Genomic DNA, 72,089 nt, shown 5'->3' with positions numbered 1-72,089 from the left:
TGCCAAATATCAAGAGTACCGGGCCAAGGCAGAGAATGAGTTTAGACAGCGGTCGGATGGGATTAAGACCGAAAACTCCAAGCTCCGGGAAGAGCTGTCCCAAGCCAAGGTGGAGAAAGATACCCTGGAAGCCCGCTTGCAATCAAAGAACGATCTCCTCCTTAAGCGGCAAGAGGAATATTCCACTCTTCAGAGTAAGCTGCACGACGAGGAGCAACTCCATAAGAGGAGCAGGGATCTCGTGTCTATGCTTCAGTTGGGGCTCGCCGAGAAGGATAAAGAGATCGGGGCTTTGCAATTCACTGCCAGGGGGCATGTGACCGAGAAGCAATCCGTGCTGAACCAAAATAGGGAGCAGCGCAAGGCGATTGATTCTCTTAAGGGGGAGCGGGATGCCTCCAAGGCCGAAATGGAAAAATTGAGGGCCCAACTAACTGCCGCGGAAGCACAACTGGCAACCTCCGAGGCGGAGCGGTTGAAGGAGAAGGAGGATGCTGAGGTGATACTGAACAGGACTATTAATATATCGCATGTGGTCCTCATGCATCAACTCTGGAAAGTGAACCCGGAGGTGTTAGGCTATCTGGGAGATGATGCCGAAGCCATGAGGGAGAAGCTACTCGTGTGGGATCAGGGCCCAGAGGCGTATGTCCAAACTTATAACATTGACGATCGTGCTGAAGCTCCTGAGGCGGGAGATCCCGGAGAGGCGGGGACTTCTGAACCTTCTCATGACCAAATTCCTCCTTCCAATGAACCGACTCCGCCAGCCTCAGCTGAAACAGATGCCCCCGAAGCTGCGGTCGTGGACGCTGTAGTTACCCCCAATGCTTGAAGGGGTTTTATCTTTAATTATTTTTCATTTTGAGTTTTTCATTGCGGACATTTTTACCATAATCATAGCATTCTCCTTTCTTTTCTGCCGAGTTCTTTATTTATCCTTGCGCTTAGGGTAGACATTTATACGGTAGAAACTGTTGTAGGGGCGTATGGGGTTTTGGTTCCAACGGCCAAAACCTATGCACTTCCCACTTGAAGCTTTAACGGATGATGTCTTTTTCCCATGTAGTTTCTAGGTTACGAAGGTTTCCTGGTTCCAACGGCCAGGCTCCTTTCACCGTACTTTATCTTTCCTGAGGCAAATAGCCAATCCAGGGACTTGTAGTTATACTGTTCGCTGGGATTGCTAAGGTGAGTCGTTCCATTGTTTGGAACGGGAGTTCTTTTGGTGAGCGTCGCTAGACTTAAGGTTAGATCTTTGCGAAGCAAAACTAACTGTTGTTGCGAACCTCATTGTGGCTGACTTCAGGGACCTGCCATGGAGCCCTGCGAGGCAAGGCTTATTGCTGTTGGGGGAATCGCCACGCCCACCAGGTGTGATCCCGGAGCAGGGGCTTTGCGAAGCAAAGCCGGCTGTGAGTGGGGGGATCAAGTATGTCTGCTTCTGGAGCTGAAACTTGCAATGGCCATGGAGCTTGCCATGCATTATTTTGTGAGATCCGGAGTTGGAGCCTGCGAAGCAAGGCTTACAACCGTCGCGGATCTTGCCATCTTTCGCCTCGCTGGACCCGGAGCTGGAGCTTGCGAAGCAACGCTCTACAGCGCTCGCGGATCTTGCCATCTTTCGCCTTGCGGGATCCGGAGCTGGAGCTTGCGAAGCAAAGCTCTACAGCGCTCGCGGATCTTGCCATCTTTCGCCTTGCGGGACCCGGAGCTGGAGCTTGCGAAGCAAAGCTCTACAGCGATCGCGGAGAATTCTGCAAAGGACTTGTCAGGGAGTTGGGGGTGTTTTGGCGTAGCTCTATGAACGTGCCTCGACCCCCAGTCCCGTCCATCGCTGGGCTACACAGGAGATAATACTTATGATACATAATGGCAGGCATTTCCATGGCAATTTTCACATAAGCACATATGACACGTAATGCAAGCATGTTCATGGCAACAAATAAACCTAAGCTCAACAATTTAAACATTTCAAACAATTTAAAAATTTCAAACACAATGCTAGCACATAAGTGGTGTTCTGTGTACGTTTTGTTCAAGGGGCGTATGGTTATGCCTTAGCCATGTATACCCCCCAAGTGAGCGTGGGGTCCGGACGTCTCCGGACCGCGTGGTCACTTGTTAAAACGCAGCTTTGAACACAGGGATAAAAAGTGCAGTAAAAGCGGAGTGAATCTCTCCGTGTTTCATTGAATTAGCCTGCTAGGCGTGAGTTTTACAGCAGGGAGGATTATTTCCACATTTTTCACTTTTGTTATTTTCACCAAGGACTTCCGACTGGATGGTCCGGGGCCTACTGGTAGTAACGGCGGAGGTGCTCCGCGTTCCAGGCGCGCGGGACTTTAGATCCGTCGAGTCTCTTTAAGTGATACGTCCCATGGCCCACTTTTTGTTGGACTTCGTAGGGGCCTTCCCAGTTGGGTCCGAGGACTCCTACTCCCGGGTCCTGCGTAGCAGGAAATACTCTCCGTAGGACAAGATCTCCAACTTCGAATGTACGGCTCTGGACTCTCATGTTAAAGTGTCGGGCTATCTTGCCTTGGTACATTTTTAGTTGGACCTGTGACTGCTCCCGGAGCTCCTCGATCATGTCCAAGGACTCCTGGAGGAGGGCATGGTTCCGGGTAGGATCGTAGGTGTCTTGCCTGTGAGAGGGGATCATAGCTTCTACTGGGATGACGGCCTCGCAACCGAAGGTCATGGAATAAGGCGTGTGCCCCGTCGAAGTTCTCTCTGTTGTGCGATAAGCCCAAAGTACTCGCGGAAGTTCTTCCGGCCAGTGAGCCTTGCAGGCTTGGAGTTTTTTCTTCAACGTGGTCTTTAATATTTTGTTTACAGCTTCCACTTGTCCATTAGCCTGTGGTCTGGCGACTGCGGAAAAGCTTTTGATAATTCCATGCGAAGCACAGAAGTTCGTGAAGTGTTCACTGTCAAACTGCTTTCCGTTGTCGGACACAATTTTCCGTGGAAGCCCAAAACGACACACTATATTCCTGATGACAAAATCCAGTGCTTTTTTAGATGTGACCGTGTTCATAGGTTCAGCTTCAGCCCATTTGGTGAAGTAGTCTACCGCGACTATGGCGTACTTCACTCCACCCTTTCCAGTGGGGAGGGAACCTACTAGGTCAATGCCCCAAACGGCGAACGGCCAGGGGCTGGTCATTAGGGTAATTTCCGTAGGCGGCGCTCGCGGAACCTTGGCGTACCTCTGGCACTGCTCACACTTCCTGACATAATCCACACAATCCTTCTTCATGGTGGGCCAGAAGTATCCTTGTCGAAGGATTTTTTTGGAGAGGCTCAGCCCGGAGGTATGATCGCCACAGAAGCCTCCGTGAATCTCATGGATGATGGTGCTGACTTCGGTTCCGGCAACACACCTAAGGAAGGGTATGGACAACCCCCTGCGGTAAAGCTTTCCATCCATAACCACGTATCGGGGAGCTTGATACTGGAGCTTCCTTGCGTCCGCTTTATCGGTGGGGAGTTCTCCGGTGGTGAGAAATCTGAGGATGGGTCCTATCCAGGAGTGGGAATGGTCGATGATGGCGTTTATCCTTCGCGTCTCAGTACTGGGGGCTTCTAAGTGCCCGATGGGGACTAAGCCATACTGTTCAATCTCCGGGTCCGTTGCAAGCTTGGCCAGCGTGTCCGCAAGTGAGTTCTGGTCCCGGGGGACCTGGCGGATTTTGTAGCCTTTGAAATGCTGCAGTAGGCCGCGGGAGAGAGACACGTAGGCAGCCATCCTTTCGCCTTTCGTCTGGTATTCCCCGGATATTTGGTTTACCACAAGCAGGGAGTCGCTGTACACTTCGATTTTTTGGGCTCCGACTTCTCTGGCCAGTCGTAACCCAGCTAACATGGCTTCGTGTTCTGCCTCGTTGTTGGATGCTGGGAATGCGAAACGGAGGGCGCTCTGGAGCTGATGCCCTTGGGGAGATATTAGGATAACCCCCGCTCCAGCTCCTTTTTCATTTGAGGCTCCGTCTACGTAGACCTTCCAGGTGGGAAGTTCCGGGGCAGGATCTTCTGGGAGGTCATTCATTCCCGAGCACTCCACAATAAAGTCCGCGAGAGCTTGACCTTTTATGGAAACACGCGGTTGGTAGTGGACGTCGAACTGGCTTAGTTCCATGGCCCACTTAAGCAATCTGCCAGAAGACTCGGGCTTCTGCAGGACTTGTCGGAGAGGGTGGTTGGTGAGTACTTTGATGGTGTGCGCCTGGAAATATGGCCTCAGCTTCCGTGAAGCGATCAGTAAGCAGAGGGAGAGTTTCTCAATCATCGAATATCTGGACTCAGCGTCCAATAACCTCTTGCTTACGTAATAAACAGGGAGCTGGATACGGCCATCTTCCCGGACGAGAGCGGCACTTACTGCGTGCTTAGTCACAGCTAGGTACAAGAACAACGCCTCTCCTTCGACCGGTTTGGACAAAATGGGGGCTCGGGTTAAATGTTCTTTGAGGTGTTGGAAGGCCGCTTCGCATTCGGGGGTCCACTCGAACTTCTTGTTCCCTCGCAGAACATTGAAGAAGGGGATACACTTGTCGGTGGCCTTGGATACGAAGCGACTGAGAGCAGCTATCCTTCCGGTAACGCTCTGGACATCCTTATGCTTCCGGGGGGAAGGCATATCTATGAACGCCTTTATTTTTTCAGGGTTGGCTTCCACGCCGCGGGAGCTGACAATAAAACCGAGGAACTTTCCAGACGAGACCCCGAAAGTACATTTCTTTGGATTTAGCTTCATCCCGTACTTTCGGATCACGGCGAAAGCTTCCTCAAGGTCGTTACTGTGGTCCCCGGAGGTCTTGGACTTTACCAACATGTCGTCCACGTACACCTCCATGTTCCTCCCCAGTTGGTCCTTGAACATTCTGTTTACCAGACGCTGGTAAGTCGCCCCAGCATTCTTCAAACCGAAAGGCATGACCACGTAACAGTAGACACCCTTATCCGTGAGGAAGCTGGTGTGTTCCTGGTCCGCGACATGCATCTTGATCTGGTTGTATCCGGAGTACGCATCCATGAAGGATAAGAGTTCGTACCCGGAAGTAGCGTCCACCATCTGATCGATTCGCGGGAGAGGGAAACAATCTTTCGGGCAGGCCCTGTTTAGGTCCGTGAAGTCAATGCACATTCTCCAGGACCCATCGGGTTTCGGGACCAGAACTGGGTTGGCCAACCACACGGGATAGTGCGACTCCTGGAGAAAGCCTATGGACATCAATTTGTCCACTTCAGCTTTGACGGCTTCGGCTCTCACTGGGTCCAGCGGCCTCCTCTTTTGGCGAATTGGAGTTGCAGCTGGGTCTATGTTGAGTGCGTGGCACGCAACATTGGGATTAATCCCTGTCATATCAGCGTGGCACCATGCCAGGATATCCTGATTATCCTTCACAGTGGCCACGATCTTATCTCGAACGGCCGACGGCAGGTTTTTCCCCACCTGAATGACCTTGGTGGGTTCTCCCGGATTGAGGATCACCTCTTCGACTTCCTCCATCGGCTCTATTGCTTTCTCGATTCCCACTCTTGGGTCGAGTTCGTCAAAGTATGCCTCCTGAGCATCCCTAGTTTCTGGCAATACTTCCGCCAAAGGAATGGCAGCAAACGTCTCTCGGACCGTGTAGACGGCTCGGACGGAGACGTTATAACAGCTCCGTGCACTTCTCTGGTCTCCTCGGAGGGTGCCAATACGCCCATCGTCGCAGGGAAACTTCAAGCATAAGTGACGTATCGAGGTTATGGCCCCACAATCGATCAGGACCGGTCGGCCTAAGATGGCATTATACGCCGTGGGGCAGTCGACCACCACGAATGTGCTATGCTTGAAGGCACAAGCGTCGCTTTCTCCTCTGAGGGTGACCGGAAGTTGAATTTTGCCTAATGGCATGAGTGCGTCCCCATTGAAACCTTGAAGCTGGATGGGGCATGGGGCCAGGTCCGTCTCGGTCAATCCGATCGCGTGGAAGGCCGCTTTGAAGAGGATGTTCACGGAGCTTCCGTTATCGATCAAGATCCGTGAGACCTTCTTATTGGCAATTTGGGCTTCCACTACGAGGGGATCGTTGTGGGGGAAGTGCACATGTCGAGCATCGTCCTCCGTGAAGGTGATGGGAAGATCCATCATTCGGGGACGTTGAGCAGGTGATTGGACCAAAGCGCACATCTCCTCGGCGTGCTCTAACTCCTTCAAGTACCTCTTCTGAGAGTTGCGGGTACTTCCGGCAAGGTGTGGTCCTCCGGAAATGGTGGCGACGTGTCCGTCAACGGGTGGCGGAGCAAGGCCGGGTGGATATGGGTTGCCTGGTCCTGGAGCCAACAAGGCAATGGGCGCCGGAGCGGGTGGAGCAGGAAGTGCTGGGAACTGAGACCCGGGAGCTTGGGGGTGACCGGCTCCAGGTGCGCTAGCGGCCCCCCTCTATCCCGGGGAATAAGCAGCTCCGTGAACCACCCCCTGTCCGGGATAGATTATGGGTATTCTCACCCACTGACCGAGGTGTCCCGCTCTTGCCAGGGACTCGATCTCATCCTTCAGCTGAAGGCACTCATTCGTGGTGTGCCCCACGTCTCCGTGGAACTCACACCTCTTATTGGAGTCTCGCGGACGCCTTCCTCCGTGAGACACTTTCGGGGGCTTCCTGTAGTTGACCATATTACAGGTCGCCCGATAGACATTCTCTCGCGAGTCTATTAAACTGGTATATTCCGTGAACTTGGGCTCATAATCCTTTCGGGGTTTCTTTGAATGGTCTCCCCGGTTGGAGTTTTTTCCGCTTCGTTTGCTCCGCGATTGGCTCAAACTTCGTTCCGGGGCTTCCGCTTGCGGCTGCGGCATGCTAGGAGCGATACTACATCCGGTTTGTACCGCTCCATACCCAGAGAAATGTGTTTGACCCGGCGTCTGAACAGACGCGGAAGGCCCATACACACTCGGAGTGAATCGGGCTCCTGGAAGCGTGAGGACTGGTGCGGGAGCTTGCGAAGCAAAGCTCGGCGCAGTCACGGAAGGGGTTGGAGCCGGGGGAACTCCAAAGGCTTGCTGGTAGGCATCCTCAAGGTTGATGATTCCCTGAGCTTTTGACATGAATTCGGACAGGGTTTCTGCCCGTCTCCTTTGCATTTCCCCCCATAGCAGGGAGCCGACAGTAAGGCCCGATTGAAGGGCGATCAGCTTCATGTCATCGCTGACCTTGGTTTTTGCAGCAGCTTCCATCATTCTCTGAATGAAAGCTTTGAGGTTCTCAGTGGGTTGCTGTTTGATGTTGGTTAAGGAACCAACCTCCATGTCGTGGTCGCGGGCAGCAATAAACTGCCTCCTAAACGCGGACTGTAGCTCCTTCCAACTGTGGATTGATCCGGGAGCTAATCTTTTCCACCAGTCCTCCACAGACTTGGTAAGGGTGAGTGAGAAGCACATGCATTTGGCGTCCTCACTGACGCGCGCCACTTGCATCATTTTATTGTATTTAGCTAGGTGGGTACGCGGGTCTGTCCTCCCATCATATAATTCTATGTGAGGCATTTTGAAGTTATCTGGGAGGGACGCTTCTGCGATCCTCCTAATACATGGTTCCGGGTCTTCCTCCTCAGAATCTGACAGGGCCCCACTTTGCTTCCGGACCAGCTTGGTCAAGGCAGCAATCTGTTCCTCGAGCCTCTTCGTATCACTTTCCGGGAGGTCACGTCCCCGGAGCTTGTCATTAATATGATTTCGGAGGTCATCTCCGCGAGGCCGGGCTTTTTCCCCTTTGGCCTTCTCATACTTGGCCTCCAACCTTCTTCTTAGGTCCACCGTGGACCAGCTATCTTCGGAGTGCGAGTTCGCAGCCCGACCGTCCTGATTGACGGAATCACTGGGGCGGTTGTTCCTTCCCCTAGGCCTGGGTGCCTTAGCACCGGGCCCTTTAGGCACAGAGTGCCCCCTTGGGGCTGAAGGGCGTCTGGGCTTAGGAGCGCCAGAGACCTTCTGCGCGCGGGGGGGGGCAGTCGGCCTGGTGATTCACGCCTTTAGGAGGTGCAGGGGCGTCAGCGCGCACAGGCTCTCCCACTTTTTCTTTGCCCTTGTTAGGGGCGGCTTTGGATGGTCCAGCAGCGGCTGGATCCGGCATGGGGGCATCAGCACCACCTCGAACAGAGGTATCCTCGTCCGAGTCGCCTAGATCTCCGAACCTACTTTGGAGGCGTTCCATCATGCGTTGCATTCTTTCGGAGACGCGCTCCTGCTCGGCAAGCTTGGCCTTAGTGGCCACCAGTTCTTCGGCTACTTGGACCAGTTCTGGGTCCTTCTCATAGTAGCAGCCGTCCTTGTAATAACCGTCTTGGACATACTCTTCTTCGTCTTCTAAGTATGTTGTATCTTCGGTACTGACCTGATCCTGGCGGGATGTCGGGTCTTCACCTTGGTAGTCTAAGGGTTCGCTTTGCACCACATCTTCCATCACGGTATCGGGGTTGACCGTAGCATTTTTGTCAACAGCGGATTTTCTCGTAGTCACCATCTCTTTAGCACGAAGTGAATACAAAAAACGTACACAGAAAAAGAGCTGACTAACAACTTCCTACAGCTCTCAATGAAAGCACCAAAATGTTTTCCGAGTTTTTCGGAAACGAATAACTAACAGAATAATAAAAAGATAAGAACTGTAGAAATACTGAAATGTAACTAAACAAACAGTGTTTTTACGTGGTTCAGGCGTTAACAAGCCCTAGTCCACGAGTCGATGTTATTATACTTGGAAAAGATTACAGTAAGATGGCTGGTGCATAAGAACTTCACACGCTCACAATGTTTCTCTCGGATTCTCTTGAAGAAGATGAAGCTAGAGAGATTTTAGTAGAGTTTTTGCTATATGATTTGTTCGTTCCTCCTCTTGTAAAATGAAGGGGTCTTTATAGCTAGGGTTTTGGATTAGGGTTTTTCTCTACGTACATGAGTTTTAATTACACCAGCCATAAATAGGGATACAATTACTGTAGTAGCATGGCTACAAGACTCTATGTGGGTATATTTACGTGAAAGTATGGGGAACACACAAAGTCAGCCGTCTTTTCCAAGTTGTCAGCGGAACAGTAGGCGAAAAGGTACCCTTAGGCGTGCTGGGATGTGTGCGGCTTTGACCTGACGGGCGTGTCAGGCGGGATCCTGTGTCAGGCGGATATCATTCCAAATATGCCTCCTCCAGGACTCGACCGTTTGGCTTTGTTCCGTGCGAGGCACGGAACTGCTTCCGCGGAGACCACTCGAAGAGCTTCTCCTGGAAGGAGCTTCCCCGATGGATACTCCTTCGGGAGCTCCGGGAGAGTTGACGAGTTTCCGTATGGTGTTTGCTTGGAAGAGTAATCCGGACACCAAGCGGGAGAGGTGAAGCCTTTCTGTATATCCGCGAGCTCTGGTCACCTATCGTGAAAGACATCGATAATTCTGTTTCCCCGAGGCCATCAATCTAAACGCTATCCGGAAATCTGGATAACACCCTCAACGGGCCAAATTACCAAAACACCCTAATAATCAAATGTGGACCCACATGCATGCACATAACATCATATTATAATATAATTCGCATAAACATGCATATATTCATTTAATGGCATAGTTAAACAGTTATGGCCCTCCTGGCCTACTAATCCATCCATTAAACCGCATTAGGGATTTCAGGGCATTACAACTATCCCCTCCTTACAGAAATTTCATCCTCAAAATTTACCTGAACCGCCCGGAATATAAATTCCGCACAATTGACTCCAGTTTCCCAGGTCGTTCATTCGACCTCACTGTTTCTGTAACATTGTTGACGGTGAAATGTCGTCAACGAAATTAGATCGGAAAACTCAAAGGTAAGTCAGGTGATGTTTATATAAGAACTGAGAATAAACTTTAAGGAAAAGTAAACACAGGTAAATGATGGAGCAAGTCTTGGTATATTTCTCAATAGCCTCTGCTTACAATGAATTTTCCAACCCCCTCCCATGTGGGAGAAGGGTCCTTTTTATAGTAGGCTCTGATGGCCTGGGATACATGGTGGTCCAGGAGACCAAGTGGTACATCAGTACTCTGGCAGGATAGTGGCTTCAGAGGTTGGGGTTGTACATCCAGCACTGGAGCAGGTGTCAGGAGAATGCCTCCACTACTTGTCTGTACCCATGTCTGATGAGTGGTGGCAGGCATAGTGGCGCAGGAGTTAGCAGTGTCGGCTCTGGCCTATGGCCGTAGACGTACGGACCATGACTCTGGTCCTAGCAGTCCCACTGGCACTGGTATCCGTACTTAGTACTTGGTCGTACAAATATGTCTCATTCGACTCGTACGGGATCCCCTGAACATAGGGATCTCGAGGTGTAAGGAATGGGACCCTTGGTGAGTATAATGGTCGTGGCGTGAGGTGGGGGTCTCAGGTCCTTGACATGAGATGCTTGCAACACCCCGAGGTCACCCATGAGCATAGGCCATAGGCATGTGGCCTTGACGGATGTCTAAGGATATGTGGCGAAAGGCCTTCCTTGCGACCCCCTTGGTGGGGCGGCTCTTTTGATGCATGGCTTCACTCGCGTGGCCACCAGGTGGCGTGGCTTCTACTCCCTCGTGAGAGCCCCTTGGAAGGCCTATTGACGACGCAGCTCCCTAGCTGCTGATGAGGCCCTCCCCCTCGTGGCTATGTGATGGTGTGACTCGCTCGGGGCACGGGGCCGAACGTCTGCTGAGGTGCGAGGCTACGAGGCCATGGGCACGACGCCGAGGATGCTCCAGCGAGGCCATGCGGGCACGGCGCCGAGGATGTTCTAGCGAGGCCACTGGTGCGACGCTGAGGACGCTCCACCGAGGCCATGCGGGCGCGGAGCCGAGGACGCTCCAGCGAGGCCACGGGCGCGACGCTGAGGGCACTTCAGTGAGGCCATGTGGGTGCGACGCCGAGGGCGCTCCAGCGAGGCCATGGGCGCGACTCCAAGGGCGCTTCAGCGAGGCCATGTGGGTGCGACGCCGAGGGCGCTCCAGCGAGGCCATGGCCGCGACGCCGAGGGCTCTTCAGCGAGGCCATGTGGGTGCGACGCCGAGGGTGCTCCAGCGAGGCCATGGGCGCGACGCCGAGGGCGCTTCAGCGAGGCCATGTGGGTGCGATGTCGAGGGCGCTCCAGCGAGGCCATGGGCGCGAAGCCGAGGGCGCTTCAGCGAGGCCATGTGGGTGCGACGTCGAGGGCGCTCCAGCGAGGCCATGTGCGCGACGTCGAGGGCGCTTCAGCGAGGCCATGTGGGTGCGACGCCGAGGGCGCTCCAGTGAGGCCATGGGCGCGACGCCGAGGATGCTCCAGCGAGGCCATGCGGGCGCGACGCCGAGGGCGCTCCAGCGAGGCCACGGGCGCGACGCCGAGGACACTCCAGCGAGGCCATGGGCGCGACGCCGAGGACACTCCAGCGAGGCCATGGGGGCTTGGACGCGAGCCCATGGACGCTGGGGGGTGCGCCTGTGTGCGCGAGATCACCTTGCACGACATGGTTCTAGGCCTGCAAGGTCGTTGCGAGATGGTGACGGCTCGATTGCCTCGTGGCTTAAGCATGCACTTGGGCCTTCGAGGGACCTCAGCGCATGTCCTAGTTCTTTTATGGGCGTGGAATATCGAATGTCTACAATGGCTCACTAAGTGATGCTTCCCTTGGGACAATCTCTCAGTTTCACAAGGCTTATAGGTCTGAGCCTGATAATGTGACTAAGTGACCTTTAGCCTTGTATTTTCACCATGTACTAGGGATTTTTTTTTCTTGGTGGATTTTTGGCATCCACACTTGCCCCCCAGTCTATAGGGAGGCCTTTAGGCGTTCTTGTAGACTCTTCCGTTCCTTTTTATTATTCTCTTATTCTTCTTCTTCTTTTTTTTTTTTTTATTTACCATGTTCGAGGTCCTTTGGAACCCACGCGAAAGGGGGTTTGATAGGTCCCTCTGTGGTGCGCCTTGGTTGCACCTATAAGGATATATTGACCCCTTGGGTTCTAGTTATCCTTTTATATATCTTTGCGCGCGCTTATTATATCTTGCGAGAAGCGTCCTTCTCGTCATTAGGCATAGTACTATTTTTGCAAGCGTCTTCTTTGAGACCCTTTTTGGAAGCGTCTACTTTGAGACCCTTTTGGATAGAGTCTACTTTTGAGACCCCTTTTGGAGGCGTCTACTTTGGAGACCCTTTATGGAGGTGTCTACTTTGGAGACCCTTTTTGGAGGTGTCTACTTTGGAGACCCCTTTTGGTGGCGTCTACTTTGGAGACCCTTTTTGGAGGTGTCTGCTTTGGAGACCCTTTTTGGAGGTGTCTACTTTGGAGGTGGTTTCCCCTCAGGTGGGGACTTTCACGGCTAGAGGGTCTTCGTTCGATCTCCAACTTGGCCAGCGACCCCTCTAGCACGATGCCCCCCTTCTATATGGAATCCCCAGGCACATTGGGAGTATGGCCACTGGAGGAAGGTTCGCTTTCTTCAACCTGGAAGTTCTTATGGCCCTCCTCCACACGTATGTACCTCTGTGCTCTCTCGAAGAAGTCGTCCAAATCTGAAACTTCCCTTTTGAGCATGTTACTCCATAACTTGCTTCCTGGACGAACTCCGGCTGTAATAGCCATCTTGAGCTCCGCTTTGTTTAAATCTCCCACCTTTGTTGCTTCTATATTGAACCTATGGATGTACTCCCTCAAACTTTCATTTTCGCCTTGTTTTATGTTAGCGAGGTTGGTAGTCGGCATGACGTAGTCACAGGCTGCATGGTGCTGCTGAAGGAATTCATTAGAGAGTTGCTGCCATGATTTGATTGTTCCTGGCCTTAACCTCTTGAACCACTTGTACGCCACTCCTTTAAGCGTAACGACGAAGCAATGACACTTTGCCCTATTGTTGACCCCTCTTAACCTCATCAAGTTATTGAAGGAGTCTAAGTGATATTTTGGGTCTGTAGTTCCCTCGTACGGAGTCATGCGAGGCTCTCTGAAGCCAATGGGCATTTGCTCAACCTGAATCTCCCTTGTGAAGGGTGAATCACGGTCGAATTCTCTGTCATCCATGCGCCCCACAAGTGCTGTGGTGATCTTGCCCCGAGGGCTTCGCATTTTGGTGCCTAGCCCCCTCCACTTTTTGCATATGGAGTCTTGCGGGGTCTTGGGCTGATCCCTTGCCTTGGTTGTGTCCCTCGGTGGAACCGCGGGGGGTACGTCTCTTACTTCTGACCTCTCCCCATGGAGCTCTTTTCTTAGGCCAGGGGGTGCCTCTTTTGAGGGGACTTCGACCTCGTTCTTACGACCATCACCTTCCCTCTGCCTTTGCTCCTGGGGACCTTTTGTTGGCCTAGGTCCCCCCTGATACTTTGTCTGGGGGGTTTTACTGGCAGAAATTTGGGTTCCCCCATCATCTACGGGGACAGTACTTTCCCCTTTTTCATGCTCCTTCCCTTTACGCACAGGCGGGGGTGTGCTTGACTTTCCTCGCAGCAGGTCGTTTAAAACCTCTTGCATGTTCTCTATCTGGGTTTCCAGCCTTCGAGTCTTTTTATGTAACTCTTGAATCTCATCCCTGTAGAGGCGAGTCCTTGAGCTTGAACTTACTGAGCGTACCCCGGGACTCTTGTTTGGCCCGTGCGCTGATGGACCTGGGTCTTGGTGGCCTGAACGTGGTGCTACCGGGGGCTGGTGAAGTGAATGCACTGGTGGCTCCAAATGACCTCCGTCGGGCCGGATGGTCGGGGATGATGCTTCCTTCTCCTCCCTTGGGGGAAGGGACTCCTCCGGTCTGCCTCCATGTTTGGGCGGAGGGGGGTCTTTCTGGGCAGCCCTCCGCTCCACTTCATCCCGGAGAACCTCATCATCTTGTATTTGCCATAGGTGTTTTGAACGTCTTAGCATATTTCTTTGCTGAAAATGATGGAAGAACGCTGGCTTGATGCTTGTTCTTCCCACAAACGGCGCCAAACTGTTGACGGTGAAATGTCGTCAACGAAATTAGATCGGAAAACTCAAAGGTAAGTCAGGTGATGTTTATATAAGAACTGAGAATAAACTTTAAGGAAAAGTAAACACAGGTAAATGATGGAGCAAGTCTTGGTATATTTCTCAATAGCCTCTGCTTACAATGAATTTTCCAACCCCCTCCCATGTGGGAGAAGGGTCCTTTTTATAGTAGGCTCTGATGGCCTGGGATACATGGTGGTCCAGGAGACCAAGTGGTACATCAGTACTCTGGCAGGATAGTGGCTTCAGAGGTTGGGGTTGTACATCCAGCACTGGAGCAGGTGTCAGGAGAATGCCTCCACTACTTGTCTGTACCCATGTCTGATGAGTGGTGGCAGGCATAGTGGCGCAGGAGTTAGCAGTGTCGGCTCTGGCCTATGGCCGTAGACGTACGGACCATGACTATGGTCCTAGCAGTCCCACTGGCACTGGTATCCGTACTTAGTACTTGGTCGTACAAATATGTCTCATTCGACTCGTACGAGATCCCCTGAACATAGGGATCTCGAGGTGTAAGGAATGGGACCCTTGGTGAGTATAATGGTCGTGGCGTGAGGTGGGGGTCTCAGGTCCTTGACATGAGATGCTTGCAACACCCCGAGGTCACCCATGAGCATAGGCCATAGGCATGTGGCCTTGACGGATGTCTAAGGATATGTGGCGAAAGGCCTTCCTTGCGACCCCCTTGGTGGGGCGGCTCTTTTGATGCATGGCTTCACTCGCGTGGCCACCAGGTGGCGTGGCTTCTACTCCCTCGTGAGAGCCCCTTGGAAGGCCTATTGACGACGCAGCTCCCTAGCTGCTGATGAGGCCCTCCCCCTCGTGGCTATGTGATGGTGTGACTCGCTCGGGGCACGGGGCCGAACGTCTGCTGAGGTGCGAGGCTACGAGGCCATGGGCACGACGCCGAGGATGCTCCAGCGAGGCCATGCGGGCACGGCGCCGAGGATGTTCTAGCGAGGCCACTGGTGCGACGCTGAGGACGCTCCACCGAGGCCATGCGGGCGCGGAGCCGAGGACGCTCCAGCGAGGCCACGGGCGCGACGCTGAGGGCACTTCAGTGAGGCCATGTGGGTGCGACGCCGAGGGCGCTCCAGCGAGGCCATGGGCGCGACTCCAAGGGCGCTTCAGCGAGGCCATGTGGGTGCGACGCCGAGGGCGCTCCAGCGAGGCCATGGCCGCGACGCCGAGGGCTCTTCAGCGAGGCCATGTGGGTGCGACGCCGAGGGCGCTCCAGCGAGGCCATGGGCGCGACGCCGAGGGCGCTTCAGCGAGGCCATGTGGGTGCGATGTCGAGGGCGCTCCAGCGAGGCCATGGGCGCGAAGCCGAGGGCGCTTCAGCGAGGCCATGTGGGTGCGACGTCGAGGGCGCTCCAGCGAGGCCATGTGCGCGACGCCGAGGGCGCTTCAGCGAGGCCATGTGGGTGCGACACCGAGGGCGCTCCAGTGAGGCCATGGGCGCGACGCCGAGGATGCTCCAGCGAGGCCATGCGGGCGCGACGCCGAGGGCGCTCCAGCGAGGCCACGGGCGCGACGCCGAGGACACTCCAGCGAGGCCATGGGCGCGACGCCGAGGACACTCCAGCGAGGCCATGGGGGCTTGGACGCGAGCCCATGGGCACTGGGGCGTGCGCCTGTGTGCGCGAGATCACCTTGCACGACATGGTTCTAGGCCTGCGAGGCCGTTGCGAGATGGTGACGGCTCGATTGCCTCGTGGCTTAAGCATGCACTTGGGCCTTCGAGGGACCTCAGCGCATGTCCTAGTTCTTTTATGGGCGTGGAATATCGAATGTCTACAATGGCTCACTAAGTGATGCTTCCCTTGGGACAATCTCTCAGTTTCACAAGGCTTATAGGTCTGAGCCTGATAATGTGTCTAAGTGACCTTTAGCCTTGTATTTTCACCATGTACTAGGGATTTTTTTTTCTTGGTGGATTTTTGGCATCCACAAACATTACCTTAAATCAAGGTATAACTTTGTTCCTCTGAATCTTATTCTTTCTGTTCCATATCTGGACTGACTATTCTTTACAAGATAACTTAGTCTCAAATCTTTGATTCTCATAACTCAGCTCGTGAGTTTCTTTTGACCCATGTCCTCAGCATGCAAATACAAAATACACTGTATATACCTGGCAGTGCCAAAGACAAGGTCGAACCAAAATCAACTTAACCACTCCTATCTAAGACTCAAATTGTTCTGCTACTCTAAGGCTCGACTTGCCCTTAACTCGTCACCCCTTTCCATTGTGATACTTTTTTTTTAAAAGAAGATATAATCTTCTACTTGAAATTCCATGTTCCTGCTTTTCAATTCAGCAAAACTTTTCCACTTACTCTGAGAAGTGAGCATCCAAGCTTCAATCTCTAGTAATCTCAATAGTCTCCTGAACCACCTCAAGATCCAGATATATATTAACTAATTCATCTTATAAGATGTTTTTCTAATAATAATTGGATAACCCTCTCTCTCTGATTTACCATCAGTCTGAGAGTAATAAACTGTACTGAATTCCATCTATATACCCATCGCCTTCTTAACCCTTCTAAAACCTGGAAGTCTCAATAGAGTCTTCATCTGATAAGATAGACCTTAAGTTTCATGAAGGCACTCTATCCCTCTCACAAAGAGATCTGAATACTGATCAGCTGTATTATTCACCCTTGTTGATAAAAATATTCCCACTTGGACTACTGGTCCACAATGACTCAATGTCAACTCATATTGGCCCACTAACCAGGGCAATCCCACCACGAAACCCATCGCGATGCTATCTTATTTCCATTATAAAATACTCAAAGGCTACCATGGCCTCACTGATTTCTGAGACTCTGATCTGACCTGCTATCAGGCTAAGAACTTTACTGCACATTCCATTACATCCATCTCCATCTCAGGCCACCACTATAAAGCTTTCATATCCTGTTACATTTCCATGATGTCTAAATGAAGAGAATAAAAGAATAGAATGAGATTCATCTGGAATCTCCCAATTAATCTCAGTGTCCATCGGATTTCAAATCCGATCCTATACCACAATAAATTAATATCTGACACTGTACAACTCTTAGCTAATCCAGCTAAGACTTTCCATTCAATCTTTCTTATCTGTGGTTCACTTAGTCATCTTTCCTTTTTATCCTTTCCGAAATGATAATCTCAAACATAAAACTGGCCACCTGGCCCACCAGAAACTCTACTCTAGTTCTGGTCAGATCCTTTAACCAACATATTGCATAGACAATTACTTTTCTCTGTCACTGAGAATTCATAACGACCTACTAACTGGTTCTGACCTGCAAGAAGACTCAGAACTATTTCCCAAGGCACCTGAAATATCTTTACCACCCAAGGACACTCCTTCCCCTAAGGCGTTCTTTAACCTTGGCAAATCTCCGCAGAGAAAATACCACAATACCATCATCCAAGACGATCACAAATCCCATTCAAATAATCCTTTGAATACTCTGTTCATCTGATTCATAAACACTTGGCATTAAACAAATTCTCAATACATACTCAGCACTCCCAGTGCCCTTATCTCATACAAACACAGTCTTTTATATAACTTCCTCTCCGATCTCTAACTGGTCCTAACCAGATCCAAGATCCACCACACTAGTTAAGAGTTCCATGCATCTCTCTACCATAAAACTCTAGCTCCCACTTCAAATGCCATAAATACATCAAATCATGGCGCATTGCCAACTGTCACAAGGCTTTCCACTCTGAAGTCCAAGAGGTACTGTACTTTCCTTGCCATTTAAAATTGCCCCACACTTGGCTAACCAATCCATACCCTGGATCATACCAAAACCAGTTAGTCATAACCAACTCATGAAAACCATTGATGAGCCTTTCCACAATAATTCACCTGATCTCTTAAATTACCAATACAATATCACTTTTTCATCACAACACAACCATATGGCCTGTGTAGCAACTTTATGCTTCTCTATATGCAACAAATAAAGAACAGCATGGAACCAAGTCATTCAGCACAAAATAAAGATCAGAACCAAAAGCTAACCTGCCACCTCTGAGTAACTAGTCTCGGTCTCAGACTCTGACTGCCTCAGAATAAACACTCGAGTAGGAATCTAGTTTTCTATCCCCTTTTGCTCATCCTCTCTTAGCCTTGGGCAATCCCTCTTTATATGTCCAACCACTCCACATAAGAAACATGTCTTTGGTCGGCACCCATTCAAATGGAGCCTCTTTCACCGAACACATATTGGATAAGTCCTCCAGTTCTCCTTCTTACTTGCACTAATAAGTGGAGATACCACTATCTGAGCTCTGTGCTTCCTATCACTCTTCTTCTCATCTTCTATGCTCTCAACAGCAAGAGCCTTCTCTACCACCTAAGCATAGGTAGAGACTTCATGCACTGGGGCAACTCTAATGCCCTGAGCTATTCCAGGATTCAATCCCTGAATGAACTTTTCCTTCCGAGCCACATCTGTGGGTACCATGTCTAAAGAAAACTTGGCCAACCCTTCAAATCTACTAACATACTCGGTTACTGATGCCCTTCCTTGAACGAGATTCACAAACTCATTCATCTTAGCAGTCTTAGCTGCATCACAATAATATCTTTCGTTGAAGAGCTGCCTAAACTCTTTCTAGTCCATCACAGCTGTGTTTCGTGTCTGGGATACTACCTCCCACCATGTCCGGGCATCATCCCGTAGTACACATGTAGCACAGATCACCCTATCGTGACCCACCATCCCCATACTATCAAGAATGGAACTAATCATGCCCATCCATTGCTCAGCTCCGAATGGATCTAGGCCTCCCTCGAAAACTGGAGGGTAATACTCCTGGAATCCTCCACAGAGAAATTCCCATCTGTTCTCAACCCTAGGCTGAACCAAAGCTGGTGCCACTCTTGGCACAACAAAGGTAGAGGTGCTCCCTAACAGATTCTGTTGTTGCTTCAAACACCTAACCTCTTCCTCCTGCCTCTGCAATCTTGATTGCAAATCTGTAAACATTTGCTGAAGATTTATAGGAGCAGATGAAGAACTAATACCCTGGATATAACTCCCAGCCTTTGTATAACCACCACCAGGCCCCATTATCTGCCTTGGCTATAAATCTGTTGATTGAATCTGCAGTCAATAACTTGACCCATTAATCATAATGAGCACATCAAGAGCTTTTCCCCACGAGATAAATCTTACCACACCACAATCATAAACCACTTGCAGTTCTAAAAACATGCCCATGGCATTCATACTTTAATCATAATCCCTGCTCTTCCAACATTCACATCATGCCTCCAACTCCAGCATGCAAATATCACAATTATATATTCATGGAGCAGGTAATCATATGATCATATTCATATAAATATTAAAGGAGCATATAATCATATAGTCAAGAGCCAGGCTCTATCAGAATCTCATGCTCCCTAATACAATGTGCAGGTAAAGCATTTACATTCTATCTAAGCAGTTAAGCACATAAGTACAGAAATAGTAACCATTCCCTGAGTGAAGCTATCTTTAGTGACGAGTGTACATGCCCAGCTTTTCTTCAGGAACTATAAACCTTGGCTCTCTCTGATACCAAGTTGTAACGCCCTAAACTCCAGGGATCGTTATGATGTGCCTTGTAAACAGTGCTAAACTCGCTAATCGAGTCATTTGGCCAAAATCGTGTAACTAAGTATGATTAGCGGTTTAGGGATTAAAATTTTGGTTAAGATATAACATTTCATTAGAACGTTTACTATATACATTGGAATCCCAAAAATATAATTTAAAGGTCTATTACAAGAAAATATTTACAACAGGCTGATCTAAGCGGCAAAATAGGGTTTAACCCTAGTTCCTCTTTCAACCCTCGGCTGTGGCGGTCGAGCAGCCGCATATGTACACGTCGTCACCTAAGCTCTCCAACTCAAGGATGGTCCAGCTTTATTTTTCCTTTACCTGCACCACATAGCACCCGTGAGCTGAAACCCAGCAAGGCCAAACTTTCTCCACCAGCTTCTTCGAGCTAGGGCCGCGGCGCCCAAGAACAGGGCTGCGGCCCCCAACCCAGAACCATCCCCAAAATCGTTCTCCTTCATCCCAAACCCTCCAAAAACATACCTAAACACTTCCAAATCATCAAATCAAAGTTCCCAAGCTTCCCAATGATCCAAAACCATCAAATCCCAAGGCTCAAATGAACCAAAAACTCAACGATTCACAAAGTCCAATTCTAAGCTTAAAAACTTTAAAAACTCAAAACTTAAAACTTAGATGACCTTTGATTGGGTTAATTCTCGTCAAATCCTTTGGTCAAGAAGCTTCTAATCTTCCCTAGGATTTCTATGCCTCGATCCTTGCTTGAATCTGACTCTTACAACTCGAAATTTCTTCAAAAATCCTTCAAACGGTAACATGAACTATCGGGAGGAGAAAGATAGGTTTTCTAACGTACGGTTCTATCTAACAAGCTACTTCAAGCCTAAGTAACCTCAAATAAACCTAGTGCTCAGGGTCCAAAAAACACCCCCGGGGACATTATAGTCAAAACTCCCAGAATTTCCTCCTGATCTCAATAACTCCCAATTTATCATCAAATAACATCCTCATAACTCAATATCCCAATAAAAGACCTCCGTTATGACAAAACCGCTAAATTACAATATAAGACCATCTCATGCCGAATAGCTCGAATATATCTCCATAATAATGGGATCTCACTCACAAATCATAATATGCACCCAAATATACAAATATGCCCTCAACGGGCCAAATCACAATATGCCCGCTAATTTACAAATATACAAAACACCCTAATAATCAAATGTGGACCCACATGCATGCATATAACATCATATTATAATATAATTCGCATAAACATGCATATATTCATTTAATGGCATAATTAAACAGTTATGGCCCTCCCGGCCTACTAATCCAGCCATTAAACCGCATTAGGGATTTCAGGGCATTACAACATGTATCACACGCATCACATACTGGGTGTAGTTTTCTTACCTTTGGTCCAAGCACAGGTTACCAATAAATGACCCTAAAACATGATCCTGTTTCCAATCCCCTAGCGACAACCTAGTCACAACCATAATATAGAATCCCATAAAAAACGAGTAAATAAATACTTCCAAACCAAGTCCTAGTCTCCGGGGCGTTGAATCCTACCAAACTGGGTAGTAAGATCGATCCCGAGCAGTTAGAGTTAAGTTCCCACGACTAAAAACCCAACATGACAAAAATTTCCCTTAAGCACCATGGCCCCCCAACCCCGAGCTGCGGCCCGCCTCTAAAAAGTGGCCAAGCCCCAAACTGCCTACACCTCGCGTCGCGGCCCGCCTCCCAGGCGCCGCGGCCCTAACGCCGATCAACCTCTCCTCTCTTCTTCGTTAAGCTTGGGCCAGGACCTTGTTCTTGGGCGCCATGTCCCACTCAAATCAAACATATCCAAATCCCAAAAAAAAAGTTCCCAAACATCCCAATGGCCCAAAACTATCAAAACCCAAGTCTCAATCAAATAAAAAAAACTCATCAAAACGTAAAATCCAACCAAAGCTTAAAAAACTGAAAACGCAAAACTTAAAACTTGGATTACCTCTGAATAAGTCATTTCCCAGCTAAATCCTCCATCTAATAAGCTTCTAATCTTCCCTATAATTGCTATGCCTCGATCTTTGCTTGAATCCGAGTCCTAAAACTTGAGTTTCCTTCGAAAATGTGATCGGTGTCAAAAAGGGAACAGGAGAGAGAGAGAGAGAGAGAGAATGTTCTGAACGTTATTTTATATTTCTAATAGGTTACTTTGAGCTTAAGTAACCTCAAGCAAATCCTAATGCTCGGGGTCCCAAAAATGCCCCCGAGAGTAAAATAGTCAAAATTCCCAGAATTGCCTCCTGATCTCACTAACTCCCAATATATCATCAAATAATCATTCCCATTACCCAATATCCCGGTAATGTGCTAAATACCCAAAGTACCCCTTGACTCACTCTAAGTCAAATCTGGGTCCCGTTGTGACTTTCCCACTAGCTTGCTCCCTAGGATCGACTTGTGTCGAGTAACCCAAACATATCCATATAATGAAGAAGTACCACACACATACCACATATATGGCAAATATACCCATAACAGACCAAATTATGAAAATTGCCCAATTAAACTGACATGGACCCACATGCGTATTTGATACACCTAAACATGCAGAACAAGTCATATTATAATATAACTCACATAATCACATAATGATGCACATAAATATCACATAATCACATAATTCCATAATTTTCCATCCTAGCCCCCTAATCAAGGTCCTAAGCCTTGTTATGAAATTTGGGACGTTACAACCCCAGAGCTACCGGCAGCACTGTTGACCACGAATTCAGGCACGTAGGTTGAGACCGTAAGATGACGGTCTTGGATAGGAGGCTGAGCAAAACAAGCTTGCTTTAATTGACCCGCAAGAGAAAGGGCCACGATTTCTGAGATTTCTATAGGGTCGGTAACCTAGCCCAGGTCGAACGACTTTGAGGCCGGTTGGGGTCAGTCGAACTTCTTGGTGAGTTTGGAAGGGTGACCTCCCTTTGAGACTCCCAATGTCGTTTGTTTGCTCTTGAGGCAACCAGCTTGTTGAGGAGGTTGTCCAAGTCCAAATCCATATTACCTATCAAAAGGAAAAACAAAGCATCAGGAGCTGATTAGAAGTTATAGTGCATGATGAGACTTCTAGGAAAAAACAAACCTAATAGGAGGATTCTGATGGGTTTGAGATCAATGACCATTAAATCCCTCTGTCTTTTGATGACTCTAAGGGGGTTCCTTCTCTATAGGTGGGAGACAACCTCATTAAATCTCTATAGTCGTTGGTCCCATATTGGACATCTACCCCATCCCAAACTTCGTTGAGACTGTACATAGTCTGGTATTTCCCTAAACAACTATCGAACCCATGGACTTTAAGGTCTGCCCTCGATCAGATCATGAAATTATTTCTAGGGTCATTAAAAAGAACCACTACATTGGGTTCCTACCTAGGAAGAGTGGGAGACCACTTGGACAGGTCCAACACTACTTTACCTCCGTCCACTGAGCTCGGTGAGGCCTCGTCCTGAGCTTCAGTTCCCGAGCATGGGTGTTCAGGTAGACAAAGAGCAAAGGCCTGGGCTTGCGAGCTTGAGGGTCTCCTTCTAGAAGGAAGCTTGGCAGTTGGGATTGGGATGTCTTCCCATCTCGAAAACTTGCAGATTCCTAAGTCATCGGTAGACTCGTCTTCACCTAAGAGACCATAAGCTCGGATCTTATCCTCGTGAAGGAGGTAAGTGAGGGACCGCCAATCGTAAGGAAGCTTGAGAATTTCTTCCTTGTGATATTTCATGGCCTTAGCTGGCCCTGGTCGGTGGTAGTTGGCTGCAAGAAAGATTCAAGTGAGCATTTCAAGCTCGAAAGTAAGAGAAAAAGAGAATAAAAAAGGACCATGGAGAGTTACTTACGAATTCGTTGGAAGGAATAAAATCGAGAAGGGGCAAGGCCATCTATCCAAAAGAAGATGGTTTTGAAGTTTGGAGGTTGATTAGGAATATCCTCGAACAACCGCTTCTCCTTGGGTTAGCTCGATAGATAGTAAAACCCATTTCATCCATGAGCTCGAGATGGGTTACTTTTAAGACAAAAGACATATAGAATTTCCCATGCAGAAGGCCCGTCCCACTTCATCTCGTGGTACAACGATCTCAGAGCGGCCAATACACTGTAGGAATTGGTCTGGATCTAGAAATAGTCCCTTAGGGGCAGTAAAGCCCCAGCTCGCATGTGCTCGCGACTCCAGGCCGCGAGCTTAATCTTCCTCTCAAGATCATTGTCACTCAGGGCATAGCAACTCCTTTCATTGTAGCTTGCAGGATGACACATCAGTTTTCTGGATAACGACCAGCAGTTCTAAAATATGCCCGGTGGAGGTGACAAAGCTCTGATAATGCTTAGCCTCGAAGAAACTATTCTCCGCGAGTGGAATGGAAAGGGTCTTAGAGGTGGTTGACTGGTTTGAAATGTTCTCCATGAGGCTGAATGAAAGCTCGCCAAGAGAAAAGGCTACAGTAACCCTACAATTGGGATCTAAAGGAATTGGCCGAATCTTGGGGTCTGCGTCAGGGCACATAGCAACCCGGAGCTTCTTTCTTTTTCCCTCTTCGATCTCGTCGATCTAGCATCGAAAATGAGCTCATATTTCCTCTCGGTTGAGCTATTCCTTGTGCTCGCGAATTAACTGTTGGTTTTGTGTAAATGACAATTCAGGTCGAGGAGATGGTGGACAGTAATGGATAGCAAGCTCGGGCCTTCATTGATTCTCTGAAGACTGTGACATCTAACAAGAAAGAGAAAGGCAAAGGCCCATTATTTAAAAAAGAGTGAAAAAGATTAAATCTTGATAACTCGAGGTTGCAAGCTCGAGATAACGAGATCGCCTTAATCGCGCATGAAGGCTTGAAATGGCAAGATCAACTCAAATGCCAACACCGAACTATTGAAAAGTTCGGGGCATCAAGAGTGTACCCATGCGAGAGTGGGGCGGTTAGTGTTAGTTTTGAGTATCCCGAGTTTCTAGGGAAAAGTGGGTAGTTACCGAAAAAAGGAGATACTATTTGGATACTTGCATTAAAATACTAATCCAAAACCCTTTTTCTTAAGATACATGAAACTTATAACCTAACATCCCATAACCTAAAAAGGACCCATTTTTATCTGTTTTTACCAATTTTTTTGCCTAAAACATGTTTCTGATCTATGAAAGCCTATACAGATTAAAATTTATCTTTTGCAAAGAAGGTTTCAAAAAAGAGGCAATAACTAGAAAGGTTTTATTACATACAGAGGAAACGTATAAAAAAACATGATGATCAGAAAACTCACACAAATTTGTTTGTGGGAACGAGGAGATTGTCGACTGGAGAAGGGGAAACAGGAATGATCACACGGAGCCGAAGGTGGTGATATTACATTGCTGCTTCGATTTGGAGAACATGCAAAAAGAAGAGCTCTTGTAATGACCCAAATTCCCTAATGTGGCTTAAAGCCTGGATAAAGGGGCCAGGATGGCCATAATTGATTTATTATGCACTTAAATGATTATATGCATGATTATGTGAGCTATATTATTATAAGATGATAAATGCATGCATGTGGGTCAACTTTTCATTGTAAGGGCATTTTGGTCATTTGGCCCGTTGAGGGCATATTTGTATATTTTCATGCATGTTGGTGAGGTATGGATGATGCCACATTATTATTATGTGGATATGTTTGAGCTATTCGGCATGAGATGATCTTAGAATGTAAATTAGCGGTTTGGTCATAACGGGTAATGGGTTATGATTTAATTATTATTTGAGAATATTGGGAATAACGAGAATTGGAAGACGTTAATTATAATTAACGGGGTTAGAAGGGAAATGACGGTTTTGCCCTTGGGAGCTGTTAAGAAGTTAAAATAGGCTTGGGGCATTTTGGTCTTTTGACCAAGGTTATATGTTAAAATTAGAAGGTTGTAGAAAGAGGTAGGCTGAAAACACAGTGCTCTTTCTTCCTCCTCCACGATCATCTTTCCTTTTTTTCTTTCTTTGAATTTTTGAAGCAAGATTGAGGGTTCAAACTTGGGAATCAAAGCTTGAGGTTCTAGGCTAGTGTTCAGCTATTGAAGGGGATTCAAACCTAAGTTTAAGGTAAGGTTTCAGCCATAGTTTTTTTTTTCTGGATTTTGCTCTGTTTTTCATATGGTTTTTATTTGATATTTTGGACTGAATAGATGGGAATTTGATGATATTTGAAATGGTTTAAAGCTTAGGTTTAGTTGGTTGAGTGTTGGATAAGTTGTGGTAATTCTTGTGAGTGATTTATGGGTTGATTGGTGAAGGTTTTTGGCTAGTTTTAATGGAGAAAATGGCAGGGGAGCTGTGTTCATGGGGTCAAGTCGTGACTTGGCCCAGGCAAGTCGCAGCCCACCCCTGGTACCCGAGGCAAATTGCTCTCTGACTTGGGGGCGCGCCACGACTCACAAGACCAAGTCACGACCCGCCCTTCTTTTTGTACCAGGGAGTTGTTTTTCAAGGGTTTTAGGCTTGGGGTTTCAATTCTTAAGGCTCGGGATCAAATCTACTAACTATGTTAGTAGGATTCGAGATCCCAGGAGTGAGGTTTTAGACCATGAAATTTTTATTAAGATATTTTATTAATGGGCTTTCATATTTGGTTATGACTAGGTGACCGCTAAGGGACCAAAGGATTGATTATTCTCAAGGGTCATTCTTTTATTATTTCACGCTCGAACCAGAGGTAAGAAAACTGCACCCAGTATGTGACATGCATGGTTATTGATGAGGCATGTTGAGTGCTCTATATGTGGATATTGATTGCATTGTAAATTGTTAGTAGTCTTGCTTATCTATAAATGTTACTGACTTATTAGTCAGAAACGACAATGGCGTCAGTATTGATCGTGAAGCTGTGATTTATTAGTCAAGTTCGGTAGTAGTACTGAGCATTGGTCGTATGGTATTGGCTTATGACTCAAGAATGGTATTAGCGTGTTTAACGCAAGCCGAAAAGATTAGATCTAATCGACATAAGCATTATCAACATAAGCATGAAATGCTTGATCGACCTCAAGTTCGATGAAAACAAAAGCACTTGTCTTGTTTAAAGGCTAGTTACTTAGAGCCAGAGCCAAAAGGCTCAGGTGACCATAATGTCACGTGGCTTAGGGTGCGGAGCCCAAGTTCGTGACTCATTAGTCACATATCTGATTGGGCTGCAAGCCCCAGTATGATTACCAGAATCATTATTGATATTCACTTATCTGATTGGGTTGCAAGCCCCAGCATGATTACCAGAATCATTATTGATATTCACTTATCTAATTGGGCTACAAGCCCCAGCATGATTACTAGAATCATTATTGATATTCACTTATCTGTTTGGGATGCAAGCCCAGCATGATTACCAGAATCATTATTGATATTCACTTATCTGATTAGGCTGCAAGCCCCAGTATGATTATCAGAATCATTTATTGATGTTGTATACATGCAGTAATAAGTTTTCTTGCTGAGCCTTGGCTCACGGGTGCTATGTGGTGCAGGTAAAGGGAAAGAAAAACTCACCTAACCTTGAGTGGAGAGCTTAGGTGGCGATGTGTACATATGCAGCCGCTTGACCACCACGACCAAGGTGTTTCTCAGGGGAACTAGGGGTTAACCCTATATTTTGCCACTTACGTCGGCGGGTTGTAATTTTTATACTGTAATGACCATTTTGGATTGTAAATAACTTATAATCGTTTTTATGGGCCCATGTATAGTTTAATGTTTTAAATAAAATATATCCATTCCTTTTGACTAAAAAATTTACCCTGACCTATTAATGACACCTAGATGCACGTTTATAACCTAATGACTCATTTAGCGAGTTAAGCACTATTTAAAGTTCACAGTAACGATCTTGGAGTAACCATGGCATTACAACTTGGTATTAGAGTGTGCCAAGGTTTAGGGTTCCTGTAGACTGGCTGGGCATGTACACTCGCCACTAAAGACAAGCTCGACTCATGGTTTGGTAACTATTTATGTGGTTATGTGTTTAACTGTTTAAATGGAATATAAATGCTTTACCTGCTTACATGAGATACATTAGTAAGGCTGGGCCTTGACTACTGCATCATAAGAAAGAACATGCTTATTAGTACTGATATTGCTAGAACATGCTCATTAGTATTGTTAATCGTTGAACTATTAACTGATGAATGTTAAATGCTAAATGTTATGATCATGTATCAATATGTTTGTATGCATGATTGTGGAACATGGATGAATATTTGCTTGTTCTTGGACCATGAGGCGGCAAAAGGTTTAGTTATCACTACCTAACTGCTCGCATTGATTGTTTGAGCATAGTATAAGCTGCAGTTATGCTTCCAAGGCATACAGATTCATCAGCTGGCCAGGGAGATCAAGGCCAAAATGATAGACAAGGTCAAGAGAATGACCAGAGTCAGATCCCTCAACCAGTTCCTAATAACTGGCAGCAGCTGTTTACTGATTTACAGGCAAGAGTATTGAGGCAGGAAAAAGAAATCTGCCTCCTTAGACAAAAACAGGTTCCTGCAGGGAATGTTTTACCAGAGGCACCACCTGTAGCGGTGCCAACAATTGAACAACTGCCAAAGGTTGGAAGCAAATGGGAACCTCTTTATGAAATGTTCAGGAAACAGTAACCTCCAATTTGTTAGGGCAGTGCAGATCCAACAAAGGCAGAGCAGTGGATGAGTATGATTACCACCATCCTTGAATTTATGAGGGTGTCTGGTAACGAGAGGGTGGCTTGTGCCACATACATGTTTCGGGAAGATGCTTGAATTTGGTAGGAAGTTATATCCCATACTAGAAATGTTAATGCCCTTAGTTAGGAAGAGTTTCAGACTCAGTTTAATGAAAATTATTATAATGATTCCATTAGGGCTGCAAAGGCTAAAGAGTTTATAAAATTACTTCAGGGGAGTCTATCAGTGACGGAATATGCTCTAAGGTTTGATAGATTGGCAAAGTTTTCCATGGAGCTAGTGTCCACTGATGGGACCAGAAGGGAGAGGTTTCTCCAGGGGCTACAGCCTAGATTAGTCTGGGATGTTCGTATGACCACTGTGGCTGGAGTTACTACTTATGCATAGGTGGTTGAGAAGGCGCTCACAGTTGAGAACGCAGAGAACAAGATCTGGTGGGATAATGCAGCAAGAAGAGAGTTTAGGAGGATAGGACCACCATTTGTGGGTTCAGGTAGGGGCGGAGGCCCTAGTGATCAGAAGAGGAAGGCTTCTGACACCTTCCTAGCTCCAGGCCCTGATAGGCAACCACGTGGTATTTTAATTGGCCACCAGGGTGGCAGTGAGGCCTGGAAGACTTATCCTGAGTGTCCTCGGTGCAAGAGGTGTCATATGGGGGAGTGTAAGGCAAAGGTTTGCTATTTATGTGGGGCAGTGGGGCATTTCAAGAAGGATTGCCCAAAATCAAGAAATGAAGAACCCAGAAAGGCGGACAGCTCGACCCCAGCTCGAGTGTTCGCATTGACTCAAGCAGAAGCTGAGGCTTCACCCTCAGTAGTTATAGGTTAGCTTCTTAGTGCTTGAACCCTTTATACTATTTTGATTGATTCTAGTGCTACACATTCTTTTGTTGCTAGTAGGATTATTGATAGATTGTGTAGACCATGTGATTATTATGTTGTGGGGTTCGGGACCTTATTACCCACTGGGGAGTTAAAATTATCCAGAAGATGGGTCAGATCTTTGCCAGTGACAGTGGAGGGCAGAGACTTGTCAGTGGATTTGATAGAGTTAGTTATGACTGACTTTGACATGATTCTGGGTATGGATTGGTTAGTGAAGTATGGGGCAACCATAGATTGCAGCTGGAAGATGGTCACCTTTGAGCCTGAAGGTGAGGACCTTTTTGTGTTTATTGGCACTGTGCATGGACCTTGTATACCTATGAAATCTGGCTGAGGGCTAGAGATCTATTGCAAGGAGGTTGCATAGGATTCTTAGCCAGTGTGGTTGATACCACTCAGGTCATTCCAGTGAGACCAAAGGAGACCAGACTAGTCTGCGAGTTTCTGGATGTGTTTCCAGAAGATTTACCAGGGTTGCCACCACACAGAGAGATTGAATTTGTGATAGAACTGGCACTAGGGATGGAGCCAGTGTCTAGAGAACCTTATAGAATGGCCCCATCAGAGTTAAAAGAATTGAAAGTTGTGGATGCCAAAAATCCACCAAATAAAAACTCTTTAGTCCCGGGTTAGAACATAGGGACAAAGGTCACTTATTCATGCTATTGGGCTCGAGCCTGTAGGCCTTGCTGAATACAAGAGATCATCTCCTGAGAAACAACACATTATGAGCCACAAGGTTTAGCCCTGCTAAGCTAAGGGGCCACATTGAATACTGCAAGAGGATAGGTGCACAAGGCCCTCACATAGTGAGGTCCGACGTGCCCGCGCAAGGCTGACATGCTCACGGGTCAAGATGCACTCATACGCGTAAACGCTGCCAAAGACGCCCGGGACATACACCCGGGAATGCTCAATATTCCATGCTTATAAAAGACCCAAAGATCGCACTTAGACCCCCATACGCCTACACTCTCATTGGGTCCTCGAGCCATCAGGCATGCACCTCCTAGCAAGGCCATCAGGCACGCGCCACCAGCGAGGCCCTCATGCGCGTGCCCCCAGCGAGGCCCTCCTGCGCGCGCCCCCTAGCGAGGCCCTCCATGGCCCCAAGGTGGCCTCGCCCCTTAGGCTCAAAGTGGCCTCGCCCATGGCCACAAGGTGGCCTCGCCACTTAGGCCCAAGGTGGCCTCGCCCCTGGCCCCAAGGTGGCCTCGCCACTTAGGCTCAAAGTGGCCTCGCCCATGGCCCCAAGGTGGCCTCGCCACTTAGGCCCAAGGTGGCCTCGCCCATGGCCCCAAGGTGGCCTCGCCACTTAGGCCCAACGTGGCCTCGCCCATGGCCCCAAGGTGGCCTCGCCACTTAGGCCCAACGTGGCCTCGCCCATGGCCCCAAGGTGGCCTCGCCACTTAGGCCCAAGGTGGCCTCGCCCATGGCCCCAAGGTGGCCTCGCCACTTAGGCCCAACGTGGCCTCGCCCATGGCCCCAAGGTGGCCTCACCACTTAGGCTCAAAGTGGCCTCGCCCATGGCCCCAAGGTGGCCTCACCACTTAGGCCCAACGTGGCCTCGCCCATGGCCCCAAGGTGGCCTCGCCGAATAGGCCCCATGGTGGCCTCGCCCATGCCCACGGAGTGGCCTCGCCAAATAGGCCCCATGGTGGCGGCCTCGCACATAGCCTCATCGGGGTCACATCCGCAACACATTTGGCCCCGGGAATAGCCAAGAGAGCCACGCCATCAATAAGCCTTCCGAGGGGGCCTCGCAAAGGAATGAGAGCTACGTCACCTAGTGGCCACATGAGTAGAGCCATGCACCAAGGGTCCCATTCCTTACACCTTGAGACCCCTATGCTTAGAGGCTCTAATACGAGTCGAATGGGACGTACTTGTACGACCTAGTACTGAGTACGGACACCAGTACCAGTGGGACTGCTGGGGTAAGAGTTATGGCCCGTACGTCTACGGCCAAGGGTCAGAGTCGACACCACTACCACCTGCGCCACTACGCCTGCCGCCACTCATCAGACATGGGTACAGATAAGTAGTGGAGACATCCTCCTGACACCTGCTCCTGTACTGATGTACGACCTCAACCTCTAAAGCCACTCCCCTGACATAGTACTTATGTACCATGTGGTCCCCTGGACCACCATGTATCTAAGGCCATTAGAGCCTACTATAAAATGGACTGGAACACCACCTGAAGGGGGGTTGGAAAATTCATTGTATGCAGAGGCTATTAAGCAATATACATTTCTCACTCCATTGTTCATATGTGTTTATCCTTTCATAAGTTAATTCTAAGTTCTTATCTAAACATCGTTGCATTTACCTTTGAGTTTTCCGACCTAATTTCGTTGACGAGATTTCACCGGCAACAAAAGTATAGCTGAAGGAGCTGTTATACTTAGATTTTATCAGACCTAGTTTCTCACCTTGGGGTGCACCAGTTCTTTTTGTGAAAAAGAAAGATGGTTCTCTGAGGATGTGCATTGATTACAGAGGACTGAACAAGTTAATAATTAAGAACAAGTATCCTCTGCCAAGGATAGATGATCTGTTTGATCAGTTGCAAGGTAAAAAGGTATTTTCAAAGATAGACCTTCGATCTAGTTATCATCAATTGAGGGTCAAGGAGGGATATATACCGAAGACTGCCTTTCGCACTAGATATGGGCATTATGAGTTTTTAGTCATCTCTTTTGGATTGACTAATGCCCTAGTTGCTTTTATGGATTTAATGAACAGAGTGTTCAAGGATTATTTAGACCAGTTTGTGATCGTCTTCATCGATGATATTCTGGTTTATTCTCAGTCAGAGTCAAAGCATGAACAACATTTTGAGATTGGTTCTATAGAGACTGAGGGAACACAGACTGTTTGCAAAGTTCAAGTAGTGTGAGTTCTAGTTATCTCATGTCACTTTCCTTGGGCACATTTTCAGTAAGGAGGGGATTAAAGTGGATCCAGCCAAGATTGAGGAAGTTAGAGATTGGCCAAGGCCAAAGAATGCTTCAGAGGTTAGAAGTTTCCTTGGATTGGCAAGTTATTATAGATGTTTTGTGGAAGGGTTCTCTAAGATTGCTACTTCACTGACTGAGCTGACACGCAAGAATCAAAGGTTTGTGTGGTCAGACAAGTGTGAGAACAACTTCTAGGAACTGAAGCAGAGGTTGATTACAGCTCCAGTTCTGAGCCTTCCAACAGATTAGGAGAAGTTTATGATATACTGTGATGCCTCACATTAGGATTTGGGTTGTGTTCTGATGCAGTCAGGGAAGGTGATTGCTTATGCCTCACGTCAGCTGAAGGAGTATGAATAGAGATATCCCACTCATGATTTAGAGTTGGCGGCTGTGGTCTTTGCATTGAAGGTATGGAGGCATTACCTTTATGGGGGAGAAATGTGAGATTTATACTAACCACAAGAGCCTGAAGTACTTCTTCACACAGAAAGATCTGAATATGAGATAAAGGTGTTGGCTAAAGTAGTAAAAGATTATGATTGTGAAATCTTGTATCATCCAGGAAAGGCCAACATGGTAGCTGATGCTTTAAGCTGAAAGGGTCCGGGACAGATTTACAGTGCGAGGCTGATATCCAGAGAGTTAGCTAAGGATATGGCCAGAGCTGACATAGAGTTGCTAGTTGGCCAACATTACATTATAGTCTACGCTGTTGGAGAGAATCAAGGAAGGTCAGTTGGGTGATCCCCAACTAACCAAGATCAGAGAGGATGTTTTAGCTAGAGTGTCCAGAGATTATATAGTGTTTGATATGGGTTTGCTGAGATACAAAGGACGGATATGTGTTCCGTTTGACACTGCTATGAGACGAGAGATTTTGGATGAATCTCATACTACACCTTATTCTTTGCATCCATGCACCACGAAGATGTATCAGGATGTGAGATCATTGTATTGGTGGCTTGGGATGAAGAGGGTTGTGGTAGAGTATGTGGCAAAGTGCTTAACATGTCAACAAGACAAGGCTGAGCATCAGAGGCCGACAGGGTTATTGCAGCCTCTGGATATCCCAGAGTGGAAATGGAAAGACATCACGATGGATTTCATAGTGGGGTTACCCAGGACTACTGGTCAACATGATTCAGTATGGGTTATTGTGGATCAATACACCAAGTCAGCTCACTTTTTACCAGTGAGGACTACATATACAGTTGACTAGTACGCATACTCTATGTGAGAGAGCTCGTGCGAATCCATGGAGCACCGAGGTCGATCATGTCAGATTGGGATCCCACTTTCACTTCCCAGTTTTGGGGATGTTCACAGAGGGCCATGGGTACATAGTTGAATTTCAGCACTGCTTATCATCCTCAGACAGATGGACAATCTGAGAGGACAATTCAGATATTAGAAAACATGCTACTAGCATGTGTGTTGGACTTTGGTGGGTCCTGGAGTAAGCATCTACCTTTGATAGAGTTTTCCTACAACAACAACTATCAGTCGACCATTGGGGTGGCACCTTATGAGATGATGTATGGTAGGAAATGCAGATCTCCCATTCATTGGGATGAGACAGGGGAAAGGAGATATTTTGGTCCTGAGGCAGTTCAGAGGACCAATGAGGCCACTGAGAAGATTAGAGCTTGGATGCTCGCTTCTCAAAGTAGACAGAAAAGTTATGCAGATCCCAAACGCAAGAATGTAGAGTTCCAAGTGGGAGACTATGTCTTCCTTAGAGTCTCACCATGGAAAAAGGTGAGAAGGTTTGGGAAGAAAGGCAAGCTGAGCCCTAGATTTTTAGGTCCATTTGAGATCCTGGAGAGGATTAGTCAGGTTGGCCTTACAACCGACATTGTCGACCGTGCATAACGTGTTTCATATCTCAGCTCTTCGGAGGTATGTATCTGATGTGACTCATGTTTTGAGTTATGAGGATCTAGAGCTTGAGTCAGATGTCTCTTATGAGGAACAACCAGTCCAAATACTAGACAGAAATGACAAGGTCCTCAGGAATAAAGCGATACCTTTGGTTAAAGTATTTTGGAGCAACAGCTAGGTCGAGGAAGCGACCTGGGAGCTGGAGTCAGATATGCAGAGTCAGTATCCTGAGCTGTTCAGGTAAATATCGAGGACAAAATTTCTGTAAGGAGGGGATAATTGTAACGACCCAAATTCCCTAATGTAGCTTAAAGCCTGGTTTAGGGGGCCAAGAGGGCCATAATTGATTTATTATGCAATTAAATGATTTATATGCATGATTATGTGAGTTATATTATTATATGATGATAGATGCATGCATGTGGGTCCACTTTTCATTGTAAGGGTATTTTGGTAATTTGGCCCGTTGAGGGCATATTTGTATATTTCCATGCATGTTGGTGAGGTATGGATGAGGACACATTATTATGTGGATATGTTCGAGCTATTCGGCATGGGACGATCTTATAATGTAAATTGGCAGTTTGGTCATAACGGGTAATGGGTTATGATTTAATTATTATTTGAGAATATTGGGAATAACGGGAATTGAAGGACGTTAATTATAATTAACGGGGTTAGACGAGAAATGAAGGTTTTGCCCTTGGGGGCTGTTAAGAAGTTAAAATAGGCTTAGGGCATTTTGGTCTTTTGACCAAGGGTTATATGTTAAAATTAGAAGGATGTAGAAAGAGGTAGGCTAAAAACACAGTGCTCATTCTTCCTCCTCCACGATCATCTTTCCTCTTTTCTTCCTTTGAATTTTTGAAGCAAGATTGAGGGTTCAAACCTGGGAATCAAAGCTTGAGGTTCTAGGCTAGTGTTCAACCATTAAAGGGGATTCAAACCTGAGTTTAAGGTAAGGTTTCAGCCATGGTTTTTCTCTAGTTTTTGCTTTGTTTTTCAGCTGGTTTTTAGTTGATATTTTTTGCTGAATAAATGGGAATTTGATGAGGTTTTAAACGGTTTAAAGCTTAGGTTTTGTTGGTTGAGTGTTGGATAAGTTGTGGTAATGCTTGGGTGTGATTTCTGGGTTGATTGGTGAAGGTTTTTGGCTGGTTTTTATGGAGAAATGGCAGAGGAGCTATGTTCGTGGGGTCAAGTTGTGACTTGGCCCAGGCAAGTTGCGGCCCGCCCCTGGTACCTCAAGCATATTGCTCTCTGACTTGGGGGCACGTCACGACACCAAGTTGCAACCCGCCCTTCTTTTTGTGCCAGGGAGTTGTTTTTCAAGGGTTTTAGGCTCGAGGTTTCAATTCTTAAGGCTCGGGATCAAATCTATTAACCATGTTTGTAGGATTCGAGGTCCCGGGAACGAGGTTTTAGATCATGAACTTTTTATTGAGATATTTTATTAATGGGATTTCATATTTGGTTATGACTAGGTGACCGGTAAAGGACCAAAGGATTGATTGTTCTCAAGGGTGGTTCTTTTATTATTTCATGCTCGAACCAGAGGTAAGAAAACTACACCCAATATGTGACATGCATGGTTATTGATGAGGCGTGTTGAGTGCTCTATATGTGGACATTGATTGCATTGTAAATGGTTAGCATTCTCGCTTATCTGTGAATGGTACTGACTTATTAGTCATAAACGACAATGGTGTCAGTATTGATTGTGAAGCTGTGACTTATTAGTCAAGTTTGACAGTAGTACTGAGCACTGGTTGTATGGTATTGGCTTATGACTCAAGAACAGTATTAGTGTGTTTAATGCAAGCCGAAAAGATTAGATCTAATTGACATAAGCATTATCAACACAAGCATGAAATGCTTGACCGACCTAAAGTTCGATGAAAACAAAAGCGCTTGTCTAGTCTAAAGGCTAGTTACTTAGAGCTAGAGCCAAAAGGCTCAGGTGACCGTAATGTCACATGGCTTAGGGTGCAGAGCCTAAGTTCATGACTCATTAGTCACTTATCTGATTGGGCTGCAAGCCCCAGCATGATTACAAGAATCATTAATGATATTCATTTATCTGATGTGGCTGGAAGCCCCAACATGATTACCAGAATCATTATTGATATTCACTTATCTGATTGGGCTGCAAGCCCCAACATGACTACCAGAATCATTATTGATATTAACTTATCTGATTGGGCTACAAGCCCCAACATGATTACCAGAATCATTATTGATATTCACTTATCTGATTGGGCTGCAAGCCCCAGCATGATTACCAGAATCATTATTGATATTCACTTATCTGATTGGGCTGCAAACCCCTGTATGATTATCATAATCATTTATTGATGTTGTATACATGCAGTAATAAGTTTTCTTGCTGAGCCTTGGCTCACGGGTGCTATGTGGTGCAGGTAAAGGGAAAGAAAAGCTCACCCAGCCTTGAGTGGAGAGCTTGGGTGGTGATGTGTACATAACCATGATGAAGGTATTTCTCAGGGGAACTAGGGGTTAACCCTATATTTTTCCGCTTAGGTCGGTGGGTTGTAATTTTTATACTGTAATGACCATTTTGGATTGTAAATAATTCGTAAACGTTTTTATGGGCCCATGTACAGTTTAATGTTTTAAATAAAACATATCCATTCATTTTGACCAAAATTTTTACCCTAGCCTATTAACGACACCTAGATGCACGTTTATAACCTAATGATTCATTTAGTGAGTTAAGCACTGTTTAAAGTTCACAGTAACAGTCTTGGAGTAACCAGGACGATACAGCTCTGGTTCGTGTTTTCCTCTAGTTCGTGTTTTCTTTTTCTAAAAGCTGAAATGCAAAGGTGAAAAGTGGGAGAAGAGAAAATGTATATATATATATATAGGCAGGAAGAATTGTAAACGGCATATTGATCTGAGTTAAAAGGTTATCTAAGGGACCACGTTTGATTCCAAAAAGTTAGCGACAAAAAGAGAATGGGAAAGGACGTGCGCAGGTAAAAGGGTACTCAAGTACTCTCAGTAAGCAATCCCTCAATAACACGTGTCCACACTCGAGTGTGATAGATAGGCACGTTTTTCGATAGTGAAGTTCAAAAGTTTCATTCTCAGAGGATTTGAACCAACACTTTTGAGGGGGTAAAATGTTACACCCAAATTTCGAGAATAAAATAAATACACTCGAAATGTAGGCTCGAAAAGGTTAAGCTCGGGATCTATAAATGTTAGCAATACACTTATACGAATTGTCAAGTGGTTCTAGATCTGTTATTAGCACTCGAGCATAAGTCGCATCGTTCGAACCTGAGTTGCAGGCTCGAAGACACCAACCTTCTCCGAGGAATGTACTCGACCAAATTACTGGATGAGGAGGAGGTTACAACTGGAACCATGATCTCAAAATTTGGACAATCTCGAAAGTGTGTCAGCACAACGATCAAGCTCAATGACGTGTTTGGCACACGGAAAGACTATTAGGAAATCCCTATTTCATAGGGATTCGTTATTATCATAAATTAAATCCATATTGTCATGGGATATTATGTAATTGATGCAGTAATTGTATTTATGTAACGCCCTGGTTACTCCAAGACTGTTACTGTGAACTTTGAACCGTGCTTAACTCGCTAATCGAGTTCTTTGGTTATAAACGTGCATCTAAGTGTTATTAATAGGTTAAGGTGAAAAACCAATCAAAAGGAAATAATATATTTTATTTAAAACATAAAACTGTTCATGGGCCCATAAAAGTGTTTACAAGTTATTTACAATCCAAAATGGTCATTACAGTTCAAAATTTACAACCCGCCGACCTAAGCGGCAAAAATAGGGTAAACCCTCTAGTTCCTCCGAGAAACTCCTTGGCCGTGGTGGTCAAGCGGCTGCATATGTACACATCACCACCTAAGCTCTCCACTCAAGGCTGGGTGAGCTTTTCTTTCCCTTTACCTGCACCACATAGCACCCATGAGTCAAAGCCCAGCAAGAAAACTCAATACTGCGTGTATATAATATCAAATGATGATCATGATAATCATACAGAGCTTATAGCCCTGAATAGATGAGTGAGTATCACTTTGTGGTTACGTTAACAATGAAGGAGCGTATAGCTCTAATTAGATGAGTGATTTAACACTTGAGGTTCTGGTAAACCATAATGAGTGACTGGCGAGCAAGTCACTGTGGGGCTCGGCACCCATAACCATGTGACAATTCAGTCACTTGGACCTTCTGGCCTTGGCTCCAATCAAATGAGTGACTGCTGGGTAAGTCACCCTGGGCTTAACACCCATAGCCATGTGACTAAATCGTCACTGGGGCTCTCTGGCCCTGGCTCTAAGTGACTAGCCTTAGGCTAGACAAGCGTTTTTAGTTTTCATCGAACTTAAGGTCGGTCTGGCATTAATGCTCATTTGAGTCATTCAATGCAGATTTCGATTAGATCTAATCTTTGTCGGCTTGCGTTAAACACGCTAAGACTGTTCCTGACTTGTTAGTCAGTACCAGGTGACCAATGTTCAGTACTACCGCCGAACTTGACTAATGATTCACAGCTTTACAGTTAATACTGACACCATTGCCAATTTTAACTATTTAGTCAGTGCCATGCACAAGTGAGCAAGATTTTCTAAGCATTTGATATACAATCAATATCCACATTTAAACACTCAACATGCCTCATGAATAACCATGCATGTCACATATGGGGTGCAATTTTCTTACCTCTGGTTCGAGCGAGAATTAGTAAAAGAACGACCCTTGAGAACGATCAACCTTTTAGTTTCTTGACGGTTACCTGGTCATAACCAATTATGGGATTTCATCAATAAAATGAATAATAAAAGGTTCCCGGACCAAGACCAAGCCTCTGGGACATCGAATCCTACTAAACCTGGTAGTAGGAACGATCCCGAGGCCTAAGGTTTGAGTTCCCATGATCAAAACACTACTTTGGCCACAATTGCCCTCAAGCGTCACAACCCGCCTCCCCAAGCACCGCAGCCCTTAGCAAAAACAGAGGCGCCATCCTTAAGCACCTGCCCCAAGCGCCGCGGCCCACAGGCCCTTCAGCACCACCCTCCTCTTCAATGAGCTTAGGTCGCGACGCTCTAGAACAGAGCCGCGGCCCCACCTGAGACTCAGCCAAAAACCCCTGTTTTTCCCTTTCGAACTCATTTCAAAACCTTATTAAAACACTCCCAATATCACAAAGCAAGGCCACCAATTATTACCACAACTTATCCACCATATAACCTTCAATACCTAAGCCTTACACCAATCAAAACTTCATCAAATTCCCCATTTCAATGATCAAAACTCCAAACCTTAAAACCATCACAAAAACAGAGCAAGATACTATAAAATGAAACTAGAACCTTACCTTATGCTTGAATCAAATCCTCTTCAATGGATGAACTAAAGTTATAAGCTCCAAACCTTGATTCCCTAGCTTAGTTCTTCAAATAGGGTTAAAAAATTCCAAAGGTGTAAGGAGGAGAATGGTGATCGAGAGAAGGAAAGAGAAGGCTCTGTTTTGGTTTCAGTTTCTATAACTTGAATGGCTGAAATATATCTTAGGGGTGAAAAGACTATTTTGCCCCTAGGTCATTTAAAGTCTTCTAAAGGCTCCCAAGGGTAAATATGTCATTTCCCGCCTATTTCGTTAGTCATAATTATCACCCTTCAATTCCTGCTATTCTCAAATACCAATAAAATCATATCCCATTACCCTTTAATTCCCGGTAATGCTCTAATCATCAAACCATCCCAAGCCTCACCCCGAGCCCCGAACTTAAACTTGTTATGACCAAACTGATAATTTGTAATTCAAAGATCGTCTCATGCCGAATGGCTCAAACAAATCCACATTATGATGTGGCCTCAACAATAGTTCATCAACATGCATGAAAATACACAATTATGCCCTCAACACAGGGATGTAAATGGGGTAGGTCGGCCCCGCCCCACTAAATATCCGCCCCGACCCGCTAAGCTTATGCCCCGACCCAACCCGCCCCATTAAGGCATTCGATGCGGGTCGGGTCAGACCCGCCCCGGATGTGATGGAGCGGGTCAGACCCGACCCCGTAAGGTTTTTTTTTTCTTTTTCTTTAGTAAAAGAAAGACTAAGTTTTTAAAATATGTTACAATATAAAAATAAATGGCAAAAAAATCTCTCATACTAGACATAAATGAGCTACTTCATTTTTTTTATAAATGGTCTTGCATACTAAAATTAAAAAATATATATACTTTAAAGCAAAACATCAATTTTCTCATCTATCTCTCTTAAATATACTTTGTCTTATATATATATATATATATATTTGAATCTTGGATCACGCTAAATAGTGTTAGTAATTAGTTTTTAAAAAATGATTTATTACAACAAAAAACAACAACCGGGTCGGGTCGTGATCCGACCAGCTTCAATTGCTAGCGGGTCGGGTCGGATCTCGACCCGCCCCGTTATTGCCCCGGTTATATTTGGATCAGGGGCACCCTGTCGGGTCGGGGCTTCGACCCGCCCCGATCCATTGGATTTTTTTTGCCATCCCTACCTCAACGGGCCAAATTACCAAAATGCCCCTATGATGAAATGTGGACCCACATGCATGCATTTAACATCATATTATAATATAATTCACATAAACATGCATATAATAGTTTAATGGTGTAATAAATCAATTATGGCCCTCCCGGCCTACTAATCTAACCATTAAACCTCTTTAGGGATTTTGAGGCATTACAATTTATTTCATATTTAATTGATTGATTGTAACTTCCTCGAATTAGGGGAAGATATTCTTACAACTAGATCTATAAATAGCCTGAAGTAATTCATTTGTATTCACGCACAAAATGTACTAGAGAATACTCTGTCAAATTGCTTCCATTCAAAACTTTGAGAGAGTAGTGATAATAACATTGACTCATGGACTATGCAGATTTTAACTGTTGAACCATGTAAAAAACATTTGAATTCTTCTATTTTTTTTCTACATTATTGTTTAGTGCTCTTCATAATTAAGTTGACAAACGACGTCAACAATAGTATTTTTGTCTCCTAAACTTTTGACACTACTTGATTGTGACCCCTAAAATATACAATCTGTTAAAATTTCCTCCTGAACTATATATACTATCGGATCGTACCCATTTGTTACGATTTGCATAAAATAATTAGCATCCCCCCCCCCCCCCCCCGAACTTTGATAACTATCAAATGAGACCTATTTGATTATAAAAATTTAAAATATATTTTTCTATTAGTTCTTAAAAAATTAAAGAGAAATTATTAAAAAAATTCAATAGAAGGATAAAATTATTTAAAATCTCTTTTAAATCCATTTAAGTTTTAAAGTATTTTTTAAAAGAAAAACTAAATTGTTACAAATAAAAAAAACATATTCTCCTCTTCTTCTTCTTCTTTATTCTTTTTTAATATACTTTTCTAATTGCTTTCTATTCTTTTATTTTTGCCCAATATTTTTAATTAATTAAGTTTTATATATTTCTTTTAAAATTGGTACATTTTAAATTTATAATATTCTATATATATTTAATTTTTAAAATGATTTTGCGGGGCAAAAATGAGAGAATAGAAATTGTATAGAAAAATTAATAAAAAGAATAAAGAAGAAGAAGAGGGGAATATGTTTTTTTAACTATAACAATTTAGTTTTTTTTTTTTAAAAATATATTTAAACTTAAATGTATTTAAAATGAATTTTAAATAATTTTATTCTTTTATTGAATTTTTTGAATAATTTTTCTTTAATTATTTAAGAACTAATAGAAAAATAGATTTTTAAATTTGTATAATTAAATAGGGCATAATTTGGTAGTTGTCAAAGTTTGGGAGGCAAAAATACTAATTATTTTATGCAAATCGTAACAAGGGCATGATCTTGTAATATCAATAGCTCAGGGGAAAATTTTAACAGATCGTATATTTTAGAGAGTACAATTTGATAATGTCAAAAGTTCAAGAGACAAAAATAATGTTTAATCTTTGTAAATTATATGTAATATCATATATTGTCCTTTTTATGGTGGTATGTATTGTTCCCTTTTGTGGCAGTGTTTCTAGTTCCCATCATTGGGAGTTACTTGACACTACTTTCCCCCCCAAGAAATGTGCTAAATGATGTATTATCAGTAGAGAAGTGCAAATATCAAATATGAAATTGACTGAAATCTCTCTATTGGTAGGCATCATTCTACTCGGGATTCTATTGTAAAATACAAAATACAGATCAACATATACTAAATTATAATGTAATTGATTGTAAGATGTAATGTTCTCATAAAAAAAATTATAAACACAACTTTTTTTTAAAATAAAATAATAGTTGGAATTTTCTGATACGTAAGTAAAAAAAAATGCGAAAGCAAAGAAGAAGATGTTTTTTCTGTAAAACTTAATAGAAGCCTCATAGTTCATAAAAAAAAAAAAAAAAATCTAATTAATAACCTACACTTGCAATCAAGGTAAATAGCCTTTTTTTTTTTTTTTAATATCAGTAACAAGGTAAATAGCTTCACTGGTTATACACTAACCCCCACAAAAATATATTTAAAAAATATAACACAATTTGCATGTGCCTTCCATAATATGTTACACTTCCAAACTTTTGTTCCTCTCTTTCCTTTCTCCCTTAATGATTGACAATAGAAAATACTTATTAAAAAAACACAAGAAATGCAAAAGTGAAGATGCTAGACAAATCAATCAACATACTAAAAGTAAAGAATGAATGACTTGTCCGTTCTCATTTTAGTATTTGTTTTCCACTTTCTCTTTCTTTTATGTAAATATTAATTTATCAAGCTCTCAAAGGATTGTTCGGCATAATTCAAAAATTGAAGTTGCTATTGTTCAAAAGCCCAAAAAAAAAAAGTAGTACAAGAAAAGTAAGCTAATAAGAGTGGGTCCTTAGTCCTTTGAATTTTAATTCAAATGACTTTGGAGGGGACTCACTGACTCTCCACAATTCATTCAATGATATCTAACCATCTCTTTTGAAAATCTTACAATTCGTCCAAAGTAGACTTTTAAAAAGTGATTGCCTCCAACACCCTCTTATTCTTATATCTTAAGTAATCTTAAGTAAACAAGATGCCTATTTATTTAATTGTTGTCCGGTAATACTTTAAAAAAATAGTTTTTTATTTAATTAATTAAAAATTTAATAATTAAACATAAAATATATTTAGTAACTCTATTTTTATTTATTATTTTTTAAATTTTAATTAAATTTTGAAAATAGACTTTCTTCACTTTCAATTTTTTTAAAAATAATTTTTAATTTTTTTTCTCTTATTCAAATCAACATCTCATATTGTTAAACAAAAAATAAAAATAAAAATTATCAAATGCGTTTATTATTTTTTATTTTTAAAAATAAAAAACAAAAATAATTACCAAACATATTTTTATTTTTTTAAAATAAAGAAACAAAAATAAAATAATATTTTTATTTTTGTGTTTAAAAATTTCAAAAACAAAAATTTTAACAAATGACCCTTAATGTTTGCTAATCTTTTTTCTTTTTCTCAAGGTAACCTTTTGAGCCTGGGCTCCAAAAGAGTCACCCATGATAGAGATAGTCACACTTTTTTCTCATTCTCGTGCCACATTTGTCTTTTTCTTATTTCCCTTTCCGGGTGATATGGATTTATAAGATTAGACCTGTTTGGGTAGAATTTGATGAATAATTAGACTATTTTATCATATAATAATTAGATAAATTTGCGGTGAAAATCATAAAGTAATTTTTATGTTAATAGTTAATAAGTAAGTTAAAATATTACACTTAAACCATTAAATAGATTTTTTAATAAAAATATTAGTAATTAATTTGAAATATTACACTTGAGTCACTCTCTAAGTAGTTTTTTAGTTGTAAAAGTCGTATTTTATACTAATTTTATCTCAATTTTAATTAATTAATAAAAATATATAATTCTATCATTGAAAAATTATTTGAAATTTATTTTATAAATTAAACAAAATCAAAAGTTATAACATGAAAAATTATTTAATTTTAAATAAACTAAGTTTTAATTCAATTTAAGTTGTATTATTTTAAATTTTTTTAATTTAACTAATATTGAATAATATTTTCATATTAGAAAATTTTAAATCATTTTTTATTTTTAAAAGAGATTCCATTTATTTTATTGATGTTATGAATATATATTTTTAGACATTTTATGATTAATTAAAATTAAGATAAAATTTGTGTAAAATGTGACTTTTGCAATAAAAACAACTATTTAGTGACTTAAGTGCAACATTTTAGACTACTTACTGACTTTTGTTGCCAAAAAAACTACTTAATGACTTAAGTGCAATCTTTCAGACAACTTCCTCACTTATGCCACCAAAAAACCACTTAGTGATTTAAGTGCAATCTTTTAAACTACTTAATGATTTTTGCTGCAAATTTTTCTACCCTAATAATTATAATGAACCATTACATTATACTCTTTTGGTCCGAAATTCTCATCTTTCATGAGTATGTTGCAATTGGCGTATAATTATATGTTTGCCTTTGAAAGAGTATCATACAAATAAAGTTAGGTCTTGGTTAGTTAAATTTTTACTTTTGACTTTAGTTTTTAAAAATAATCTTTTTAAGGAAGCTACAAATATTAAGGACTAGTTTGGTACATCTGTGTTGTGGGAAAAAAACCGTTGTAATTGTACTGTAGGAAAAAACAACTGCAGTTGTGTTGTGGAGAAAAATTGACGAGTATTTGGTAAATTATAGATATTAAAGTGCTGTGGGTTGGAAAAGCTGAGGTAGAGTGTTTGGTAAACTATATGATTAAAGTGTTGTTAAATATTAAAAGACCAAAATAAATGTTATATATTTTTATTTTATTAAAATATATTCATACATACTAAATAAATTTCAACATTAACATTGTATATATTTAAACATGTTTAAATTAAAATATATTTTTGAGAATGCACTAATAAAGTGACCATCAATAAAAGAGTTATATTATATATACAATACACACATATAATTGTGACTAGCTAAAATTCTAATTATAATGATCATAATATAATAATCTAATCATGATATAATCATAAATAGTAAAAATTAAGTTATGCAAAACTCACTTTTTATGTTTTTAATTATTTCTCTTTTTTTTTTGCTAAAGCATAAAATTAATATGTCTTTGAAAAATTATAATTTAAAAATACTATATGCTAAAATAATATTATAATGTATAATAATTTATATATTAAATATTTTAAAATTTTCTTTATATTAATGTGGTTTGTTAATATAAAATTACTAAAATAAAAAATGTTAAAAATATCTAATAAATATAAAAATATTTTTAGAACAAAATAAAAATATTTAAGATTCAAATATTATTTATGTTATTATCATATTAATTTATTTCAAATATTTTAAGGGTTTATACCTTTTTGGACCCTGTGTTTTGTCCCTTTACCTGTGTTGGACCCTGTGTTTTGATAAATTACTTTTTGGACCCTATGTTTTGTAAAATGGTTAAAATAGAACCCTAAACTCAATTTTGATGAAGAAAAAAATTTTTTTTTTTTTTTTTTTTTGAGGGAAGGAAGAAAATTTTATTCAATCATCAATCACAAAACAGATACAAACCCAGCAGTAGCAAATAGCTACACCAAACAACAAGAAAGGAAGAGTTAAAGGGAGTTTATAAGGCCAATTACATCTCTTTCTCGTTTCTTTGCCTTAGTACAATTAATTCCCTTAACTCTAGCTTTGATAGCTAATTTAATAGATGAACTAACAACCTTCACCGAGCTACAACACAAATCAAACACACATCTATTTCTATTACACCAAACAGAATAGAACACTGCTGAAAGGATAGCATTCCACACCGAAGACAGCAAGTCAGAGCAGGTTTTGGTGCACCTAATCTTCCAGGCTTCAATGTTGGAAGGCCAGCCACTAAAACCAGACCAAGAACTAACATCCTGAAGAAGATTCTTAGTAAAAGTGCAGTAAAAAAAGAGGTGTTGATGGGTCTCAATGACACTTTCACAAACAGGGCAGTAATAAGAGGCCAGCTCCATTATTTTCCCAAGATGATCTCGAGTGAGAAGGTGATCATTCATCGCTTGCCAGGAAATAAATCTGTGTTTCGGGACACATAAACGATGCCATATTGCAGAAGCATAATGAACTTTGCTAGCTGCTATAAGAGAAAGATAAAAAGAATTCGCTTTGAATTTACCTCTTAACCCCGAGGAAGTAACAGCAGCACAATCAATAACATTCCTCAGCTTCAAGAATTTCTGAAAGTACCAGCTTGTGTCATTTTTTAAAGGGACAGACCAGAAACTTTGACCTTTAAGGTAGATCGAGTCGATCCATTTGACCCAAAGGCAATCCTGTTTGCTCGAAATTGCCCAGATGTGCTTGGCCATCATCGCAATGTTCCATTTTCTACCTTCAAAGAAGCCAATTCCTCCATACTTTTTGGGAAGACAGACTTGATCCCAAGAAGTGAGGTGAAGCTTGCTTCGATTCCCTTTCAACCCCCAAAGAAAATCTCTGCAGCTTTTATCAATGGCAGCAACTACTTTTTGAGGTAAAATGAAGATACTCATCCAGAAATTCCTAATGCCAAGAAGGACTGAATGAATGAGTTGAGCTCGGCCCGCAAAGGAAAGATTCCTGCTCGCCCAAGAATGGAGGCTCCGTTGAATTTTATCAATAATTCCCCCACAGTCTGCAGCTCTCCATTTTGTTGGTCTTAGATGAACTCCGAGGTACTTAAGCGGGAAAGAGCCTTCTTCCATTTGAGCAATCTCCAAAAGTTTGGTTTTACATTCATCATTAATGCCTCCAAAGTATATATGAAACTTTGTGTTGTTGATTGAAAGGCCTATTGTATCACAAAAGCTTTTAATGGCTGACTGAGTGAGACTCATTGATTCCTCATTACCCTTGCAAAAAATGACTAGATCATCTGCAAAACAGAGATTGACAAGTTTTAAATGTTTACATAAGGGGTGGAAACCAAATCCTTTATGTTCAGAAGTCTGAAGCAATAACCGAGATAGATACTCCATTATCAGAACAAACAAGAGAGGAGATATCGGATCTCCTTGTCGAAGACCCTTTTCCCCTCTAAAAGTTCCATGAAGCCGACTATTGAGCATCAGGGAATAAGAGGTTCCCTTTAAACAAACCAGCACCCAATGGATGAATCGCGAAGGGAAGCAAAGACCCTTGAGAAGGTCAGCCACAAACTACCAATCAACTGTGTCGTAAGCTTTACTAAGATCGATCTTCATAATGCATCTAGCTGAAATTTTTTTCCTCGTATAACCCTTGAGCAAGTCCTGAAAAATAAGGATATTATGAGCCAGGAGACGATTTTTAATGAAAGCCCCTTGATTACTGTGGATCAATGAAGGAAGGAATTCAGACAAACGAGAACATAGCATTTTTTAGATGCATTTATAGAGCGTATTGCAGCAAGCAATAGGTCTATAATCTGCTGCTATATATGGGGAATCAATCTTCAGGATGAGGGAGATAACAGTCTCATTAAGTTCGTTGGGGAGCACACCATCTCGAAAAAAATTTATCACTGCCATGCTAATGTCATTTCCTATCTCATTCCATAGTCCTTTGAAAAATCCAGCACCAAACCCATCCGGACCGGGGCTCTTAATTGAGTGAATACCAAACATAGCTTCTTTCACTTCTTTCATAGAGAACGGCCTAATTAGTTTGACCTGCAGCTTAATAGTGAGCTTTTCACCAAATTTCAGGCAGTTGATATCAATCTCTTTATTCGTCGAACTCTTCTTCCCCATAAAATTCCTGAAGTGATTAAAGTAATGTTCTACCACCTTGTCAAAATCATCGATCACCTCATCATTTACTACATAGGAAGTAATTCTATTTTCAGCCCTCCTCTTCTTCATAATAGCATGAAAGTAATGGGAATTTTCGTCATTAAATTGTAGCCATGTTATTTTACTGGATTGTTGGAGGAAACTAACATACCTCTTCCTCGCTTGAGTAAACTCTTGAAGCTTGGTCTGTTCAGCTAACTAGAGCACTGAGTTGAGCAGGTCATTAGCTAAGTTGTAATGCCCTGAATTCTCCGTTGTGCTTAACGGCGGGAATAGTAGGCTAGGAGGGCCATACTTGCTTAATTATGTTATTGATTGATAAAATGCATGTATATGTTGATTATATTATAATATGATGTGAAATACATGCATGTGAGTCCATATTTTTAATTACAGGGGTGTGAAGGTAATTTGGCCGTTGGGGGTAAATTGTTTATTTGGATGCATGTTGGTGATATATTTTGAGACCACATTATGATGTGGGTTTGTTCGAGCTATTCGGCATGAGACGATCATGGTATGTTAATTATCGATTTGGTCGTAACAGGCTTAAGCTCGGGGCTCGGGGTGAGTCTCTGGGTGTTTTAATGATTAGAGTGTTACCGGGCATTAAAGGGTAACGGGATTTGAAATATTGGTGTTTGAGGATATTGAGATTAGCGGGAATTGGGAAGCGTTAATTATGATTAACGGGATTAGTGGAAAGTACCAATTTTACCCTTAGAATAGTTTGAGAAGCTTTTGATGACTTAAGGGTATTTTGGTCATTTAGGTTTGGTTATATATGACTTAAGTTGGCTTTGGATGGCTGTAGAATAAACAGAGCAAAGCAGAGCAAGAACCATCTCCTTCCCGTACATTCATTCCTCTCTTTTCTTCATTGGAGTTTTGAGCTCAAGGTGGGGTTTCAAGCTAGGAAATTCAAGGGCTGAGTTTGTGGACTTGGTTCAGCTATTGAAGGAGGTTCAAATCTGGTTTGAGGTGAGTTTTAGTCTTGAGTTTCTGGTTATACCCTGTTTTCGTTTTGAGTTTTCAGCTTTTGATTTCTTGATGAAAGTGTGGATTAGAAGAGGTTTTGATTGAAGATAAGTTTGGGTTTTGATGAGGGTGAGTTATGGGTGGTGTTTAGAGGTTAAAATGAGTGTTTGGAAGAGGTTTTGAGTTGGTTTGAAGGGCTGGTTTAAGAGGAAAAACACAGGGGAGAATTTCTGGTGCGTGCAGCCCTTATGGCTGGTCTGGGCTGCGCGCCGCGCCGTGGCCCTTGGCGTCTGGCAGGGAGGCCATTTCTGTCTGAAGGGCGCGCCGCGGCGCAGAAGGGGAGGGTTGCGGCCCTTAAGGCAATTTTGGCCAAAAAGATGTTTTTAGCTTGGGGATTCAAACCTAAGGCCTCGGGGTTGAACGTACTACCCGGTTGAGTAGTGTTTGAGGTCCCGGAGGTTAGGTTTTGGTTTGGGAACCTTTTATTATTCATTTTATTGATGGAATCCCATAATTGGTTATGACCAGGTAACCGCTAAAGGACCAAAAGGTTGATCGTTCTCAGGGGTCGTTCTTTTATTCATTCTAGCTCGAACCAGAGGTAAGAAAACTGCACCCCAAGTGTGACATGCATGGATATTCATGAGGCATGCTGGTTGTGTAAATATGGATTTGGATTGAATATAGAATGTTTAGCATATGTTGCTCACTTGTGCATGGTACTGACTCATTAGTCAGATTTGGCAAAGGTGCTAGTATCAACTGTGAAGCTGTGACTTATTAGTCAGGTTCGGCAGTGGTACTGGGCACTGGTCACATTGAGCTGACTCATTAGTCAGGACGTCCTTAGCGTGTTAACGCAAGCCAATAAAGATTAGATCTAATCGACTATCAGCATTGAATGACTCAAAGAGCATTAATGCCAGACCGACCCCGAGGGTCGATGAATGAAATAAGCGCTTGGAGGCTAGTGGCTTACCTAGCCGCCACTCTCCCACTTGAAACAGTGACATTCTTGTCAGTCACTCAGTATGGTTTACCAGAACCTGTTGAAGGCTAGTGGCTTACCTAGCAGCCACTCTTCCATTTGAATTAGTGACTTGCTTGTCAGTCACTCAGTATGGTTTATCAGGACCTCATGTGATGTTCACTCATTTGTTTGAAAGCTTTATGCTCAGTGTGATTATAATGATAATCATTTGATAACATTTATGAATAGTGTTATGTTTTCTTGCTGGGCTTTGGCTCATGGGTGCTATGAGGTGCAGGTAAAGGGAAAGAAAAGCTCACCTAGCCTTGAGTGGAGAGCTTAGGTGGTGATGTGTACATATGCGGCCGCTTGACCACCACGGCCAAGGAGTTCTCAGAGGAACTAGGGGGTTTACCCTATTTTTGCCGCTTAGGTCGACGGGATTGTAAATTTAAAACAGTAATGACCATTTTGTACTGAAAAAAACTTGTAAACGTTTTGTTTCGCACTGCAGAGCAGTTTGTAATGAAAATCTCCATTTCCTTTTTATTGGTTTTATACCTAACCTGTTAAGTACACTTAGAGCACGTTTTTGACCAAAGGACTCGGGTAGCGAGTCAAATTTCCGGTCCACCGTTCACCGTAATTGTTCTGGGGTAACCAGGGCGTTACATAAGTCATCTTGGGCCATATTGAGGTTTTCCTTAGCTACCTGATAGCTGTGAGGAATGTCTCCCAAATCCTTTTTTTGGAATTTCTTCAACACATGTTTCACCCTGTAGAGCTTTTGAATGATGCCAGCTAGGCCTTCCTTAGTTGTGGGCTTGTTCCAACTATCAAGAACAGTGTCTTTGAACCTGCTATGATACATCCAACAGTCAAAGAACCTAAAAGGCTTGGTTCCAACATTCCCTATAACATGGTTCTTTATAACACAGTAGTTGTGATCTGAATTACTGTCCCATTTACAAATTCCTTTGGTGTTTGGAAAGAGATCCAAGCATTTTTCATTGGTAAAGACCCTATCCAACTTCGAATAAATTCAATCCCCTATATCATGCTTGTTGGACCAGGTGTAAGAGGATCCAGCATAACGAATTTCATCCAATTGGCCTAAAGAAAGCCAATTTTTAGCATCAGAAACCTCTTTAGGAGTTATAGGTGTACCTCCATTTCTGTCTTGATAGCTAAACATAGCATTGAAGTCCCCTAAAACAATCCAAGGAAGATTCAAATGCCCTAACCTAGCAAGCTTATCCCACAAAACTTTCCTTTCCAAAATAGAGTTTGAGCCATATACAGCTGTTAAGAAGAACTCTGTTTTATGACCTGAAACTCTAATTTTACAATGCACAAACTGAGGATCTTCATCAAGAATTTGAACTTGCACAAATTTCGATTGCCAAATTAGCAATATTCTGTAAGAAATCACACTACTCGAGTAATAATCCCAGTTGGGAAAACTATTGCTAATTATTCCTGCTGCTTTCTCATGGCGGACTTTGGTCTCAAAGAGCGCCCCAAAACCAATATTATTCAATCGACACAAGTCACGAATATCTCTCTGTTTATTACCTTTATTCATACCCCGAACATTCCAACTAAAGATGTTACACTTCTCCATGTTAACTAGAATTAGAAGTGGTAGCCAAATTCCCATTCCCAGGCTCTTGGAGTGCTGCATAACCATTTCGAGTTGTAGCTTTAGAAGGCTGGACTGTAGTGATCTTGGTTCCTCTCCTTCTTGGCGTTATCCAATCACCCCCCGATCCTGTATCATTAGCCACCCCTGTTATGTTAACAGTAGCTTGCTTTGCTGCTGTAACTACATTAGTTTCAACTGCCTTGTTTACAGTAACAGTAGCTACTTCACACGAATTTGAGGCATCCTGAGATATAGCAGTAACTGCAGTAACTGCAGCTGTTTCACTTGAGGCCTCCTTAGAAGTAGTGGCATCTGCATTGACCTGATTATTATCAATAGGAAGCTCAACAATTTTCTTATCAGTGACCATCTCTGTTCTCTTATGATCTGGTTTGGATTTCTTAACCCAAATGTGCCCCTTATCCTTCGAATAGTTCACCACGGTATGTCCCAAACAGTTACAAGCTTTGCATTTAGAAGGAAGCCATTCGTACTCCACCAATTGTTCAACTAGTTGATCTCTCTCATTGACAAACGAGATAGTCTTAGGGGGGTTCTCAGAGATCTCCATGTCAACAAGAACTCTCGCAAATTTGACCATCGATCTATCACGAGTAACTTGATCAAGCATAATGGGTTTGCCTATAGTGCTAACTAGAGCACTTAGACTATTACGACCCCAATATTGAAGCCCCAAGCCGTTTAATCGAACCCAAACCGGAACCGATTTCACCATCTGCACTGTGTCCATATCAGGTGTCCAGGGACGAAGAACAACTGGTTTTTTGTCGAAATGAATCACACCAGTTTCCAGGACTAGATCCCTAGTTGCAATATCTCGAAAGCTAACGAGAGTAAATCCAGAGTTCATTCGAACAATCCGATCAATACCAAGGTTACCCCATACTCTTTTCACAAATCCTTCGAATACTCGAAATGGGGGATTAGCACCCAAAACTACACAAACAATCGATGTGCGCCAAAAAGAAGCTTCAACCTCAACTTTGTCAATGTCTAGTTTAGCAATTACTTGATTCCCAACCTTCATAGGCTCTATGAAATCCAAGCTAGTAGAAGGAGTTTTTACCTGGTTGGCTTTGAACTTACTCCACACATCTTTGGCTGAGTTTTGATAATCAGTTTTTTCCACCTCCTCGGCCCAACTAGCAGCTTTGAATGGACCTGAATTGCCCTCTGTTTCCACAGGCAAAAATTGCTTAGCATTCAAATCAGCTTCCAAAACATCACACGGGTCATGGAATTCCTCAACGCTATGCTCCAGCACGACTTGTTCTTGAATTGAAGGGAGATCTGGTTTCATCTGAATCAAATCTTTGGAAATAGCCACCGCCGCCGGCTTCGGCGCCTCCTTTTTCTTCCGACCCATGGGGAGAGAGAAGGAAGCTCCACACGCCTTAACGATGAAGAAAAAATTGAATATAACAACACAATTTTTAAGCAGAATGATTTTATTTTTATTCTGAATTGTTAGTTTGGTAAATTATTTGTGATTTTAGTTGAGAAATCATTGACCAAAATCAGATTTAGGGTTCTATTTTAATCATTTTACAAAACATAGGATCCAAAAAGTAATTTGTTAAAACACAATGTCCAAACAGGTAATGGAACAAAACACATGGTCAAAAAAGTATAAACCTATATTTTAATTTAAGTTAATATATAATAAATAAATAAATAGATATATTTAGATGAAAAAATACATTTATGGTAGAATTTTTTAAAAAAGCAGCTTTTAGAAAAGACTAAAAGTTGGGTTGTGCATCAGCTTTAACTTTTAGTTACCTATAACTTCTGTATACATTATTCAATAAACTGTTGTCCAAACATTTTTATTGTACAATTATTTCAAAAAAATAACTTCTAGTTTTTCTTAAAGTTATACCAAACTAGCCCTAACTTGTTAAAATATAAATTTTGTAGACTAAAATACTAAATTGCCTAGTAAATCCAACCAAACATAAAAGAGTTTTTCGATGTTGAAAGACAAGAAAAAAGTTTTTATAAGCCTTGTCAATAAGTGCTTTAACATAAATCTCACCAATAATAATTTGGTTTAGTAGGAATAGATACTAGGTGAAAAATTTAGAGTGGCTATGAGCTAAAGCGGGTCAGGTCCAAATTTAGGGCCCACAAACTTTGAGCTCTAAATTAAAAAATAAAAAATAAATTAATTAATTAAATTTGTATAAGTATAATAAAATTTATAAAATTAAGTGTAGAAAAATTATAATTTTACTAAGGCCCAATATTTATCAAGGTTGGAATGCCTCTCCCATCTCTGTTTCCATCCTCATTTAAGTTTCTGTCACATTCCTTTCTTACTTAATCCTTAATGGGAGCAATGACGAGGAATCCCCGCCAATATTGAGGATCCTAATAAGGACCTATTTGTGTAAAAAAAACATAAAATTATTTAAAACATAAACTAAAATAATACAACAAATATATGCACATATTAATAACAAAATTACGTGCATAATTTTAGAGAAAAGTTGAGAACTACCCACTTTCAGGAGTAGTTAACTAAAATTAGATACTAAATATGTTTAATTGAACTTTACCCATTATTATCATGAGACTTCCCAAATTACCCTTATTTGAGCACATAGTTCTAAGTATTGTTGTAATGTGTATTATATGTATCATATTATAGTTAAATTGTGTATTATATGTATCATATTATAGTTAAATTGGAAATGCATTCTAATTCTAGCATGTTTAAGGAGAAAAAAAAATACGTAATTGAAGGGGTATAATGGGTACATTAATTGAAAATTTAGGTACTAAAATTAAAATTAAAAATAGTGGGTAAAAATTAAAATGGATCATTTAAAATGAGTACCGTGTCTAATTTCTACATAATTTTATGTATTATATAAATATATAAATAATTTTAAAAGAGGACAAGGATCCATTAGCATTGGAGTGAAAAATGCCCCCTTCCCACATATATATGAATTTATTTGTTGAAAACTCAGTTTTGGCGGATTTTTTTTTTCTTACAACAATTTAATTTTTTATCCTCCCTCTTATTCATCCAAATATTGGTTTTCAACATCACCTACCCTCTTATAATTATTAATTTTAGATTCTTTCTTCTTCTTTTTTCTTTCTTTTTATATTTCTTATATTTATCATATACATGGATATATATACAGGGGAATTCTCTTTTAGGGACTTCACTTTAGGCCTTATTAGTGGGGCTCTCAATGTTCTCGACCCGTGAACAGTTTTCAGCGTGATTTTTTTATGACCGTGTATATTGTAGCTATTTAGAGCATCATGCAAATTTTCAAAAAATTCCGAATAGTTTACAGTACCGAAAACTAAGTTCAAACATGTTGTTTCACGCGTGACTAATTTTTTTTTATGCGCGTGGAAAACAACATGTTTAAACCTAGTTTTCGGTACTGTAAATTATTCAGAATTTTCTGAAGATTTGTAGGATGCTCTAAATAACTATAATATACAAGATCATAAAAAAAAATCATGCTGAAAACTATTCACGGATTAAGAAACACTAAGAGCCTCACTGATATAGTTTAAAGTGAAACCCTGTAAAAAAAATTATCATTAGATGAAATTTAGTTACATAAAGTGTAGATGTACTTGTGGCGATATTCTTGTACTAAAGAAAAAGACAGCATTAATGGCGAGTAATGAATATGGTGAGCTTGCCTTGTTCATATTGAGAAATATGAGAACCAATAAACAAACTAATAAAAAAAATAATTAATTGGTTGAATTTTGACCCATTATCTAAAAAGAAATGTATGGAAAATCTTTGGTAGCTAAATTCAATCCCAGTCTTTGATGGTGCACATGATAAACAAAGCAAGGGTTTTGAAAAAAGTGACATTTGATAATTGAGATAATCTTTATGTTGCATTATTGTATCACACACTATAAGAGGAGGTTGCGGCTTTTTACTTATTTATTTGTATATTCTTGACTTTTAAAAAAATGAGATTTTGTGCAAAATGTTTTTTTTGAATGGCACGTGAAAGTAAATAAATATTCATATTTTTAATTTTGTAGTAACGTAGTCAAATTATTTTTTTATTACATATTATCAAATATGCTATTTAGCAAATAACTATTTTAATCTAAATATTTTAATATATATATTCATTTTATTTTAAAGTTATTTTGATTTTTTTTGTTTTCATAGATTGTTCTTATATCACAAAATATATATATTGGGTTGAAAAATAATATACCAACAAAACTTACAAATTATTACTAAAAAATGTATATACTATGCTAACAAAATTATATATTACCATTAAAAAATATATACCATGATTCAAAATTATATACTACCATTATGTATAATAAGATAGAAACTAAATATCATAAAAAAAAATTGATATAACATACCACAAAAAATGTATACACTAGTTGGAAAATAATATACCAACAACCCATAAAAAACTTAAAAAATCAATATAACTTTAAAATAAAAATTAATTAAACAAAACTAATACACATATATCACTATATTAAAGTCATATATTCTTAAATAAATAAATAAATAATAAAAAATGACAATTTAGGTGATAAAAAATAGAATATAATCATTTTTCTACAATTGTAAAAATAAAGACATTAGGTTCTTGATATCATTGTTTTGAGTCATATACTATAGTTTCTCTTAAAAAATAATAGTTGCCGCTAAAACAACCTAACCTAATCCCACAATCTTCAATGTTAAATATTAAATAGCTATATTTTGATTATCACACACACAAATAAATAAATAAATAAAAAAGAGCTAATATATATAGAACATTCCACCGTTTTCCATGGCTATAAGCATGGGACAAAATATTCCAAGTAAATCATGATTTTGGTAGGAGGAATTTGAGTTTTTATGATTAATGATGTGTCCTCAATACAAAAAAAATTCTTGTTCTTCTAATCATTTAAAAAAATGTCAAATCTTTTAAGAATACCCTAAATATTAATCTCATAATTTTTCCTATTTACTTCCTCTTCTTTCTTTCTTTTTTCTCCATCAACCCATTCATCTCAACTCTGTTTCTAGAAACAAAATCCATGGGTAAGGTAAAACATAAAAAAACTCAATGTAATGGCAAGTATTTCTTACCTAGGACACTAAAATATTGCTTTTTGAACAGATCTGAGCATAATTTTTGGGTTCTTTTGCAATTTTTTTTTTTCAGATCTGAAACTTTAAAATCTGCAGAAAATCGACGTGGTTCGATGGTGCTCGATGCCAGCTTGATGGGATCTTCAAAATCAAAATTTTCATGAAAATATCGATATTGCTCGATGGTGGTTCGATTGTGTCGATGTGATTCTTGTAAGATACGTAATTTTTCACTCGGGTGTCTGTTTTGAGTGATTTTTTTTTATTTTGAATATTTTTTTTTAAGATCTACACGTTTGAGATGTGTATATACACATTTGGGCAATGTAAATCTTGAAAAAAAAATACAAAATGCAAAACATACCTCATGTACAAGATATGTTTAGGTATGTTTTCAAGTTCTAAATTTTGAAAATGTATATGTGGACATTTAAAAAAAATACAAAAAAAAAGTCACCCAAACGGATGCCTAAGTGAAAAATTATGTCTCTTACAATAATTACATCGAATCACCATCAAGCAACGTCAATTTTTCATTAAAATCTTGCTTTTGAAGGCATATCGAGTTGGTATCGAGTACCGTTGAGCAACAATCGAGCAAAATCAATTTTCTACAGATTTCAGAATTTCAAATCTGAAAAATAACTCAAAAATTATGTACAACTTGATAGTTACTCAATGATGTTGGATGTCATATGTGCCTTTCAACTAAAATAATCAATCGGCTTGGGCTTGTTCTCAACTTCATTCTCTTCTCTTGTTATATCAACTTCATTTGTTTTGCATTTTGGTGTTCAAGAATTTTATTTATTAGTTGTTTTTTATAGCAAAATTCCATTTGAAACTTGTAAATTTTGCTACATCATTGGTCATTTAGAGATTTCCATAAATTTATTACACAAGCTCAATTAAATGTGTTAAAGAAGTTAAAATACACCATCCTATTGAAATGAGTGCTTAACTAGTTATATATATGTGTGTGTGCATATATATATATAGTGTATTATTAAGAGTGATTGATAAAATACCGACATAGTGCTATAAAAGTTGGGATGTCTAGTTGGTTTCTTACCATCTAGATTTTTTCGTGTAGAGTTCAAAGGATCCCAACCCCATTCTTGAAATATTAGCACCACAAAATTCACTTTTATTTAGCAAAAAAGAGGACAAATTGAATTTTTATTTTAAAATGTAACTTTTCCATTTACTCTACATTGGGATACATTATATTTCACTACTATTTCACTAGGGAACAACTAAAGAAATATTCCTTCATATTCTTATCTAATATTGTACCATTATAATTTTTGTTACTCGCTTCTAAGTTCCCTCCCACAAAATCAAACATAAAGTCACATCTATAATATATATATTTTTTTAAAAAGGACATTGCTGTGTCTTTCCCTCCTTTGTTGACCTTGATTTGAAAAGTATCATTAGCTTGTGATTAGTAAATGTAGAGTCGGTATTTCATATAGAAAAGGGTGAAATTGGTATTTGACAAACAAAGACTTTGGCTCGATGTAATATACTAAAATTTTAAGTTAAAGTAGTGTCTTATTGAAGATGGGTGTTTAGAGAAACTTATTCCAAGCCAAATATAAGCACAAAATAATAGACTCGATAATAGCTTTATATATGAAAATGATGGGTGCACGAGTTTTCTTAGCCTCATTGATGTTAATGCCTCACCTCACCAGCAATATAATCTTATGTTAAGTGTTGTTGTAGAGTGAGAACCACATTAATATATATTGATTTATGAGGCTAAAATAATATTGAACTTTGAAGAGAAAACGTTTAAAATATATAATATATGCAGAAATTAATTTGAATTAAATGAGTAACACCTTCACAAAAATAAATAAATAAAATAATAAAGGATAAAGAAGGAATATAGAGGAGGCATAAATGTAAGTATCGTAGGAAAAATCATAACGTATATAATACTTGAATTAACACAATATGATAAACACAATAATTATATTTATATCTACTAAATTAAAGATACATAAATATTATAATTATAAATAATACAATATAAATAACAATATTATAATTATAAATAACACAATATAAATAATTATAATATAAATAACAATATTATAATTATAAATAACATAATATAAATAGAAATTATAATTAATTTAGACAATAATTATAAAGAATAAAATAAAAGCCGAGGCCTGTGTAACACACAGTTTCCTTAAAACAGATTCACCGCCTCTACGAGGTTTCGACGTCTATCTCCCAGGATACAACGGTGAACGACAAGTAACTCAATTACTTCGCCGAACAAAATATGCCCGAACTCTATCACACTACAACAGATCTAAGAACTCTAAAGAGTAAAAAGGGAAAAACAATATTGAAAATATATATATCTTAATCTTCAAAGGAAGACAAACATATATATATATATATATGTGTATATGTTTTTGGTGTAATTTTAAACTAAGACCACTTAGGTCTTATTTATAGAATTTCCCTAAGGCAAAATTTTATTCACAAGCAACGTGGGACAACAATCCCAATTGCTTTTTCATTCAAAATTCTAACAATCCCCCACATGAATGAAAAGCTGACTCAGGGAAAAAATAACAAAATGAATTAGACCTAGGTGATAGAGTTCAACGTTAGAAACCCGCATAGGATAGGTAGGTGTTACCCTTTGAACCTTCCCTTGTGTAAGTATATTTACTTTACTGGTTGATTAGTAGACGCGATGTCTTTGAACTGTTGTGCCGTTTGTGAAAACGATGATATACCACACACAGGAATCTTTCCTGACATATATTGGTTCTCAAGATTATGTTTGTTTTGGCCCTGAACATTTCCCTGGTTCTGCAAGAGATATTCTAGGAATTGAGCCCTTATTCAATCCCTATAGAAGCGGCACATCTTCTCTCTCACATAGGTGATTTTCTTAATTAAGAGTAACCCGTATTACTCTGCTCGACATTTCGACGCATAAGAAATCATTAAAAGCATAGCTTAACCTTTTCCTTACGGTTATCACTGTTTCATCATAGGAATGGACAATGAGGATAACCCCCACAGTGATCAAACATAATCTTTACAGTTTTAGTTGTCCCTTTGAACTTAGATCTTGGGATCTCCAGTCAACTAGGTGGGGTGTCTACTGTATTGACTTTATTCATTCATGGGCTTTAGACCCATTCCCCTTGATGATTTTTCAACCAACTCTCTATTTAACCCTTTGGTTAGTGAATCTGCAATATTATCCTTTGACTTCACATAGTCAATAGAGATAATTCCAGTTGAGAGTAGTTGTCTAATGGTATTGTGTCTACGACGTATATGTCTAGACTTACCATTATACATATTATTATGTGCCCTACCAATTGCAGATTGACTATTGCAATGTATGCCAATGGCTGGCACTGGTTTAGGCCATTTTGGAATATCTTCTAAAAATTGACGAAGCCATTTAGCTTCTTCGCCACACTTGTCTAAGGCAATAAACTCAGATTTCATCGTGGATCTAGCTATTACCGTTTGTTTAGAAGATTTCCATGATACAGCTGCACCACCGAGTGTAAACACATAACCACTCATAGACTTTGAGTCTTTCATATCAGATATCCAATTAGCATCACAATACCCTTCAAGTACTGCTGGATATTTAGTATAGTGCAACCCATAGCTACGAGTAAATCGTAAGTACCTAAGTACTTTTGTTATTCCTTTCCAGTGGTCAGACCCTGGATTACTCGTGTATCTACTCAGTTTACTAACTGCGTAGGCTATATCAGGTCTTGTACAACTCATTAAGTACATTAGACTTCCAATAATTCTAGAGTACTCTACCTGAGAGACACTCTCCCCTTTGTTCTTGAACAAATGTAGACTCGAATCTATAGGGGTTCTGGATACACCAGAATCTTCTTTGTTGAATTTCTCAAGAATTTTGTCCATATAATGTGACTGACTTAGAATGATCTTATCAGATGTCCTTGAGATTTGAATCCCCAAAATGACATCTGCTAGACCCATATCTTTCATGTCAAATTTCGAGTTCAACATACTCTTGATAGATTTGATCATCTTATCACTGCTTCCAACAATGAGCATGTCATCTACGTAAAGACGCAAAATGACATAGTCATTATCTATTTCTTTAACATAAATACATTTATCGCATTCATTGATTTTGAAGCCATTTGCCAACATAGTTTGGTCAAATTTCTCATGCCATTGTTTTGGTGCTTGCTTTAAACCATATAAAGATTTCACCAATTTACATACTTTTCTTTCTTTTCCTGGGGAGGAAAAACCAACGAGTTGTTCCATATAAATTTCTTCATTTAAATCCCCATTTAGAAAAGCAGTTTTCACATCCATTTGATGTACTTCAAGATTGCGCAACGCAGCAATAGCAAGTATCATCCTAATGAAATTTATTCTCGTCACAGGAGAATAAGAGTCAAAGCAATCAAGGCCTTCACGCTGCTTATAACCTTTAATTACAAGTCGTGCCTTATACTTATCGTTTAAGTTGATTCTCAACTTCGGTCTTATGGAGAACAAATTTCTCTATAGCCTCATTTTTGCTTTTTAGCAAATACACATAGCAATATTTAGTGCTATCATCGACAAAAGTAATAAGATACTTATTGTCTCCCCTTGTTTAAAAAAATTTAAAATCACATACATCGCTATGTATTAATTTAGGGGTTTATTATTCCTTTCAATCGTTTTGAAGGATGACCTTGTTAGTTTTGCCTTAACACAGGTTTCATACTTATGATTTTGAATCAATGTGGAATTTTGATATGTGATTCAAGTTAATTAATCTACGCAAAGTGTCATAATTTAACATGTCCTAGTCTACCATGCCAAACATTGGAAGACTCAAGCAAGTAAAAAGAAGCGTTATTAACTTTATTGATAATTGGTTTAACAACCATTACACCGAGTTTAAACAACCCATCAGTTACATAACCCCTTCCCACATACATTCCACTTTTAGACAAAAAAACTTTGTCTGACTCAAATACCATACGAAATCCATGCTTGTTCAGCAGTGAACCAGACAAAAGGTTTTTATGGATATCTGGTACGTACAACACATTGTTCAGAGTCAGCTCCTTTCTAGAAGTCATTGTCAGGATCACTTTTCCCTGACCCTCAATCTCAGACGTGGCAGAGTTTCCCATAAATAGTTTGTCTCCATTGGTCACTTGTTCAAAACATCTAAACATACTCTTGTCTGAGCATATATGTCAAGTAGAACCAGTGTCAATCAACCACTCTCTAGGGTTAGAGTTGACTAGGTTTACTTCCGATACCATCGCTGATAGATTTATATCACCAACATCTTTGGAGATATTATCCATCATATTAGTCTCTTGACCATGGTTCTTCTTTGGCAGTCTACAGCCCGATGACTTGTGACCTGGCTTATTACAGTTAAAGCACTTGCTAAGGAATTTGAACGACTTTTTGGAGATTCCTCCTTTTGGTCCGAACTTGAACCCTTTATCATTGGGTTTAAAGTTCCTTTTTCCCCTGAAGTTTTGACCTTGCTCCATCAGATTGGCCTTACCCACATCTTGTCTTGAACTCATTTTTTCAGAATTCTTGTTGTCTTCTTCAATACAAAGTTTGACAATTAATTCTTCAATGTTCATCTGCTTTCGCTTATGCTTAAGGTAGCTCTTGAACTCCTTCCATGCAGGGGGAAGTTTTTCAATCAAAGCAGCAACTTGGAAGGTCTCACTCAGGATCATTCCCTCAGAGGAAATGTCATGTAAGATTAATTGGAATTCCTGAGCTTGACTAATCACAGTCTTGGAATCTACCATTTTATAGTCAAGGAATTGCCCAACCACAAATTTCTTTGTGCCAGCATCCTCAGTTCTATATTTTTGGTCTAAAGACTCCCATAGTTCTTTAGCCGTCTTCTTTGTCGAATAAACTTCATACAAAGAATTTTCTAGACCATTCATAACATAGTTACGACATAGAAAATCAGATATGATCCAATCATTAACAATATTAATGACTTGGATATCATCCTCATTTTCTTTCAGCTTTTGTTCGTTATCAGTAACGAACCGCGCAAGATTCATGGTGGTCAGATAGAACAACATCTTTTGCTGCCACCTTTTGAAATTCTGTCCATTGAATTTGTCAGGTCTTTCCCCAAAGCTCAAAGGATGGCTCGTATTAACCAAGGCCGGAACCGTTTGGGTATGAGCTTGAATTGCCTGAACTGTTAGGAAAAATTAATATTGCCTCAATGGAATTGGTAAGATAATGTTACAACTCTATGCAAAATATTACAATGGACAAGATTGATTAAATAAAGTGTTACAACTCTATAACTGAAAATACAAATAAAACAAAGGAAATGAAGAAGATGATGAAGAAGAAGAGAATAGTAAAGTACAACTCAAAACAAAAGTTACAAATAAAATAAAGTGTTTGGACCAAATGAAGAGATTACAACTCTTAAACAAAATATACAAGTAAATAAAACAAGAGAATAAGAAGAAGAACAATAGAATAAAAGGAAGAACATAAACCACAAACAAACTCTCACTTACACAACCTAAGTGAAGAGGATTGGGGATCACCAACTTGAACAAGGTTTGAAACCTTTGTCCAAAAGCTTATTTCCCCCTAACTCAAGCACTAAGGGATCTCTCTCAGATTTTGGAAATGCTTTCTGGAATAATCAAGCCTCAAGGTGTTTCTAGCCAAGTGCTCTAGTGGATAGAAATGGTGTGTCTTACAAGTGAGCATTAGGCTCCTATTTATAGAGTTTAGAGACACCCTTTGAATTTCAAATTCCACCAACCCCCATGGCTGTTACCAATGATTAATTGGGTGCTTTATGGAATTAAAATAGAGAATTGGGAGTTACTAAGCTGTTGGAATCGTTCAAAGTTGGATAAAAAAATGAAATTATAGAAGCCGTCAGCCATTAGGGCCGCGGCGCTAGTTCCAGGCGTTGCGGCCCTCAGTCAATTTCAGCAACACATTTTTCAGTTTTTTCCAAAACGTTCCAATTTATTCCCACTTGATTTTGTAACTTCCATACACAATATGGGAGTTAAAATCACATCTCTATCAGCCATTTCTCATGTGGCTTTAAGAAATTCATCTCAATATTGTGTAACAACAAATCTACACAATAATGGGTGATATTTAGGAGTTACAAATTTGTGATGAATTTGTAACACCAAATATGTTACATGTTTGGATATTTCACATATATCCAAATAATGTAACTCTCTATTATATGTTACAATATGTGACACTCTATGTCACATTTATTTAATCTAAAACATTATATTATAAAATAATATAATATTACATTATATTATAAAATAATATAACATTCCCCCACTAGATTAAATAGTAATCTATTGTAACACTTATTTAATCAATCATTATATTTAAAAATATAACATATCCCCCACTTGATTAAATAAGAACTCTCTCTTATAGGAGTCATTACATTGATGCATAAAGTATAGTGTTTTTCAACTTGAACTTTACTATAGTGTAATTATCACAAAATTTGTCGAAAATTTGGTTGCACTAGGCATTGAACCATCTTTTCATGATGACAAATCGGTGATAATACACACACCTTTGCGATGTTCACTTGAGACCTCTATGTCTTGCTTTGCACCGTTAATGGCCATGTGCACTTTCCATTCATGGACGTTCTTGAGAATACTCCCAATTCTCATGAGAGGCGGCACCACCCCTAGGTCCATATAGGTAGAATTCTTACAGTATTTTGTTACCAAAAATACTTGTCTTTACAAGACTGAATTCTATTAAAAAACCTTTCGGTTTTAACCCTCCACTTGGTAACATACAAGTACTCAATATCTCAGATGGGACTTGTTTTGAGTACAACTAATATTCACTTGATTGACTTGTTATTACCTATTGAACCTAACACTAGTTAAATAACTAGTGTTAAGATAGGTTGCCATCAATCGTGAATCTCTTTAGGGAGTTTAAGTCCCATCCCTCGAGATGATGCAGCCACTAAATCCCTCGTTAGTGGCTTAGTGAAAGGATCCGCCAGATTTTCACTTGTTCTCACATAGGATATTGAGATGACTCCTCTTTGAATCAATTCTCTTACATATCCATGTCTTAGACTAATATGTCTAGACTTCCCATTATACACTCCGCTGTATGCTCTAGCCAATGTTGCTTGGCTATCACAATGTATCGATATAGTAGATACATTATCTTTGATTAGGGGAATCTCTATCAACAGATCCCTTAACCATTCGGCCTCTTTGCCAGTAGCAGCTAGAGCTATAAACTCCGCTTCCATAGTGGAATGAGATATACAGGTTTGTTTCTTGGAACCCCAAGAAATTGCACCTCCACCAAGTGTAAATACCCAACCAGTTGTGGACAAGTTGTCCCCAATATTGGATATCCAACTTGCATCTATATATCCTTCTAATATCGAAGGAAATTTGGAGTAGTGAAGGCTTAGTCCTTTGGTTTTCTTGAGATAACCAAGGACTCTTCCAATTGCCTTCCAGTGATCCACACTTGGATTACTTGTAAACCTACTAAGTTTACTTACCGCAAATGCTATATCAGGTCTAGTACACTGGGCAGCGTACATTAGACTCCCTATAGCACTAGCGTACTCCAATTGAGCCACCGCTCTTCCTTCATTCTTCTTTAGTTTTACACTATGATCGAATGGAGTATTGGCATCTTTAACCTTGAGATGGTTAAATTTGTTCAATACTTTCTCAACATAGTGGGCTTGCCCTAACGCAAAACCGCCATTGTGTTTCTTTACTTTGATACCGAGTATGGTATCAACTTCTCCAAGATCTTTCATCATGAAGGTTGATGATAGAAACCTCTTCGTTTCTTCTATCCCTTTCATGCTATTAGTTAGAATAAGCATGTCATCCACATATAAGCAAACAATGATTACATATCCCTTACAAGTTTTGGAATACAAACACTTGTCTCCATTGTTATGTCTAAACCCATTAGATATGATGGCTTGATCAAATTTCTCATGCCATTGCTTAGGAGCTTGTTTCAATCCATATAAGGATTTTACAAGTCTACAAACTTTATGTTCATATTTTGGTAGGACAAACCCTTCGGCTTGTTCCATACAGACCTCCTCATTGAGATCACCATTAAGGAATGCCGTTTTGACATCCATTTGATGAACATACAAGTTGTGTATAGAAGCTAAAGCGAACAAAATTCTTATAGAAGTTGTTCTTGCAATAGGCGCATAGGTATCGAAATAATCGATACCCTCTTTTTGCCTAAACCCTTTAGCTACTAATCTAGCTTTAAAGGTTTGGATAGTGCCATCAGTGTGATATTTTCTCCTAAATACCCACTTACACCCAATTGGCTTAGACCCCGGTGGGAGGTCTACCAATTCCCAAGTGTTATTGGAAAGAATGGAATCCATCTCATCATTGATGGCTTCTTTCCAAAATGCACTATCTCTCGATTGCATAGCTTCTCTATAAGTCTTAGGATCATCCTCAACGAGAAGTACAATAGGAATTTTCCTAATGACTTCCTCTCTATTTCCTTCTACCATGTAGAATGAAATTCGTTGAGAATCTATCTTATCCACTACTAGACTTTTATGATTTTTAAGCCTTTGACTTCTTCTAGGTTCAAAGGGTTGCTTTACATCCTTTTGAGAATTCTCCTCTTGAGAATCAACTTTGGATGTAGAAGCTTGAGAATTATTCTCATATAACAAATTCTCCTTTAGAGATGTTGAAGCTTGAGAATTGTTGTCACATAACATATTCTCAAAGAATTCAACTTCTCTAGATTCAATCACAATATTAGACTCTAAGTATAATAGCCTATAAGCTTTACTATTGTTGGCATAACCAACAAAAGCACACTTTATGGCTCTTGACCCTAACTTTGTTCTATTAGGTTCGGTTTTCTTGCAATATGCAAGACACCCCCACACTTTGAAGTACCCTATGTTGGGTTTTCTTTCTTTCCATAACTCATATGGAGATATCTCATTTTTCTTCATCGGTATTCGATTAAGAATGTGACAAGCGGTTAAAAGCGCTTCACCCCATAAGTTGAAGTTCAACTTAGAAAACACCAACATAGAATTTATCATCTCTAGATAAGTCCTATTTTTCCTTTCGGCAACACCATTGTGTTGTGGTGTATAAGGTGCAGTGCACTCATGAATTATACCATTTTCTTCACAAAATATATTGAATTCATTAGAGAAGTACTCTCCTCCTCTATCACTTCTTAGCACCTTAATCTTTTTTATTTAGTTGGTTTTCATCTTCTAATTTATACAATTTAAAAGCATCAAAAGTCTCATCTTTATGCTTTAAAAGAAACACATAGGTATATCTACTAAAATCATCTATAAAAGTAAGAAAATACCTTTTACCACCTCTAGTTAAAACACCATTTAATTCACAAAGATCACTATGGATTAAATCTAGTAAATTAGATGATCTTTCTACACTAGGAAATGGTTTCTTAATCATTTTTGCCTTAACACATGTTTCACATTTACCATAGTTTTTAATATTGCATGCAATCATACCACATTTTACTACTCTTTTCATGGTTGAAAAACCTATATGCGATAGTCTAAGATGCCACAAAAATAAAGAATCATACTCAACAATATAGGCGGAATTAACATTTTTATTGATAACATTGAAAGTTACATCATTGGTGCACAATTTAACCATACCCTCACAAGAGTACCCCTTTCCCAAAAATACATTTGATTTGGTAAGTATAAGTTTACCGGACTCAAAAACGGCTTTAATGCCGGGCTTGCCAAGCAAATCACCACTTACCAAGTTTCTACTCATTTCGGGAACATAAAGTACATTCACTAATGTAACTTTCTTGCCGGAGGTGAAGTAGACATCAATAGTACCTTTGCCAAGTACCTTGGATTTGCCCTCATTGCCCATTTGTATCTCATGGTTGCCCTTTGACTCTTCAAAGGTCTTGAACAATGATTTGTCATAGGTGACATGGACGGTGGCACATGTGTCATACCACCATCCTTTCACCTTGCCTTGGACCGCATTCACCTCACTAAGGGTAGCAACTATGTTTTCCTCTTGAGTTGTGTTCACCTTAGGTCCTTGTTGGTATTTTCTATGTCTACACTCTCTAGCATAGTGACCCTTTTTCCCACACACAAAGCAAGGACCTTTCTCGCCCTTAAACTTGTTTGGGTTGGTTTTTGGACCCAAAGGTTTCTCATTACCCTTTTTCCCTTTGTTTTTGGGATGTTTTGGTTGTGACACCGCATTTTCTTTGGAAGTCTCTCCATTAGACCCCTCCACAAGTTTATCTCTACATATCGATTCCTCTTCGATTCGAATATGCTTTTGGATCTCCTCCAAAGAATAATCCTCATTTTTATGAAGGATTCTTTTCCTATAGCTCTTCCAAGTTGGTGGTAATTTAGCCACTATAGCACCAACTTGAAAGGCCTCGGGAAGCTCAATCTTTAACACTTTCAATTTATTAACAATAATTTGCAATTCATGAATTTGAGGAAGAATAGGTTTATCACCAAAAAATTTGAAATCGAAGTATTGAGATATCAAAAACTTTTTGGTACCTTCCTCTTCCGCCTTAAACTTTTTCTCAAGTGCATCCCATATCTCCTTGGCCGATTTGGTCTCGGTGTAGAGGTCATAGAGCCTATCGGATAGGGGGTTGAGGATATGACCCCTACAAAGAAGATTGTCCTCCTCCCTCTTCCTTCTCTTCTCCACCTCCACGGGAGTGTCTTTGTCGGATGGCTCGGCTAGAGGTGCCAAGGAAGACTCAAGGATGTAGGCGATTTTGAGAGTGGTTAAAAGAAACCTCACCTTGTCTTGCCACCTAGTAAAATTGGATCCATCAAACTTATCCAATCTCACTAGGTCTTGGTTCATGATTTTGATTGTCTCCCCTTCCATTGAAACAAAAAGGGATAAGCTTTTGAATGTTAGGAAAAATTAATATTGCCTCAATGGAATTGGTAAGATAATGTTGCAACTCTATGCAAAATATTACAATGGACAAGATTGATTAAATAAAGTGTTAAAACTCTATAACTGAAAATACAAATAAAACAAAGGAAATGAAGAAGATGATGAAGAAGAAGAGAATAGTAAAGTACAACTCAAAACAAAAGTTACAAATAAAATAAAGTGTTTGGACCAAATGAAGAGATTACAACTCTTAAACAAAATATACAAGTAAATAAAACAAGAGAATAAGAAGAAGAACAATAGAATAAAAGGAAGAACATAAACCACAAACAAACTCTCACTTACACAACCTAAGTGAAGAGGATTGGGGATCACCAACTTGAACAAGGTTTGAAACCTTTGTCCAAAAGCTTATTTCCCCCTAACTCAAGCACTAAGGGATCTCTCTCAGATTTTGGAAATGCTTTCTGGAATAATCAAGCCTCAAGGTGTTTCTAGCCAAGTGCTCTAGTGGATAGAAATGGTGTGTCTTACAAGTGAGCATTAGGCTCCTATTTATAGAGTTTAGAGACACCCTTTGAATTTCAAATTCCACCAACCCCCATGGCTGTTACCAATGATTAATTGGGTGTTTTATGGAATTAAAATAGAGAATTGGGAGTTACTAAGCTGTTGGAATCGTTCAAAGTTGGATAAAAAACTGAAATTATAGAAGCTGTCAGCCATTAGGGCCGCGGCGCTAGTTCCAGGCGCCGCGGCCCTCAGTCAATTTCAGCAACACATTTTTCAGTTTTTTCCAAAACGTTCCAATTTATTCCCACTTGATTTTGTAACTTCCATACACAATATGGGAGTTAAAATTTGTGATGAATTTGTAACACCAAATATGTTACATGTTTGGATATTTCACATTATATCCAAATAATGTAACTCTCTATTATATGTTACAATATGTGACACTCTATGTCACATTTATTTAATCTAAAACATTATATTATAAAATAATATAATATTACATTATATTATAAAATAATATAACATGAACTGGGGTCTCAGTTGACACCTCATTATTCCCGCTATTTTGGTTTGTTTCAGTTGTCATTTTCTGAAATCACAAAACCAACAATGTTATTTTCCTGACAACAGAAAATTATACGGGTTCGCTTAGATCAAACTTAAAGAAAAATTCTTAGGTTAGCCTGGAAGGGTTAAAATCCCAACCATTTGTGGTCTAGCCTCTCGTAGAATATTTCTTTGAGTATTTATCCAGCCTCCAATATCTATACTAGATAATTTCCAAAGAATACTAGAAGAGTCTAGCCCCTGCCTCAGCAGTCTAGTTTCTTTTAAAATATTCAGTTCCCAGAACTTCTCTAGTGAGATTTAAGTTCAAACAAACTTTTCGCAATAACAATATCTTTCAATATATAGATATAGAAATGTCACTAATAGATATATTAAACATTATAATAATATAAAATATATCTAACATTCAAATATTATATTTAAACAATATTCTGTTTTAAGATTGTAGGAAAAACCATAACGTATATAATACTTGAATTAACGCAATATGATAAACACAATAATTATATCTATATCTACTAAATTAAAGATACATAAATATTATAATTATAAATAATACAATATAAATAACAATATTATAATTATAAATAACACAATATAAATAATTATAATATAAATAACAATATTATAATTATAAATAATATAATATAAATAAGTATAATATAAATAGAAATTATAATTAATTTAGACAATAATTATAAAGAACAAAATAAAAGCCGAGGCCTGTGTAACATACAGTTTCCTTAAAACAGATTCGCCGCCTCTACGAGATTTCGACGTCTATCTCCTAGGATGCAACGGTGAACGACAAGTAACTCAATTACTTCGCCGAACCAAATATGCCTGAACTCTATCACACTACAACAGATCTAAGAACTCTAAAGAGTAAAAAGGGAAAAACAATATTGAAAAATATATATATCTTAATCTTCAAAGGAAGACAAATATATATATATATGTATATGTTTTTGGTGTAATTTTAAACTAAGACCACTTAGGTCTTATTTATAGAATTTCCCTAAGGAAATTTTTTATTCACAAGCAATGTGGGACAACAATCCCAATTGCTTTTTCATTCAAAATTCTAACAAGTATGAAGTCCACTTTTGGATGCACTAACATTTTATTATTCTCTCCCAACCCTAACAGCTCCTTATTTTGAATATTTCTTTTTATATTAATAATCTTCTTTCTCGCGTGACCATTCTGTTGTTTGCCGTTGTGACTCAAACACTAGACGTAATGATGTCGACTGAAAGTTTATGAGGTGTCCTTTAGTCCAAATTAATGGAAATCATGGAAATACATTATGAATATATACATTTTAATAAGACAAAAAAGAAAAAAAAGAAATACAAATAATTTTTATTACTTTAGAATGTCTTCTCCCCCTATTTTTATTTAGAGGTGTTGTACCACAAAAATATGGGCTGAATTACTCAGCATGAGGTACAGCTGGTAGACAAGCGCATGAAGAAAATATAAATATAAAGTTGTACGCCCTGATTTTCCCACGGGCTGATTAGCAAGCCGAGCTTCGGCCTAACCATGATTACCTCATGATCATCCCCAGGGCTGGAGCGTCTGTCGTAATGTCGTGCCTTCTTAGCTCGAGGAAGCCCCAGGAGCTCGCCTTCACCGCCCAAGGCTGGGGCAGGGATTCCGAAGGCCGAAGACCGTGCTAAGTATGCAGCTCGTGGTATGAGCTGGATATGGAGGCTGTGACCCTTTGTGATGTCAACACACGCAAGGTAAACGTGCATATATCAAGCATCACGTGTCTGATATCCCCCTGACTTCTCGGACACGCAGCAGGAACGTGCGTGTTCAGACACCCACGACTGGGTTGGGCCGTGCGGCCCATTACCTCCTTACCTATTGATTTGACCACACTTATGTGTCAAGTTTAGGAATTAATCATGAATGTCACAGAATTGATACGACAGCTAAGAAGGTCACGGGATGACCTTCTCACCAACTTCCAGGTGCCTTCTCCTATAAATATGGAGACCCTGGGAGTTGATAGGGGTTGGAAAAATAATCTCTTGTAAGAAATACTCTGTAATCAAATACTCAGTATAGATCAATAATATTGACTAGTGGAGTAGAAGGATTTTAACCTTCGAACCACTTAAAAAACGTGTCTTGAGTCACCTCTTTCATCCTCTAAGATCATATATCTATTTCGGTTCATCTTTAGCACTAATCCCTTTCTCTTCTTCTCTTAATTACCTGTTGGCAAAGAACCGCGTCAACAGTTTGGTGCTTTCATTGAGAGCAAATTCGATTAGTGCTGCTGCAAACATCCAACTATGGTGACTACTCGGTCCAGGCATGGTAACGAG

The 72,089-nt window shown here is 40.9% G+C and overlaps 1 protein-coding gene across 1 annotated transcript; it reads right to left on the bottom strand.

Moving 5' to 3' along the window:
• Positions 1-45,742: 45,742 nt before the first annotated feature.
• LOC133785250 (uncharacterized) lies at positions 45,743-51,507 on the bottom strand. The gene is made up of 6 exons (XM_062224501.1): positions 50,954-51,507; positions 50,596-50,740; positions 47,615-47,998; positions 47,325-47,413; positions 47,089-47,219; positions 45,743-47,037 (listed from the first exon to the last, which is right to left on the bottom strand). The coding sequence occupies exons 1-6, from the start codon at positions 51,505-51,507 to the stop codon at positions 45,743-45,745; spliced, it is 2,598 nt and encodes an 865-aa protein (XP_062080485.1).
• Positions 51,508-72,089: the final 20,582 nt, after the last annotated feature.

Source organism: Humulus lupulus, chromosome 6, assembly GCF_963169125.1.
Source record: "Humulus lupulus chromosome 6, drHumLupu1.1, whole genome shotgun sequence".
Taxonomy (NCBI): domain Eukaryota; kingdom Viridiplantae; phylum Streptophyta; class Magnoliopsida; order Rosales; family Cannabaceae; genus Humulus; species Humulus lupulus.
Note: the sequence above shows the minus strand (reverse complement) of the source record. Positions and strands in the feature narration are given on the sequence as shown.

Excerpts from the sequence above, each read along its gene's own strand:
- LOC133785250 (XM_062224501.1), bottom strand. The coding sequence starts at position 51,507 with ATGGAGAAGTGTAACATCTTTAGTTGGAATGTTCGGGGTATGAATAAA. Across the intron at positions 47,999-50,595 it reads ACATTCCTCACAGCTATCAG|AAGAGGAGGGCTGAAAATAG; the intron begins GTAGCTAAGGAA and ends GCTATTATGAAG. Across the intron at positions 47,038-47,088 it reads TTCTGAACATAAAGGATTTG|ATGATCTAGTCATTTTTTGC; the intron begins GTTTCCACCCCT and ends TCTGTTTTGCAG.